General features: G+C 38.7%; 1 protein-coding gene across 1 annotated transcript; it reads left to right on the forward strand.

The window, feature by feature from the left end:
• Window positions 1–3477: 3477 nt before the first annotated feature.
• Window positions 3478–59271, forward strand: LOC136874977 (uncharacterized). The gene is made up of 3 exons (XM_067148688.2): window positions 3478–3632; window positions 27231–27411; window positions 58921–59271. The coding sequence occupies exons 1-3, from the start codon at window positions 3513–3515 to the stop codon at window positions 59148–59150; spliced, it is 531 nt and encodes a 176-aa protein (XP_067004789.2). The 5' UTR covers window positions 3478–3512; the 3' UTR covers window positions 59151–59271.
• The last annotated feature ends 12818 nt before the right edge of the window (window positions 59272–72089 follow it).

The following is a 72089-nucleotide window of genomic DNA, read 5'->3' on the forward strand; positions in this document are numbered from 1 at the left end:
ATTATAAAATACCCCTGAAGATCTCAGAAGCTGTTTCTCCAATATACTGTTTCATTAAATGGACCTTCTTTTTCACAGAAATATTACAGTCTGAAGGTCATTTTGCACAAAATATGCCGTAGGTTACATTCAGAAATTAGGGATTCTGATCGTAGAAACCCTTCCTGAATATTTCTTATTTCTTTCTCTCTTTCTTTCTTAATCCATTTACCCGTCAGGGTTAGTTTTCCCCTCTAACTTAGCGAAGGATCCCACCTCTACCGCCCTAAGGACAGTGTCCTGGAGCGTGATATTTTGGGTCGGGGGATACAAGTGGGGAGGATGATCAGTACCTCACCCAGGCGGCCTCACCTGCTATTCTTAACGGGGCCTTGAGGGGGAGATGGAATTTCGGAAGGGAGAGGCAAGGAAGAGGCCAGGAAGCGGCCGTGGCCTTATGTTATGTACCATACCGGCATTTGCCTGGAGGAGAATAGGGAAACCACTTTGAGGATGGCTGAGTTGGGAATCGAACCCCCTCTACTCCCTTGACCTCTCGAGGCTGAGTGGACCACGTTCCATCCCTCGTACGACTTTTCAAATTCCGTGGCAGAGCCGGGAATAGAAACCTGGTCTCCGGGGGTGGCAGCTAATTAGACTAACTTCTACACCACAGAGGCGGGCTTTTGAATATTTGCTCTAAAATAGTTTCGGAATGATTGAAGATTACAATATGTTCACACTTTATATACTACTACGCACTTCAGTGATTAGTCTGCAAGCCTCTGTGCATTCACTAAGCCCCTCCACACCACTAGGGCGTCGTTTGGTTGCGCACCTCATATCATTAAACGATTAGAAGCAGAATTTACCAAACTACCCTTTGGCCTCCCTCCACTTCCCTCATCGGTCATGGCCGAGTTCTGATTCTTCTATGGTCACAGATTCATTCACATGTTCAGTACTGAGTTAGCCTTTATTCCTCATTCCGTGTGCCTTTATGTACAACGATGATGATAAGAATAATATTAATAATAATAATCATTGCTTATCTTGTGGTGGTACACTATGGCACCTTTTCCTCGCTAAAACAGTTAATCACAGTTCTAGCCATTTAGGCAAGCAGCTCAGTGTTGAAACATCCCAGGGAAATGACCTACGAATTTTAGGTAAATAAAGTATTATGTCATGTGCGAATGTAATTATTATTTATTCCTAAAAAGGAGTGAAATGATTTGCTGAAATGAGACGCGAAGTCTGCGTTATACATTTTATATAAAAATAATGAAATGAATAGACGTATATTACAGAAACCACCTAATATATAGTTGTAATTATTCATTAATTCAATCACATATCAGTTCGTAGTATTCAGAATAGTACTGGGCTGAATGGCTCAGACAGTTTTGATCCTGGCTCATTCCGGTGGTACTTGACAGTGGTTAGATACGTCAGCCGTTGATTTACTGACAGGTGAAAGATGTCCTGAGGGTCAAAATTCCGGATCTGTGAAAACCGTAAAAACTAGTTATTGCGACATCAAACCAATAACATTGTTATTTTTAGAGAACTTTCTGACAGTGTCAATACGAATGCAAGAATAAAGCACAAAAGGTCTTCTCTCTAATATTTGAAATAGCTGGAGTTTGTAACAGGGTTTATTACCCAGCAATCTTCCTTGAATCATAATTTTTGAAGACTAATTTATCAGCAACTCCAAATGGAGAATGTTTCGCCCGCGAATTACGTCAAATACTAACGCCTACAACAGGAAGTTTCCCTCTCGACTACAACCTACGCTATTGGTCGTGCGAAGAGAGAACCTCTCTCACAGGGCGCACGAACTCGTATGAATCTTTGTTCCGACTAGAAAAGGGGGTGCTAATTGTTCAAACGTGAATCGCATTACTCATGACTGTAATCAACTCACGTAGCCGAGGGAACAGTCACCGCCCTTGCATCACTGAAGAGTGAACACACAATGCAAACCGCTTTTGTCAAGACTAACGTAACGGTGTCCGCATTGCCGTTAATATCAATGTACCAGCAAACAACTAGCAAATAGCTAACCGTTATAGTTAATCTGGGGTTTATACTCAACTGCTATCGTTTTTTAAAATAATAGAACACTTGTTTTGTGTCGCCTAGTCATTTAGTAGGAGCAAGGCGTGCACGTGGTTCACCAGGTACAGAAGTGAAATGAAGAAAATATCTAATTAGTTTGTACCAGTGTGCAATAAAAATGCATGACTATTCTTCTGATGTACCTCTTGAACCTGCGAACGGCACATCAAGTGAATGTCAAGAAAACTTCGCAGGTACCGGCAGCGGAGCGCGGATGTGATCTTCCAGTCGGGAGATAGTGTGTTCGAAGCCCACTGTCGGCAGGCCTGAAGATGGTTTTACGTGGTTTGCCATTTTCATACCAGGCAAAAGCTGGGGATATACATTATTGACGACCACGACCGCTGCCTTCCACCTCCTACCCCTTCCCAATCCTATCGTCGCCACGAGACTTATCTGTATCGATGCGACGTAAAAATATCTTTCGTAACATTCAAAGACCTTAGTTATTAAAATTCTAAGAGGTCATTTTGTTCCTTTGTAAACTTCATAAATTAACTTATGAAGATGAATGCCAATCAAAAAGTAAGGAAGGTCTCTTTTAACGAATTATTTTTGAGTTAAAAAAGCAAAAGGATATATGCACAAACAAGCCCGCAGTGTTTACCTATATATATGTGGAGATATTTCTTCCATTTGACATCATGTTATGTACGTTTCGTTCATATAACTCCATTCCTTGAGAGTATAACAATTATTTTACGACCAGTTTCATGTCTTCATTCGAACTGAAGTGTTGATTACCTTTGTTGCGCATTCTTTTCTGGTATAAATTGAAAAGTATGGCTGGGAGTTGCCCCATCATTCCCCATACAGTTAAGAAATTACACTGTCTGGCTTTAACCGCTGTGTAACTCTGAAGAAATTTCTAGGCGTTCAACTGTTCGGTTCAGATGTGGAAATGCGCAGGCTTTACTCCCGAGGAACTGAGGTCTATGGAAGAGGCGCCTTCGACGCGGTGTGAGGATGGGAGAAATGTTTCGAAATGCTTGGTTCATACGTTGAAACATCTGCTGTTTCTTGTGCACAGTGCTATAATTTCTATAATGAAATATTTTAAAGAAGGCGTTGTTAATTCCTTGTCGATCACCCTTTTTAAATAATACAGTTTACTGGCCCTTTCTCAAACAAAAGGGTTATACGCTGAAGAGTTAAAACCACAATCTTAATAAGAATGGGTTAAGGTCACAGATAGCTGGATGTACTGCAGATTAAGGGGCGAATCGTATACTCAAGAGAGGCACTTTTCTGGATGTCAGTCGCCTCGCACATGTCTTATCATTATGAAATTATGTGTTAGAGGAACAGTGACCTTCCTTTAATCTGATGACTTACGAATTGCCCTCTTTATCAGAAGCAATGCCTATTTAACGACGAGAAATATCGGTAAATTGTATCAGTCGTTAACCATGGCATCGAACGGCTATGTTCAGTTGTTCCTGTTTGGTCTGCTGTGGATTGGCGCTGCCAGCGCAGAAATTTCAACATGCGTAACGCCCCCAGGAATAAGTGGTCATGATATAAATAAGGTAAGGGACAGAACTTTGATTTAATTATTTTAACTCTCAGACGGAATCGTACTTGTGCCCGTGTGTTAGAAAACACGTTCAAGTTTTAAAATACAAATGATTTCTAGAAAATATTCCGAAGTTCAGTATCTGATTTTAACGAAGAAGGGCCATTGTACCATGCAACAAATATCTTAATTCTGTATGACTTCAACCGGTAATGTTAATAATAATAATAATAATAATAATAATAATAATAATAATAATAATAATAATAATAATAATACTGGCTTTACGTCCCACTAACGACTTTTACGGTTTCCGGAGACTTCGAAGGACCAGAATATATACACGCAGGAGTATTTTACGTGCTAGTAAATCTGCCGACACGAAAACTACGTTTATCACCGGGCTGAGGCAGGATCGAACCTGCCATATTGACGTTAGAATGCCATTGTCTCATCCGTCTGAGCCACTCAGCCTACCATCCGATAAGGTAAAAGCACTGGTAACATGACTCAGAAATAACCAGCAGAATAGTATAGTAAATTCGTGACAGAGTAGAGACTGGTTCCTGCACTGTGACAATGCTCTATTTGTGTGCGTGATTACTTTCTTGGTGAAAATCCGCATGAAACCGTTTCCTTGACCACCCTATTCATCAGATCTCGCATCATGTGATTTATTTTTATTTCCCGGAATGAAAAGGAAGCTGAAACGAAAACATTTTGCAGACATTCCGGAGGTGAAAGCAGAATCGAAAGGCATACGAAAACACGAGTATGAAAACTGTTTCACGGAGTGGAAAAGGTTTGGACGAATGTATTAGTGTTAATGGAGAGTATATAGAAGGTGTCCAACGTTTGGAACTAAAAAATTTGTAATTGAAAATAAATGATATCCGGTTATTCCCAGGTGACACCTCATATTAGAAGCGCCGTGTCACGCGGCTAACACCGTAGCTCAGGACTGCGACATGGTAGCTCGTAATGTGATGTCGTGTGATTTGTAAAAGTGAGTTCTACAAGTTTACGGCAAAATAAAATCAAATACCTAGGGACGACTCAGGAAAGATTATCGAAGGCAGTGCTTCACAAGGCTCAGTAGAAAGGCATACGAAGAATCGAGTACGAAATGTATGTATGTATGTTGGGGTAGCGGAAGAAAATTCGCACGAATGTTCCGAAAATGTCCTTCTTTGGCAAACTGTTGCAACATACATACAGCGAAGGTCTTAAAGATTATCGAAAACTAATTCTAGAGGGCAGAGTGAGTTTTCATAATGCATAAAAGTCCAAAATCACTAACATTGAATGTCTCAAGGTTGAGTGAATTCCACACAACTGGAGCTCCGATACTAACTACTGTAGCTATTTCATCACGCAGTACTCTCAGCCGTGACGTTTACACTGTCCCCATCGAATTTTAAGGGGCCGATGACCTCAATGTTACGCCCCTTTAAACTACAAGCATCATCATCATCATCAACATCGAATTTTTAAACCATCGAGGGCGCTCAAATTGATATGGCATTGAAAAGCACACTTATTTAGTTATCATAAATATCTGTTAACAATCTGTTAATTTGCATGTTTTGACATAAATCAATAATATAAGAGAGTCAATAATATAAGACGAGATCACAGGATGAGAATGATTTAAAACAGCCCTACTACTACTACTACTTCTATTACTACTGCTGCTACTAACTACTACGCCGACAGTCAAGCTAGGAGAATTGTTACAGTTATTTATTTAGCGTATGATGCTTCAGTTGACAATCGTTTGAAATGTATTTTACATATAAGTGTTATTAGAAAAATATAAACGTATTTATATACATGAATATATAGTATTTACAGACTAACTAGGAGGTACACACACACACACACACACACACACACACACACACACACGCACACACGCACACACACACACACACACACACACACACACACACACACACACACACACACACACACACACACACACACACACAACTGCATGTTCTGAGATTTCATCACAAGCTGATGTCAAGTCCTTCCAGCCAAGTGAGTGCCGTAGGGGTTACTTGATGTAGCTCCTCCATAGGCCCAGTAAATGCTCGTGGAGGACATTCTTTCACGATGTGGCTGATGGTTTGCACTTCAGCACCACATTTGCAGGAAGGGGACTCAAACCACCCCCGTTGCTGTAGTTCAGAAGCAGTTCTTCCAACGCCGCAGCTTATCCTGTTTAATCTAGTCCAGATGGTGCGTTGGAGCTTGAACTCAGGAGGTTTTGCTGTTGGGTCATCGATGTTGATTAGACCATGTGGGTGTAATCTGGCCCATTCTTGCTTCCATGCTTCGGCAGGTCTAAAAGGTATGTCAGTTAGTTCCCTGGCCGTCTTCCATGCAGGTTTCCGGGATTTCGGTCTCGCAGCGGCGTTTTCTTCTGTATCCTGGCGGATGGGAAGTGAGCTGTTCATCATCACCTTAGTCCATAATCTGACAAGAGCATTTTGTCGTCTGATGTGAGGAGGTTGAATGTGGCTCAGTATGGGTAACCACTGTACGGGAGTGGAGTGTAAGGTGCCAGATATGATTTTCATTGTCTGGCGAAGCTGGACATCGACCAGACGAGTATGGGAACTATTCAGCCAAACAGCAGAACAGTATTCAGCTGAAGAATATACAAGTTCTAAAGCAGTTGTTAGCAGTGAATTCGCATCTGCACCCCATGATGTTCCAGCTAGTCTACCCAGAAGGTTGTTACGACTTTTCAGTTTAGCTGCCAGTTTCTGAAGGCGATGGCGGTAGGTTAGGGATCTATCTAAAGTTACACCGAGGCTTTTGGGGGCAGGATTACACCGCAGTGTGTGATTTCTGAACATGATTGTCGGTTGGTAGTTTGCATTCCTGTTACTGAGGTGAAACGTAGCTACTTCTGTCTTTAGAGGAGTAGGTGTCAGTCGCCACTTTGTGAAATAACCGTCCATCTTTTCAAGGTCCTGGGATAGGATTTCTTCAGCTTCGCTGATGTATGCTCTTTTTACGATGAGGTTGTTGTCATCTGCATAGATGAACTTGCGAGATGTAGTTTCTGGAAGGTCGTGTATATACAAGTTGAAGAGAATTGGAGACAGCGCTGAACCCTGTGGCAAATCATTGTTGAGTTTGTCGAAACGACTGCGGACATGTTCTGTATGAACCTGGAAAAGTCTATTTCCCAGCATATTTTTTATTAGATCTTGAGACATGGTATTGCTCAGCTGAGTTCCAAAAGGAGGCCTTCTTTCCAGACTGTGTCATAGGCGGCGGTAGGATCTAGGAACACAGAGACACTCTTCTCGCTCCTCTAAAATCCATTTTCTACAAAGGAGGTCAAAGCGAGCAAATGATCGCTGCAGTCACGACCATGACGAAAACCAGCTTGCTCAATCGGAATGAGGCATTCAATCGTAGGAGCTATCCTGTTAAGAACCAGACTTTCCAGAAGCTTGTAGGGCTATTGGTCTGCAGCTTTGGGGTAATTTGGGATCCTTATCTGGTTTCAAGGTAGCGATAATTTTAGTTTTCTTAAACAGGGGAGGCAGTCGGCCAGACTGCATAACATTACTAAAGAAAGAGGCAAGCCCGCGCTTGGTTGCTGGACCACAGTTCTTTAAAAGTTCTGGGAATATGCCATCAAGTCCGGCAGCTTTACCACTACGAAGGGAGTCGAGACCACTTTGTATCTCTTCTGAGGAAAACGGACTTGAATATTGGTCATTTGGTTGGATTTCTTGTTTTCTCTGCCTTAGTTCCGACTTAACTTGCTTTGTGACTCTCTTATTCCCCGGAGCCCGTGATACAGAGACCAGTTGGTTTTCTATAGTTTCCACATTAATGGAGGTCTGCATCCTCAGTGGCGTGGAAGTTGGATCTAGTTTACGGACGAGTGACCACGCTTTTCTACTAGAGTGTGTGAAGTTGAGATCTTGTACTGCTGTTATCCACTTCTCTCTACTAGCCAGTATCCCATACTAGAAGCTCTCCCAGCAATCGCTTCAGTGCAGGAGAATGGGAAACCACGGGAAACCATTCTCAGGACAATCGTTTGTGCGGACCATCCTTCTCCGCCTCCCGAATACGGAGCCTTAGACCCACGGTAGAGCCTTGACCCATCATTTTCTATTCAGTTCGTCGGTCGGAGTGCAGAGCTGTCGGACCACAGACCAGCCGTGTCCGCTTGTTGGCCGAGACCCACTATGCAATCGCTGACAGAAAAACCAAACGCAAGATTTCTTCAACACGGATGAAATTTGAAAGAACATTATTGTAGTGCAAAATATTGCAAGCAAGTAATGCCATGAAACAATATTAAGATCTAGTAATTTTGTGTTCGAATATCAATCAGACTTATTTCAGAAATGTCCGATATTGAAACCAATAAAGAAAAATTTACGGTTTTGTGTGGTAACTAATAGCACAGCCTGAGATTTGCAGTTATATACAAAGAGAACAGGTGACTCTAAAGAGTGTCCAATAAGCATATGTGTTGATCAAAATTGCCGCAAAGGTAATTCCTGCCATATAAAGGCAAACAGGGGAAATTGTAGTGGGTATCGAAAGAGATCCCACAAGGCAGTTGGAGGGGTTGAGATGTATGGATCACACGCAAGAAACGCGTCACGTCCCGTAAATATATTTAAACTCCTTGTCCCTTCCATTTTGTACTAGCGGTGCCTGTGTGCTTCGTTACACGTGCAAATTGCTATCATGAGTTTTTAAAAACAGCTTTGGCTATTCTAACCGTCCGTTCTACTGGACCTAGCTTCAAAATACGGCAGAGCGTTCCTTATAACTTACATGTTTCAGAGAGAGAATTGTCAACGTATAAACAGATCCTATTATGACATACGCCTTACGCATTATCTGGGAACACCTAATAGAAGACATACTCTCCCTAGTATGTCCAGTATCTTCAAAAGTTCTCTGCCTGGCAAGAACTGCTCCTTAGGCAAAAACCACAAGACAATCGTTCTGCGATTAAAATTATCATTGGCTTCTACGACACATTACCAAGCTTAACATCAATATCTGCAGAATAAAAAAGCGGATGAATGAGTAGATTTTTACCAAACAGACGGCATGATGGTGTCAGAATGGATGGATTCTGACTACGAACTGCGGCATACCATAACGCGCTTCCTATTAAATATTCATAAAACCATTGAAAAGGGCAGGTAAAGCAATATGAGTATGGCAGACATATAATGATGTGTTATCTGACCTATTTATAACGGGCCCTCTAGTCTGTATATTAAAATAGTTCTACTGGACCGATTTACTTCATTTATGTTTTATTATCTCCGGAATTGCGTACGGGTGAATCATGAGACATTGATACGTCTCTGTATTCAGCCAACTTTCAGTAATCATAAAATCAGTTCATTATATGATCACTTCAATAATTGCAGGCGAATTGTTGCTAAACTATTAACACTTTCATTAATATTCTGATATATGTGATTTTCATCCTTAGTAATGTCATGGCATGCAGCCATATTTGTTTACTACCTTTGAAGCCAGAAAGTATACAATTTCTCTGATCATGGAAGAATACTGTTCCCTACCAGATACTCTTTGATTCTCTAAACTTTTCTAGCTTCCAAATATATTTAACTGATAGCAGAGCGTTCCTAATAACATACACCTAAAGCTGCTATACAAAGCAGTTAATGGTCTGTTTAGGTCTCCAGATTTAGCTTCCTTCTTTCCCCTCCACGTCCCATCCCGTAATACCAGAATGAAGACCCTATACCATACTCCTTACTCCCGGCTTTCTCTCACCCAAAGGTCCCTTTCGGTACGTATTCCAGCAATGTTTAATACATTATCTATCAAAAACAACCTAGATCTCTTCGTAACGTTTCCTTCCTTCTGTCATGATATTTATAATATAACTTAATCTTCCTTCTTGTTCTTTCCCGTTCTGCTCCTGTATTTACTGTAAATGTATTTTTCTTTGTTAATATCGTTGTTTATGTAAATATGTATTATATAGAATTGTACAGTTTTCATTGTGTATATTTGTGTCCTTTGTAAATATTTATATATCTTTAATTTTAGATTCATATATATTGTACATAGCTCAGATCGTTGTAATTCGGCGTTATGCTGTTGCTGATCCTGAATAAATAAATAAAAATAAATAAATAAATAAATACACGCTGCTGAGGGAAAAGACTACGTATAAACAGACCCCATCATGACATAGGACTTACACCTAATCTGGGGACACCTGCTGAAGGATAACCTAGCCACACTGAGAAGAGTAAAGGCCAAGTATCTTTAAGACCATCTCTGCCTGGCAAAAAACGTTCCTTCGAGGCTCACAAGACAACTGTTCTATATACAAGAGCTGTGATTATAAATACCATTGCCTTATACAATACCAAGCTCTACATCAAGAACAGCAGGATTAGAAAAGTGGACATTTAGATAGATTTTTACAAAAGGACGACATGATGACGCCAGAAAGGACGAATTCTGACTTCAACTGCGGGATGCCATAACGCGCTTCTTATTGAATGTTCATGAAACCTTTGAAAAAAGGCAGTCAAGCAATATGACTACAACAAACATATCAGGACGAGTTATATGACCAATTTATAACGAACGTTCTGGAGCAGCACTGGTGCTATAGTTTTTTCTGAAGGAAAATATACGCTAAACACATATTGCTGTGGTAAGACACTGTTATAAACATTAATAAGCAAGTGAATTGAGAAGCGTATTTTCAAATTAATCTGTCAAGATATACACAGTAAAATGTTAACAACAATATTTTATTTAGTGTAGCTGTTTCTAAAAAAACGTACTTTATACATTCGGGAAATGTATATTACCACTGTATCGAACTTGACGTATGGGTTATATACTTAGGCTAATTTGCTCATGAGATCCGATGTTGAAGCTCCCCTCCAAGTTAGGTTCCCCGCAGCCCTCGCATTTTTAATTTGTAGTAAGGCTGTAAAAGAGAGGGTATTTAAGGCACTGACAAGACCCCAATTAGTGTATGGCTCTAGTCTATGGAACCCTCACCAGGTTTACTTGATTAGAAAACTTCAAGGAAATCAGCATAGTTTTTTCTTGGTTTCCAACAAGTGGGTAGAGCTACGAAAATGTTGCAAAATTGCGCTGGGAAGATTTGTCCGCAAGGAGGCGATATACTCGGCTAAGCGTAAGTTCCGAGCTGTCAGTGGAGTGATGACGATATGAGTAAGGGAAGTAGTTCGAGGGTTGAATTGAAATTGGGGGTAGCGCCTGTGGGGTGGGCAACCCGCACAGCAGGGTTCAACGACCTAATTTTAAACAAACTGACATAGAGTCCTCCCTGTATTTTAGACAGCTGGGGTAATGGCTCCGGTTTTCCCTCTGGGGTCGGCCGGGAATTGAAGGGGACAGATTAAGGTAAACGTTCGTTTATAAGAAGGGGAGTTAACAATTTCAATTATGTACCAAGAAATATGTTTGATAAATTTCGAAATCTTTGAAATCATACAAGAAAAACTTGGATAAACAAGTGTTAGGGATCTGCCATCTGGGCGACAGCATTAAAAGCGGGCCAACGGCAGTTCCTTAAACTAAATTCAAACATAAAAGTGGCTATAATATTGGTGAGAGGATTATCTAAACCAATAAATAACTGATGTTGTTTAAGGAAATAAACTTTAAAAACGTAATCGTTAAACGTTATTTATACACTTTATCAAGGTACAATGATCTGGAGTGGATGCCTGGCCGAGGCGATAATGGCGTTCGTCTGGGAAGGCATGGGTACGAATCCCCGTAAGGAAGTCGTAAAATATAAGACAGGCGACTTCCCCTTCCGGAGGCGCACTTCGCTCTCCCTCCACCTACACCAAAAATGAGTACCATGTTAATTCCTGGGCGCGAAGGCGGCCGGGCGTAGTGCTAACCACTCTACTCCATCAAGTGCCGAGGTTACGGATAGTGGAAGCATTTACCTCCCACCCCTCCAAGGGCCTTCATGGTTTACACGAAGATGATTTTGCTTTTGCTTTAAAATGATCTGGAGGTGCAGTCTGTGTGGGAACAGGAAATGCATCAATTCAAGATTTTGTGTATTCAAGATTATTAAGAGTTAATATTGTTAACTTTGAGCATGTAACAGTAGGCCTACTAGGATTCTAGATTTCCTCTCAGTATCTCGTATCTTTAGACGATAATTAAATATAAGGCCTAGGAATCGATAGACGATCGAGCACGAGTCAATCAGCATTATTTCTGTGTCTGTTTTAACTGTAATAATGGTGTTCCAGCTGCTTGTTGCTGACACTAGAGCGTATTGTTAAAATTAAAAACGGGATATATCAGTACACGTCAACATGTTTTAATTCAAAGCCGGACTTTGAAATCTTAGTTCCATCATCAGTGAAACTTTTAAATTAAATTAGTATTATCCACATAATTATTTAGTCTTCATCTTAACATGTAGAGGACAGTTGTTCTTACAAAATCGGGCCTTTAATCATTTTAAAATCAAGACGTCAAAATTGTGTGAATTTTAATATTCTAATTATACTCACTGATGATGTAACTAACATTCCGAAAAACGGTTGTAAATTAAAACATTTTAATGTGTGCTGATGTAGACTGATTTTAATTTTCAAATGTGTGTCTGCTATCATCACTTTTTACAAGAATTTTTATTTTAAAGTTGAAAAAATTTCTTAGCAGAATACGTAGTGGTCCCCATTTTACGAAAAACGTAAAATTAAGTAATTTCCACAATTGTGCCGGAAGCCGAAGGGTAAAGTGCCCGGAAAGGTTTCAAATTTTTGAGACCTGTATAGGTCTATCAAACTACAAGAACACATTTCCAAAATCACTTCTGGGCTAAATGCAGATCCGGAAAAGCAGGCTAAAATAGCTTGATTCTTGCCTCGTTTCCTTTTTGATTCAAATCCTAGGCAAATTAAGGGGCGAGATGCAGCTTAACAAAGGAAAAAAAAATAGGTTCAATATTCATTCGGTTGTTAAATATGCTACAATTGTTGTTGACAATTGCTGCACATATCCCAGTATTGGCATGCTTCCTAGCAACCAGAAGCACTTCAATAATGTCAGAATTTTAATAATTTTAATATTTTAAAATAAAATGTTCAAAATTTCCCGCCTTTTTAACAGTAGATCACTGTTTCCATTATAAATTCCAAGTTCATAAGAATTTTCGTACTTTTCCTTTTTTAAATTGTGTATCAATACTCCAGCTACAAAATGAACCTCAATCATTAACATAGACTCTGATTTGGATTTTTTGTCGCGTTTTTATTTCGAGCACCAGAGAATATTAATAGCTTTTTTAATAAAAGTGTTCTATAAAATCGAATTTAAATTCTATTGATCTGAATGAGGTACAGATTGTAGTACAACATTATGCGAGGAAACTCTGAAAAAAGTCATAATTATCCGTGAAACAGTAAGAGAGTTATGAAGGAAACCGTAACATATTGTTAAAAGGTGAGAAATTTCGAACATTTTATTTTAAAATGTTATAATTTCAATTTTGACATTACTGAAGTTGCTTCCGATTGCTCTTAAGCATGCCAATACTGGGGTATGTACAGCATTTGTCAACAACGTTTGTAGCATATATAACAATCGAATGAATATTGGCCTATTTTCCCCGTATTGAGCTAGGTCTCCCCCCTTAACTTGTTTATATAATTCTTTGTATAATGAGTTCCTTGGTTCGATACCCTCAGGTGCTTGGTATTTAAAAAAATGTCCGCATCGATTATATTTCTGAGGGCTTAAATGGTCTCTGCATTTGATCACATTAGCGCTCGTAGTGGTAGAAAAAGGCAAGCTGCTAATCTAATCGACCAGATAAAGGTGATTAAGAAAAGGATTTTAATTTTTAGGAATGTATATATATTCTCATACTTATGGCCCAGTGCACCAACCTTGTTTAAGATTCGGCTAACCATTGTGTACGTAAACGTAGTTTAAATTTAAGGTTTGGTTAGAAGGAAGCGTGGAACACCATTCTTAATCATGGTTTAGTTAAGCATGTTTATCTGGCTGTGGAATTAAACACTAGCGTGCCCTAACGCGCTTCGGTGATTTCGTGTGTCTTTTGTTAGCAATAGGAATGGACGAACAGAAGAGAAAAAGGTCGTCCAATTTTTCCGATTTTGAAACTGATATTGTGATATAAGCGATGAAGCTATAATATTAATCACGTCATATATAATCTGAGTTGCTGCTCTTCTGTGCATATTAAATGTATCACCTAAAAAAGCAAAGCAAGGTCACCTCCGTGCACGCCATGAAAGCGCTTGGAGGAGTGGGAGGTAAAGGCTTCCACCATTGTTAACCTCGGCACGTGATGGGGTGGAGAGGTTAGCTCTACGCCCGGCCCACTTTTTCCCCAGCAATTAACCTGGAACTCATTTTTGGTGTAGGCTGAGTGAACCTCAGCGCCATATGCACCTCAGGAAGTGGAAATCTCGTTTCTTAAATTTTACCACTTCCTAAAGGGGATTCGAACCCACGTCCTTCCGGGCGAACCGAGCACGCCTTTATGGCCTCGGCCAGGCAGCCCCTAAAAGTAGCCTATCACCTACAGTGTTGTTAAAGGAAACGAGTGAGCAGTTCGTTGATAGCGGATGATTTCTCTGCGCTGGAAATTGTAGGTTATTTTACATTGTTTGCGGAAGAAATTAATCTTTCCACATTATATCACTAAGTTCTTCAAAAGGATCACCTCTTTTCACTATTATACATTCGCGCCCACTTCCATTCTGTTCCAAATATAACACTTCATCTACAAAATCTTCTCCAAGTCTGGCAGCCATTTTACATTCACTGCCAATCACTGTTTATGTTTGGTAACCTCTCGAACTTGACTGTTTATCTTTAACCGACAATAATCAGGGATTTAAATAATAAACAGGAATGATGCTCCGCAGTTTCATTTAAAAAAGGTTTAGGAAGAATCTTAAACGCTGATTAGGGTAAACAAGATTCGTGCGCTTGGCGATTAGTATATTTTATTTAGCTAAAACTGAAGCTCATATCCATAGGACGTATTCAACATTGAGTTGTTCGGCTGAAGGGCTAGAACTGTGGATATTTACGAGATTACTTCGTGTATTATATTGAGTGTGTCCATAATTACCGAGAACCTCTCCAACTCGACGGTTACAGATACTTGGATTGATCCAGTGGCTATCGCCAGGAACTCCTCACATAACCTGTTAAGTCTTCTTTACAGTTACGGTATCTATTACATTATTGTGCTTGTGTTCCGTTTACACGTTCACCGTAACACGTTTGAGACGGTAAACTACCCGAACGTGGGGTGTTTACCTTTTAATAGTCCCCTGCTTACTAGAGATGCTGTAACTGAAACTATTCGTCTTTGTCTAGGAGTGAAGACATCAACTCCGTCACTGCGTGAATCTTGTACGGTACTGCTTCTTTATCAATCGAAATTATTGTTATTAGTATTATTATTAAAAATACCTCGCAATATTGATATATTCCCGTGGCAATGACCACTTACTGTAGTGTGATAATAAAGTGAATTAAAACATAATTACCCAACAACAACAAGAGTAAAGCAGGCATTTCCATGGAAACAAAATATTACAATAAATACTACTAGTTTAACATTACAATTCCAGCATTATCTTATACAATTACACACACAACTGAAGTATTTCATGCGCTTAACTTTGCGGAATACAGTACTAGAGTTCTAGTGATAATAAAGTAAAGTAAAAACTTACCCAAGCAGATCTATAACAACAACAAAATTACAACAAGCAATTCCATGGAAATAATATATTACAACAAAAACTATTAATTTAACATTCTAAATCTAGCCTCATCATATGCGAATTACCTACAATGGCATCGTGACGGGTGACGCTTCAATATTTACACGACAGATGCAGAGGTACATCATTCAGTGTGGTGTCTGTTGTTGCGTGTTGGGTCCAAGTGGACATGGAATCGATGATGACTGCAAAGTGTGACTTGTTATACATCCTGTTAACATCGACATTTTTCTGGGCTGCTGGGCTATGTGGAAATAGTATAAGTTATTTAGCGTGGACAGTTATTCGCGGACAAAACCAACCGGGCCACGAGTGTACGTCATGTGGATGTAAGAACGGGCCGTTTTGGTGGACGGAAGGACATGTTTTTGGAAGATGATGATATTGCACGTATTAGAACTATAAAGAGAGGATGTAAGCAAAACAATGGCGAATAATTAGAAAGGAAAATCATTATTAAAAATTCTAAACTCTGCTGAAAGACGAGAAAACTATTTATTGGACATAAAAGCATGCACCCTGGGCCTATAGCAGGTCCTATTTTATGTTATCGTAATGACATTGTTATTTCTTCCTTGAAGTACTACAGTGACTTCGTGATTCCCTCCATCAAAACGGCGTCGTTCCGTCATCCATTGTCTATATTTTTTTATTATTTATTTTTGTGCATCCGTTGGAAACGCCAAGAATTTAGAAAAGTATGGCACCTACACGTTTCTTAATGGTACTCGAGCAGGACATTGTCGTAAATTGAGGATGATAATTATAAAAATAACAATAGTAATAATAAACGAAGGAATTGCAGTTAAATCCAATAACTAGCAAATACATTTCTAATGTTTATGGAAATATGCTCACTCACGCACTCATTCACACTTCATTCACCATGCAATGCAGCTACAAGAATTCAGTATGTGATTCAGCAATCCGTATTAAGTCTCGTACGAGAACGCAAATCTCTAATGTTAGCAGGGAGGGTGTTCGCGAGCCTAGCGGCAGTGACTACACAGGAGCAGTTGTAAGCCTTCTAGTGAGTGAGCGATATAGTTAAAGAGGAGCTGTGCAGTCGCATTAGCACGGGAATATTGTAAGGGAACAAGAAGCCAAGGAATGACCTGGAACAGCGTATCAATAACACCTGAGTAGCTGCTCATGGTGGACGCTACGAGTGTTTCTTGCAACATGGCCTGTAATTCCGTCGCATGTGAGTCAGTAACAACACAATGTAGGACATATGCTTATAGTGAATTCTTTTACAAATTAGCACACATTATACTCGTACGTGATAGTATACATATTCCTTAAAGAACGGCACAAGATTTTCCCCTATAATACGAATCTCTCGAACACATAAGTTATGGCCATAAAGTTTTGCTTTTTGGTTGCATTTGTAAAGACCCCTCTTCTCCCCACAAGTCAGTGGGTTCTGACCGTTTTACTTCGTTGGCAGGTTGCACTTTCCACCGCTTTCGCCGTACCAGACCACTGGTCCTCCGCCTTAAATGTCGTTGAGGTTTTCCTTCCACCTTCCTCATTCGGGTTTGTGACCGGCAATTGCGGAGTTACTTTAATTTCATTACCTAGGTGTTTATACAAGGAAAGATCCACATTAACTAGGGCGTACATAAAGGTTACAGATCTCTTCATATGGTTATGACAGTATTTAGTTTGTAGAACAGAAGGCGAATAAGTCGCTGGTAAGACCCCAATTAGAGTGGGTTCGTCTATACGGGACCCGCACCAAGATTGCTTATTAGAGAACTGGAGAAGATCCAAAGGAAGGCAGCCCGATGTGTTCCGGATGATTTCCTAAAATGAGGGTAGTGTTACGAAAACTTTGGAAACATTGGACTGGGAAGTCCTTTGTGCAAGGAGAAGAGCTGCTCGACTAAGCCATAAGTTCCCAGATGTTAGTGGGCAGATGGCACTGAGTGATTTTATAGGAGGTATAAACATGAATTCAAGTTTTTAAAGTAGAAAAGATCATATACATGAAGATCTGTTTCAAATTGAAGAATACAAATCAGGTCGGATATTCGTATACAGGAAGAAGGTTTGGGGATAGTGATAATTTGTGAAAGGCAATGTTCCATGAAAAAAGGAGAGACTTATATATATTAATAAGTAAGTAATTCGTCTTTATTCGTGGCGATGTTTTGCCCTCTCTTACATTTAACCAAAACATTGAAGAGAGTATTTAACAGAAGTGGAATTTAAAAAATACAACAAACATTTTAGAAAACGTATGTAGTAGCAATAATAGTAAATATGAAGATACGAATATTAGAAATAATTATAGACTGTTTCAAATTATGAGAGAGAGAAAGCAGATGTAATCAACAAATTCTAGCTCAAACAGTCTCTTTCTCATTCTCCACTGGATACCTCTCCTATTTCCATGCGGTATATTTATCAGTGAACTGTTAAGAAATAATAGAAGCATATTCTTAGATAGAATGCAGCCATGCCTTAATCCGGAGCAGTTTACAGAATATTTTCCTTGGTGACCTACGGGAATTATAAAGCTTATTGACTAAGCGGTTTGTTCCCAGATGTCACATCGTTAATGATATTCCATATCTTTAAAGCAGTCCCACACTATCGGAGAACTTTTCATACAACAACAAAAAAAAAAAAAAAAAAAAAAAAATTAACTTGAAATGAATGTTAGGTGCAGTATTGTTGCCATTTGGTGCCCTGTTCCAGAAAGTATTCATCATGCTGTGAATGTTCCGCCAATCAATCATTACTAATCTGCATTTAGGGCAGTCACCCAGGCGGTGACCCTTCCTTAAACGATCGCAAACACCATTGGTAATATATTCCTATCCCTAACTCCCCTTCCTGTAAACGAATATTTGCTCCAATTTGTCCTCTTGAATTCCAACCTTATCTTTATACTAGCTGTAGTACCCGGCGTTACCCGAATATTCTTTGAATGTTTACCATTAAGATATTTATTACCAGTTAGTTATGTGTGAAGTGAATTTTTATGGAATTCCTTTTAGAAATGGAGATTGATATTTTATGATCTATTACGTAGTTTTAGATTTTTGTAGTGTGTTTGATTTCAAGTTTTAGATTATTTAAATTTTGAGTGAAACTTTATCGTTATGGAAGCCTGAATTGACTCGAAATTATTTGATCCTGTCAAAAAGATAATAAGTGATAACTGTATGTATTTACCCGTCGCACTGTAGATACGATGTACACGATTTCAACTGTCATTGGAACTGCCACCAATCATCCTTGCGACCCGAAAACCAGTGTATTCAACGCTAATCTCGGTCATTTTAGACTATGTACTTTTAAGCCCATCTCAGCATCCAGTCTGAATGGAGGCTGAACGCGACTTTATCGGTATCCAGAGCGTAACAATTCATCTCAGCGACATATAAACAATGTATTCGACATTTATATAGGTTCTTCTACCACTTTTTCCACACCTGTGCGTTTGAGGGAACGAACTGCGTTGTACGTGTGCCTTTGGCTCTGTTTTACGACCGGATGCCTCTCCTGACACCAATCCTATATGGAGGAACATAATCATTAATCCCTATTGCATATTCCTGTCGTGGTTGGTAGTATAATATGTTGTCTGAATATGAATAAGTGTTGGGATAAATATAAACACCCAGTCCGCGAGCCAGAAGAATTAACCAGAATTGATTAAAATCTCGTACCAAACCGGAGATTAAACAAAGGACACACTGAACCTAAGGCCGCTAGGCTCACCATTCATCCAAGGAGTCGGACGACATTAATATAGGTTATTTTCCATTATTTTTACATGTCAGACCCTCCCATTCCCTAACCTTCCCGGGGCTTTGGTCGTTCCTGCTCCACAGGTTTTTCTTCTCCTGTGTACCAAGTTTCGTTGAGATCTATTCTGGAACGCACTCACATATATCCATAATCTCGGTCACTGTTTCATTCATTTTCACCCGTCCTCAACCTCCAATCTGACCGTGGCTGAAGTAGGACTTAACCAGCTTCTAGAGCGTTACATTTCAACTCAGCGACCACGTCAAAATTGATTTGACATTAATATCAGTCATTTTCATTTACTTTTATATTCTGCCCTCCATTCCCTAGGAGTGTTCGGAGTATTTTCTTCCAAAGAGTATATTTTTTCAGATAGTAATCAGTATGTGTACCAACACTGTACGTGGGCTATGCTGGAAGAATCACACATACATGCTTAATTTCCATAAGTTTCGATATTTCCTTCTCTCCCTTTCTCATCCTCATGCCAATGCTGGCCGAACATGGACTTCAAAGACATGCGGAGTGTCATTATTCACCGCAGGGACCCCGATAACTATGGACTGTACAATGATATTTGTTGTTGTTTATTATTTTAATATTTAACTCCTCTTTCCATATTTTTTAATAGCTCAACACCACCGCTAGCGGTGTTAGCTGAAGCGTACCCCTTTACTACTATCTTCCAGGTAATTCATATAGGTGCCACGTTTGGTTGAGAGGTATGCTAGATCACATACACTTAGGTCCGTAAACTCCGTCACTTTGGACATTTCCTTTTCTTCCCTCGTTCTCATCCCCTCTGCCGACGTCGGGCTGAGTGGCACAGACGGTTAAGGCGCTGGCCTTCTAACCCCCAACTTGGCAGGTTCGATCCTGGCTTAGTCCGGTGGTATTTGCAGGTGCTCAAATACCACAGCCTCGTGTCGCTAGATTTACTGGCACGTAAAAAAATTCCTGCGGGACTAAATTCCGGCACCTCGGCGTCTCCGAAGACCGTAGAAGTAGTTAGTGGGGCATAAAGAAAATAGCATTATTATTATTACCTTCTGCCGACAGGGACTGAACTTTGTCTTACGGCATCCAAAGTGTCACAGTTCATCTCAGCGACCCAAAAACTGTGCACTCGATTCAAATACTGGTCGTTTTCGATTACTTTTACATTTCAACCCTACCCTACTCAGATAGTAAGGCATACTCGTATCAATATTGATAGAGAGCTATGCTGCAACGTACACACATACGTTCATTATCTCGGTCGTTTTGGAAATATTCCGTTTAACCTTTAGGCACTTGGACTATTTTCGATTAATTATAATCTCACACCCCCTTCCGCGCCCCACCGCAAAGAGGGCTGAACATTGACTTAAGAAATCCGGAGTGTTACTATTCATCTCAGCGACCCCGAAAACTATGGATTTGACATTATTTTCGGTTATTTTTTATGTCTCACTGCCCCCTCGCCTCCCACCACAAAGGGGGCTGAAAGTGGACTTATAAAATTTCGGAGTGTCACTATTTACCTCAGTGACCCCGAAAACGTCAATATTTTCGATTATTTATATATCTTATTCCCCCCTTGTCCCCCATCTCAAAGGGAGCTGAACTTTCACTTATAAAAATTCGGAGTGTTACTATTCACATGAGTGACCCAGAAAACTATGGATTCGACACGATTTTCAATTATTTGTGCACCTCAATCCCCCTCAGCCCCCACCCAAAAGGGGGGATGAACTTGGAATTTCAAAATTTCGGAGTGTCACTATTCATCTCAGCGACCCCGAAAACTAGTGAATCGATGCTATTTTCGATTTTTTAATACATAATCCCTCTGACCCCCTCACCCCGAGGTGGCTAGAGATGCTGTCTCCAGTGTTAAAAATTTGATTGGAATTACTCCACTGGTTTAGGAGGAGATGTGTCATTTGCACACATATATACATACACCCATTTTTATATACATTAAGACTGTGATATTTCCTACTTTAAAAGGCACCGCTCAGACTTATTCGTCTACTAATGTAATTCCACGCTATCTCTCCACTGACAGCTCGAAACATACCACTTAGTCGAGCAACACGTCTCCTTTCTCCCAAGTATTCCAGCGCAACATTTTCGTAACTCTATTATTTTGTCGGAAATCACCCAGAACAAATCGAGCTGCTCTTCTTCCTGAATCAAGTAAACCTGGTGATGGTCCATACAATGTAACCAACTCTAGTTGGGAACTTACCAGACACTTATATGCCCTCTCCCTTACTACAACCCTTAAATACTCTCATAACAGTGATCAGAGGTCTGTACCCTTCATTTACAATCGCATGTATGAGTTTACCCTAATGGAGAAATTTTCTTATTTTAACACCTAGCTATAGAGCTCTGCATTTGGAAGAAAACAACCGCTCGAACATTGCCCATTTCGCGCCGCAGCTCGACGGCTGGGAAAAGCCCACGCTGCGATAAGGCTGTGGCCCTCTAACGGACCATGTGGCCGGTCGTCCTTCACCTCTCGGTGATCAGTGGAAGTATCGAGCACTGCCGGGCGCTCGAGCGAAATCATAATCCCGGCCGGTGACAGTAAACCCGCCGCGCGCTCAACGGTACGGATTTGCATCCGAAATCGTGTGTAAAATCAGTTGGTGACTGGGCTTTGAGCAGTGCAGACAGCGTTATGGATCAACCAGGTATAGGTCGTAAACGCTGCATTCAAGAAACGAAGAGAAGTATCCTGGCGAGAATTAGGAGCGGCTCGTTAGTCCTGAAGAAGAAAGATATGTCGGAAGAGGAGGCGAAGAGTGAAGCTTGGAAATCGTTTGCACCTGTAGTGGATCCTGTCACGCAGGCTTCTTCTGGGTTCGTGCAGTGTACCACATATGATACTGTACTTTCTTACCAGCCAAGCACAACAGGTATGATTCGGCACTGCAAAAGTAACTGCGGATCAGAATTCCACCGAACACGTGCAGTACCGAGCAGCGTAAAGAAATTTGTTGTCGATAAGTTGGTCGATATGAGTGGAATAGATTTTCTACCATTAAATACTTGCAGCAAGATTGGTTTCAAGAACTATTCGCAGGAGCTCCTCAATGTTGGCGCGACTTATGGCAAAGTCAATGTAGAAGATGTTCTTCCGCACCCTACCACTGTATCACGGCATGTTAAAGAAAAGGCCGACAAAATACGGGCGACAATGGTGCCCAAGCTAATATGTGCCCTAAAGAAGAAAATGTGCGCTTTAGATGCTGATTTGTGGTCTGATAACTACAAGAAGAGAAATCTTTTGACTGTGATATCGCATTATGTTAACGATGAGTGGCAGCTAGAAACGCTTGTTTTGCTAACAACTGAGTTTCCGGACATACCGTCCGGCTCCATGGCTAAATGGTTATAATGCTGGCCTTTGGCCACAGGGGTCCAGGGTTCGATTCCCGGCAGGGTCGGGAATTTTAACCTTAATTGGTTAATTTCGCTGACACGGGGGCTGGGTGTATGTGTCGTCTTCATCATCATTTCATCCTCATCATGACGCGCAGGTCGCCTACGGGAATCAAATCAAAAAGACCTGCATCTGGCGAGCGGAACTTGTCCTCGGACACTCCCGGCACTAAAAGTCATACGCCATTTCATTTCATTTCCGGACATACCTAAGACAGCAGAGAACATTCGTTACAAAATCGAAGAGCGGTTGCTTGAGTTAGTAATTAACAAGAATGATCTTACAAAATGTTACTTTTGCAGTCGCTTAAGTGCGGCCAGTATCCAGTATTCGGGAGATAGTAGATTCGAACCCCACTATCGGCAGCCCTGAAAATGGTTTTCCGTGGTTTCCCATTTTCACATCAGGCAAATGCTGGGGCTGTACCTTAATTAAGGCCACGGCCGCTTCCTTCCCACTCCTAGCCATTCCCTGTCCCATCGTCGCCATAAGACCTATCTGTGTCGGTGCGACGTAAAGCAACTAGCAAAAAATAAAAAATAAAATGTTACATTGTCACCGACCGAGGAGCTAATATGAAGAATGCACTTGAATCTTACGACCGTTTGCCTTGCTTTGATCACTGGCTGATGACTGCGCTTCGTCACACATTTCAAGAGACGTTTTTAGAAGACGAAGCTCCTGAAATCCTGTCGTGCTTGGTATCAGCAAGAGCTATAGATGGCTATTTGAAGAGATGGGGTCACTCGGGGCGTCTGCAGCACTCTGTGAAGCAAGAAGCTGTAACGCGGTGGAACAGTATACTGTTAATGCTCAATTCCATCCTAAGTCAAATTGACGATATTCGAGATCTACTAGAATCAAAACTCTTAGAAATTCTCTATGAAGAGTGCGTATGAGAAGTTATCGCTTTTTTTAACCCCCTTTAAAGAAGCGAGTTTGGATTTGGAAAGTGAAAATATAACAACGCTGGAACGTGTGCTGCCTTGATACATGCGTCTGTTACATCATTGTGAACCAGAAGAGAGTGACAACGAAGTCAGAAATATTTTTATAAGTTAGGATCGTTTATAAACCTGTTGAAATATCGGAATTTAATTATGTATATACTGTTTATCCTTTTCAGTGCATGACGAAAATAAAAACGAGAGCAGTATACTTCATCAGAGAGAAGTGCTGTCCATTACGTTGCAACGGTTCTATGGCCATCACGACGTCATTTGAAGAAAGTCACAGCAGAAGAAAAGCAAGTCGCGTATGCTGGAATTCGACAGTGACAGGAATTCATTACGGATGTTTTTGTTCATTTTTATAACCCATTCAAGCAAACAGTGACCAAGTTCTTCCCATGAAAAAGTCCAAGCTGGACTGGAGTTCGGATGAGGACGACGAAGATGGACACACAAATTCTACTAATGATCTCGATAGGTACCTTTCGCTCTCCAAATCCGACTGTAGCTGTGCCAAAGGACACATTTTGAAGTGGTGGAAAACGCATGCGGAGTTATTTCCAAGGATGTCGGTAGTAGCCAGAAGAGTTCTCTGCATTCCTGCCACTAGTGCTGCCAGCGAGAGAAATTTTAGCCAGGCCGGTCACCTGCTGTCCAGCAGAAGGTCGTGCTTGGAATCAGACAAGGTGGATGATCTCTTATTGATCCATCAACATTTCGTAAGTATTCTGAACATACCACGTAGTCACAAGAAAGGAAACATTCTTCAAGCTCTATAAATGTATGATTCCGCTTTCATTTACTTCACAGGAAGAAGTGTAAACCGCCAGCTGTACTAGTAGCTCCAGGAACACAAATGACTCCTGTGCATCAGGCAGCACGAATGACGAAAAACGAATTGTATAGTTATGATTCACATGTAATTTTATTTACAGGTCATAATTTGTTTATAAATTAACGCTTGTAAAAAGAAAATTGATGAGTATTTGTTTAAAAACAATCCTGCATTCCTTCTTGATCCTACATTTTATATTAGTACAGTGTATATGTGGCCGAGTCTGGAGATAGGCTACACATAGCCCACTATTACTGAGTCCCCGTTTATCTAGCGAACGGAACAAAATACTATATGAAGACATTACAGTTCATAACGTTACAACTGTTGGAATACATGATCACCTCAAAGACGAAAATCCAATAGTCTGCAACATATTAACACACTTCAAATGTAACATACCGGTATTCAATTGTAATATTTTGGTTATAGAACTGATAGTAAAAAACGAAAGACATTTGTAAAAGAAATAGGTGAGGGTTAATGTAAAGCAGTGGCCTATGATCTCGAGTCCGGCGAAGCGCAGCTCGCTGGCTGGCTAGCACTGAATCCGCCGGTTACTGGCGACCGACCGAGCGTTTGGCGCACTCGGCCAGTCGCTGATGAACGGCAGCCCGCAACCGGCTGCACAGGACGCTCGGCCGCATACTCCCGAGAGCCAGAGATGCGAGCGGTACTCGCCGGTAAAAATCAGAGATAATGCAGACCTCTACCTAGCTACTTACTATGATCCCCAAAAGGAACTTTCTCCCCATCAACGCAGTAATTTAAACTGAGAGGACTTTTCCGATTTGTTAAGCTCACAATCTGACCTTTAACCCAGTTTATCATCATACCAATGCCTATTTTTCATCTCACAACGTTATTGAAGTCATTTTGCAGTTTCCCACAATCTTGTTACGTACTTATTACTCTGTTAAGAAAAATATAATCCGCTTAAAGCCTTCACTCACATAATTTTTAGTATAGGCCTAGTTCTTTTGTATTAGTCACTTCCTCTAACTGGACATTATCGTTGTAACCAACAATATTTAAATACTGCTGGGTGAATACCTGTGAGTTTTGAAGACCCTCGCATACACACTTCCCTTGTTCATTAATGATTCCAGAAATGCCCTTCTTGGAACCTGTTTGTGACTCGAAGTACCTATGGATACAATTCAAATTTTCACTAATATTTGTATGACTGCCAATTATGCTTGCCATCATGTTATTCTTAGATGACTTCTTTGCTAGATTCATTTTCCTAGTAAGTTCCTTCAAGTTCCTACTCATTACCACAGCCATTTCTAACTCTGTTTCTTTCCAACCTGCGCGTCCTTCTTAGAATCTTTACTTCTCTGATACAAGATGTAGGAGGTCTTTAGGATTCCTTACCACCTTTAAATGCACTAAGCTCTTTTCGCATTCCTCAACAATTGCTAAAACCCATCCCATAGTGAGTTCACATTTTTTTTACCGCTTTCCGCCGGTCATAGTTACTTTCTAAAAACTCCCTCATGCCTCCGTTTTCAGCCATATGGTACTTGCCAAATAGTCCTTCTTTCGCTATTTGCTTTACGTCGCACCGACACAGATATGTCTTATGCCGACGATGGGAAAGGAAAGGCCTACGAATTGGAAGGAAGCGGCCGCGGCCTTAATTAAGGTACAGCCCCGGCATTTGCCTGCTGTGAAAATCGGAAACCAAGGAAAACCATCTTCAGGGCTGCCGACAGTGGGGCTCGAACCCACTATCTCCCGATTACTGGATACTGGCCGCATTTAAGCGACTGCAGCTATCGAGCTCGGTAGTCATTCTTTTAAAGCCTTCCTTTCAATCACATTTATTTTTAACTACGACAGAAACAGCTTCGTGGTCACTATTACCATCTATTACTTCAGTTTCTCTATGCGGCTCATCTGGTTTTTACCAGTACCACGTCCAGAATATTCTTCCCTCCAATTGGTTCCATCACTTTCTGAATCAGGTGTTTTTCTCATATTAACTTATTTGCTATTTATTGGTCATAATTCCTTTCGTTCGCGTTACCTTCCCAATTGACATTTGGTAAATTGAGATCACCCGCTACAATCACGTTCCTTTCTATATTGTTTCCCACACAGCTGATTATTTATCAAACAAATCCCCATCAACGTGAGCACTACCCATTCCCAGTCTTTACACTTCAAGGACATCAATTTGCCTATTATCTTTAGATGTGACCCTTACGCATAGAATTTCATGTTTGTCATCTTCAACATTTTCATAGCTTATACATTCTTCTTTCACCAGAATGAATACTCCCACGCCCACCATTCCTATTATATCTATACAATATACACTCCAGTTCCGAGAGGAAAGTTCTGAATCCATTTTATCATTTGCCACCTCAACTCCTATAATAATATCTGGTAAGTACAGTGTATGTCTAATAATTTATTTAATTCTATTCCTTTCTTTACAATACTCTTACAGTTCAACACTAACATTTTTATGTCATCCCTACTTGACTTCCAGATCCCTGTATACCTATCACCGATCCCTAGACCACACCGTTAGTGCGATAAATACATCTGCGATACTATCCCCAACCGGCATTGGAAGACTCAATTAAAATTCGTCTTTAACGCAATTTAGTACTATTCTTGATGATATTTGGTTTGGTGCAATATAAGGGATACGCATATTGAATGAATGAAAGTAAAGTAATGAAAAATTCTGAAATATTCTTCAGTTTCTCTTGTGTCCATTTTAAATTTACTGAACTTTGAGCGTCTTCATTGAAAAACATTTGTCCGTCTTATATTTCAGGTATATGGTGACTGGTTCGTGGGAAGGATATGTGGACCTAACAACATTAAACTTGACAAAAGTGCGTGTTTGGGTATCAGCATAAAGAAAATCAATGAAACTACTCTTGAAATAGAAACACCGGCGAAACTGCCTTCCACCATAGATATCTCTGAGAATGCTGGGACATGGCGTTTTGTAGGTTAGTATGAAAATTTATCCTCGTCAAAACATTGAGCATATCCGTGTATCCTAAATTCTCGTGAGACAAGCATACGTCTGTCGGCCTCGTACCTTCACAGGCGCGGTGACGGTAAAGTCGAACACGGGTATTGAACTGCATCGATGACATACCAGGTGTTTAAGTTGATTAATATGTGACACGTTGCTTGAGAAGGGCCTAAATTCGGACTTTTCATTTTGAGATGTTTGTGGTTATAAAATTGGCATGAGATACTGTGTGTTAAAAGAAATCGTGTTCCTAGCTGCAATAATTCGTAAGATATTTATTGACCTCTTGCTATTAATTGAACTGTATTTTGAGAATATTACAGTTTTCACTAATTTTCTTAGCAGGTATTCATGCCATCGTGTGACATAACTTTGTTAAGTAGGAGGCATAGATAGTGCAAGAAGTCGCAACATACAAATGCAACTTTTATATCCCAGATACTTTTGTTCAGTCCATTTCCATTGCCGACTGTGGGTAATTTTACGCGAAATGGGTCTCAATGTTGGGTTGCCGCTCCTGGCTGGGGGGAGAGGTGCTCCTCTATATTGCACACGCTCACTTCCTGAGTCCCATACTAGCATTTATCTCAGGGGTGATTAGTTCGAAAACGATAAAAAAATTCTATAAAGAAATTCAACAAATATATATCGGCGCATCAAATGAACACAGGGATGAACGAGGCATGAAAATTTAAGGTTACGGGGGACGACTCATTCATGGATACAAATGTTTGACTCCACAATAGGACTGGGAAGTGACAACTTAAATTCCATGGGCATACTGGACTAACTACAATGAAAAGATATGGAAACTGTTTCCTATTGAAATTGCAATGATGAGCAATTTATTCACTTATTTTGCATACTACACATGATGACAGTTTTACATTGGGACACTTTCATCCTGAAAAATAAATGACATAATACTTGGATTTTACATCACTACTCTGGTAGTGTAAAACATCTGGTGAATTCGCCCCAATTGGTTACTGGGGATCGAATTCACATCCGTATGATTGGACGTTTCACCGCTGGAGATCTTCTTTCGGAGACGAAGGCACGAGAGTAACTTTTTACTGTCGTCTCCTCGTTCCGTTTGGACATGAGGCACTTCCGGTATGTACATTCTGGTGAGCCGGACACCCACCTTGGAAAATGTTATCGCCTCGAAAAAAAAAAACGGGAATTTATAATACGGACAAACTCTAGCCTATTATTTCCAGATTCACAAACACGCCAGGTAGAGTTCATTAACTCAAAGCCTATTTCAATATTTACACTTGTCAATACGACAAGACGTACGGAAAGGTTCATTACTATGCTCTGACCCTGAAGACTTGTGCCGTCCGTGGGTTATTTACGTATCTACCGCTAACAATCTCCCCGTGAAAACCCAACATCTGGTTCAGAGCAGTTCGACACAGGATGACTGTCCCTAGCATATCCTCCTATGATTATTAAATTATATCATTACCATTCTTTATCTGATCATTAGCATATTCTTTGACTACCATTAATTAATTTTATTATTATCATTAATTTCAATTATAATCCTGTATTTGATTATTATCCTTTGTCATCCGGGATGATTATATGCCAACCCTTGCCGACGTTTCAAACGAAGGGTCGTTCTTCCTCCTAATTTATCCGCACAATATAATGATCAGCTTCCTCATAAATATTTTTATTATTATTATTATTATTATTATTATTGTTATTATTATTATTATTGTTATTATATTTGTAACAATGAAACATCGCCCATTAAATATCTTAATTTCCTTTCATCATAATTATTATTCTCAAATTACTATTGCAAGTTCTTTATCTTCTGCTCCTTCAACTTTTCATTATTATTATTATTATTATTATTATTATTATTATTATTATTATTAAGAGTGGAAATCGTGATTATCGTAACCCGTAATCATCCTCGCTATAATACTTCAACTTCTCGCTCTTATTATTTTCATCATAAAAATAAAAATTAAAAAAGTAGCTTCATTGGTTATTCTTCTTCTCCTTCATCAAATATTTTATTTATTATTATTATTAGTTAAAAATCTCAAATCTTTCATCTCAACTCCCGACATCATTATTATGTCCAAAATATAAAAAAAAATTCTTCAAAAAAAAAGTAGCTTAGTTTTTAATTATTATTATTATTATTTAAAAAAATTAATTTCGCCTGTTACACGGTAGTTCACTCTTAATATGTTTAACGCATAACCCCTTTTACGATTCCGATTTATCTTGGCACTAAGCACTTGATTTAAGACAAGATTCACTTGGAGTATTATTATTGTTATTATTATTATTATTAAAAATGGAAAGATGATATTTTAATTTCCACTCTTTAGAATTTAGTCACATATGTTAAATCCCGTTATGAACCACTAAGATCTGCTTTATATTGGTCGGGACAACACGGTATTCGGGACCGTACCTTCAGTTTCGTACTGCCGTTAATTTTATATGGGGACACACGTCCTCCCAAGACACATCTCACAACCTATGGCACATCGCGGCTGGGCAAATACCTCCAATGCCGGCGATTGCTAAACTATTCCTTCCAATTTGAAGTCCATTTCCTTTCATCGGAACTCTTCAAACATTTAATTCATAAATTAATCCTCGGTGCGTCGATTCTACCACTAATAACACCGGCATATGCATTTATATCATCTTAGGCCTTGAGATTCATCTATTTCATCATTACAAACAATACGGCTCAATTTATTTCACGCCGGATATTCGTCCCTCATGACTTCCAACTCTAAATATGGGCTCAAATCATTCTGGGCTTTTAACATATCGTGACCATTCTAATTCACGTGCCTTTATCGCTTTTAAACAAATTATTAATGGTTAAAATAAAGTTCAAAAACGTAAAATCAAAAATTTACGCAAAATCAAACTGATTACGCGAATGAAAGTCTTTAACGCTACATGTCGTCTCCACATTGATTATTATATTTGCACTGGCTAACTCGCGAAGCACTGTCATTATTATTATACTTTAACTCGCAAACGCACAAATATTATTATTATTAGTATTTTAATGACCTTCCGTACGCAACACAAATCTTACATACTCTGGCTCTTTCATAATCTGGCTGTCTAATAGAAAATATTCCTAACTAACATACAAATGATCACCGCAGTGATTGAAAATCAAATAAATGGGTTAGCACAAAGAAAGAGGAATTTAACACTTGAAATGAACTTAAGTCAAAGTATTACGAACAGCATGCATTAATTGAAAGAAATATATCCCATATTTACATTATATACAACAAACAAATACTCAAATTAATTAATCTAACCCATTATTACGTTAATATAAATTAGTTCGTCCGTCTAACAAAAAAATAAAATCATGGACTCGGGAGGCGGACCATGTTAAGTAACCATAATTAATTTACACTGAACCCCGTTTAGTCGCGATAACATCCCCCAAATATCAAAATTGTGTACTCATTCCTATGTAGAATTCCATTGTCTCGTAGCGGATGAGATATAGGCCTTACGGCCCCATGGTGATCTACTCGTCCATCATGTCGCACAATACAAATTTAACACCATAAAACACTTCTGGGTGACTACCCATGATTAATACCTTATTACACTATTTTACACAAGAATACTAACAACAAAAAACACTTATAGGTGCTCCTAGACCCCTGACACTCGCACAATATACTCTTCATATACGCCCGAAACACACGTCGTGACACATTACGACGAAATGTAGTTCATTTGAACCGGCGCGTATCGCGTCTTCAACCGGCACTTCCTGGTTTATTTCTAAGAAGTCTTGATAATCGCCTAGCTCTTATAATTCCCTGCTCGGATAGTTATTCATCGTCTATCTTGAGGTGTTTACTTCAGGCTCCGCACACTGCCTTCCAAAGGTACTATCGGCGTTCCGTTAATTATTTATATTTCAATCACATGACATTTATTAAATTCCACATACAGTTGTACTGATTAGTTACACTCGGTACTATGGATAATTTCACTGTTCGTATTCATTCTCCTAATAATTCACGCACTTTCAGCTTTAACTGACTTCGAATGCGTCCCGAGGTACTGACTTACAGAGTCAACGTGTCAGAGTCTCAACTACTTCGTTACGACTGACACGACTGGTGACCGATAACGACTGGTGACTGGTAAGAACTGAGTGATGTGAGGTCCGCTACTGGACTTATATGGACGATTTGGTTTCCCGCCGGGGTCATACGTGGTCAGCTCCTGGGGAGGGGGGTTGGTTATCGTAAATCGGCATATGCAGGTGGATTTGGATCTCTTGCTTTATCCTACTTAATACACTGGCGATACACATTCATGTGTCGTATTCTGAACTCATATCGTTCGGTGATCATGGAAATATCACTTAATTTCTGTCCTCCACCTTTCGCGCGCTAACTCGGCATCCCTGATGGCGTGCTCATCTCGACCAATGGCGAGATAGCGTGGGTCATTTCCACGAATTCATTACTTAAATTATTACGATTACAATTAATCAACATGGGAATGATATCACAAAAATCCCCTCTATTCAATTATGTGGTTGGAATAATTTAATTACTGTTATCGGAGAAGCTAACTGGAGTTCACTCTGAGTTTTTCTTATGTTGGTTTATCTGCGGGCCTATGATAAATTTTCTCATTGGTCAACACCGCTTCGGTTAGTTTGAAATCTCTTCCTTGTAACGTTGACAACACCAAATGCCTCGGGCGTGGAAAAACTGGCACGTCATATTCCCGGTATTGGTGATACATCTGCTCGCCCTTGGTCCGAAATATATTCTCTTTCACTTCCTCGAAGTCATTATTCTGTTGTTGTGAGCTCTAGATTTAATCCTCTTAGCTTCTGGCCAAGAAACATTTTCCCCCTAATGACAAGCTTACTGTGTGGCGACGGACAGTCGCGATATGTCTAGCTTATGTCGAAATTCTCCCGTCCACACAAAACTGACACTGTATTTAATTTAATATTCCTATATATCTGTATTTCTCATATCAAAATCAAATCATGAAACTAGGGCCTATCTCATCAGGGTACATTTTCCTGTTGCTCGGTAAAAAAAATCTTGTGATAATCAAGAGATTTTTTATATATCCGCATCATACTTTCATCATGATTTGATTACTGCTTTCGTTCCATTTCGATGGTGACTGATCTCGTCCCGCAGATTCTGGTTATTGAGTCTCAATTCTTCATTCTCTCGTTGAATCAGGTGGATCCTGTTAACAAATTCTTGGACATCACTGTCGAGCTCTCCGCATTCTGGGCATGGTCTTGCTTCTATTTGCCTATGGATCAGCTGGACTTCTCTTCCGTCTTCTTCTTCATCATCCTCTCCTTCGTCCTCGTCTTCTTCTCGGTCATCCTCTGCTTTATTGAAACTCTGTCGTTTCCTCCTAGCTCCGAGTTGTCGTTCGTCCTCGAATCTAGGGGTGTTTGGATTTAGCTGGCTACTATATTGAGAATGTGACAACGGCGCGTTCCTTTCCCCGTTGCGACCACCATTTGCCTCCTTATTCCATTTGTCTTCTAAATATTGCTTGGTCTCCTGATGTAGCTCCTCCATAGTTTGTATCGTCGCCTCTATGTATGGTTTCCCATCGTCTCGGTCCCAAACACTACATGGCTTGTCATCCTTTCGATCATGAATTTGGATTGCCTCCTTCCATTTCCTCTTATTTAATTCAGCGAGGTACTGCTGAGTTTCTTGGTGCCGATCCTCAATATCCCTACGGGATTCCTCCGTGTAAGGTCTTCGGTTATTCTGATTTTTTCCGTGGTATGGCTGAGTTTCGCTCCTTCCATTCCGATATCCATGGTATCCCCTTTCGTCATGGAATTTAACATGATTCATTTGCCGGTTGCTTTCCGCAAATCCTCCTCGGTGATTCCATTGTCGTGGTCTCCATCCTGGATCATACATCCTCTTGGGTTCTGGATCGGTACTCGTTCCTTGACTTCTAGTACTGATGGTTCTAGTTTCCGTCTGCCTCTCGACGTTATTTATCTGTTGCTCTCTAGGCCTGGGTTGCCTCTGGTTAGAGTGATACGTGGTCTGATCTAATTGACGTAACAGAGCTTCCGCTTGTACTGCAGTCTGAATATTCGACGCAATCATCATCCGCTGGACCTCAAATGGCAACTGCTTCCCGATAGCGCTAATGAGTTCTGTTTCGCTGACCGGATTGTCTAATTCCCGCATCTTATGAAATTGGGATACGATATACTCTGAATATTTAGTTGGGGACGATGTTGAATAACGTCTAGAATACAACTCCAACATAAGATCTTGCTGTTCTTGGATACTCCAGAATTTTTGCAAAAACGCCTGTCGGAATCCCATGAAATCCTCGAATTTGTATAAGAAGGCCCTGAACCACATTGCAGGTGCTCCGTCCAAAAACTTCTCTACAGTTCGTAATTGCCGCTCCGCTGGAATTTTATTTTCACTAATATAGTTAGTGATCTCGCGGATGAAGCCTTTAGGGGTTATATGTCCTCGAGCGTCGTATCTAGGTGGTTTGTCGTCTGACATTTTGATGACGTGGACCACAGATGTCGGAAGGTCATTTGATGATGATGACGATCCGTCTCCTACTTCAAACTTAAGTCCGGTCGTATCAGCTTGTGACATGACTTCCTTTTTATGAAAGCCCTGATTGTCTGGGGTCTCGAACTCTCGGTACTGGAGATGGAAGTCCTGAACTGACCCTGGCTGTTCTAACCTGGCCTTGACCTGTTCCAGATCCTTTCTAATCTCATCCAGCCTTTCGGTATTACTGTCGGACATTTGCTTGGACACTGAATTCTGCACCGTGTGGACCTTAAATTGTTCCACTATTCTGACCTCTGTGTCAGCGATCGTCTGGCTTTGTTCCGCTAACCCATCAGTCTTTCTGAACAATGCTATATTTGCCTCCTCACACTGTGTGAGTCTACGGCTACGATCTTCCGAATTCGTCTTTATATCCTGAATTTCATTTCTGAGACCGGCAACTAGTACTAGGGTACGAACAGTTTCACCTCGTAACTCATCGATTCCCTTTTCGTGCCTGTCCAAAATATTTGCAGTATGTGCACCTTTACTTTCCACGTGGCTTCGGATGATATCGTTTTCCTTGCGACATACACCCCTCACCTCTTCGATGTGCGCCTTTAAATCTTCGCGGTCGACCAACCTCTGAGCTGAAATCTCCTGAATACTGGCCTTTAATTTCTCCTTAATTTCGTTACGTTCTAGTAACGCCTCATCCCTGAATCGGTCAACCTTTTCATTGACACTAATAAGACAAGAGTCGATATGCCCTTTCAATTCGTCCTTAGCGAAATGACACGCCTCCTGGACTTGGGTCATTCGGTCCCGTAATTCTCGTCCTAGCGATATACTGGCGGCATGAACCTCAGCTATTTGTTCTGTGAGTTTTATTTTATTAAATTCACACGCGGCCTGTACCATATCGACTTTGTTTTCTAACGAAACGTTAGCGGCATGTATTTGTTCCGTCAGTTCCTGTCTATTAGTCTCAATTTTACGCTCTAGTGAAACACTCGCGGCCTGAACTATAGATGTCAGTTCCTGTTTAGTAGAAACACTAGCGGCCTGAACTATAGATGTCAGTTCCTGTTTAGTAGAAACATTAGCGGCCTGAATTTGTTCCGTAGTTATAGCCAAAACTCGCATTAAATCTTCCAAAGTGAGAGCTTTCACCTCTCCCTGTCCTTCTAACTGTTCATCTTGGGGATGCTCCCCGCCTTCGTCTGACATATAAATGAGAAAAGAGGGCCGATCAGCCTCTCATCCTTTCGCACACGATTACGACAATTGTGGGTCTAAGCCCTATCATACGGTTATATCCTCGTTAATATTTTCTAGAATTTTAATTTTCCAAATTCAAACCCAAATTAATATTTTTCGCTTTCATATAGCGAATAATTTATATAACGTATTTCAAATTTCCATATTAATTGCCATCACGTGCTTATTATGCCTGAAATTCATATCATTAGTCACTCCAGACTATGACAATAACAACAACAACAATCGATAATACAACGATGGAAAACTTGAAGTCACCTGTCTTGAAATAATTTAAATTTAACTTACACAGTTCCATTATCTTTTTATTAATACTTGAATCTGGTTCTCAGTCACATTTTTACCAAATACAGTATTCCTAATAAATTTTGCCTATATAAAATTCCTGCCCATGGATAGTTACATTTATGTGGAGTCTCACTAAATCACAATAAAATTTTAATTTCATAGAATAGGGAATTATTAATTTAATGAGCCTTTATAGCAATAAAATACTATTGTATAATTATCAAGTCTAGCCCCGTTCGAAACTAACCTTACTTTAACATGAAATACTACTTGACATATCTAAAACCACTATTTAACCGTGATGCGGTCAAAATTTAATTAAATAACCCGATTGGGTTTACATTGAAGTTAAACAACTGGGCCTATCTATACTGCAATCGGGCACTGAGCTGGTCGCTCATGACATCGTCGCTAATACAACAAAAAGTGGTTTTTTTGCGTAAAAAAATATAAAGTCACCCGTTGCTCAAACGTGATGCAATAGGCCCCACGTTGGGCGCCATTATGCACCCGCTCACTTCCTGAGTCCCATACTAGCATTTATCTCAGGGGTGATCAGTTCGAAAACGATAAAAAAATTCTATAAAGAAATTCAACAAATATATATCGGCGCATCAAATGAACACAGGGATGAACGGGGCATGAAAATTTAAGGTTACGGGGGACGACTCATTCATGGATACAAATTTTTGACTCCACAATAGGACTGGGAAATGACAACTTAAATTCCATGGGCATACTGGACTAACTACAATGAAAAGATATGGAAACTGTTTCCTATTGAAATTGCAATGATGAGCAATTTATTCACTTATTTTGCATACTACACATTATGACAGTTTTACATTGGGACACTTTCATCCTGAAAAATAAATGACATAATACTTGGATTTTACATCACTACTCTGGTAGTGTAAAACATCTGGTGAATTCGCCCCAATTGGTTACTGGGGATCGAATTCACATCCGTATGATTGGACGTTTCACCGCTGGAGACCTTCTTTCGGAGACGAAGGCACGACAGTAACTTTTTACTGTCGTCTCCTCGTTCCGTTTGGACATGAGACACTTCCGGTATGTACATTCTGGTGAGCCGGACACCCACCTTGGAAAATGTTATCGCCTCGAAAAAAAAACGGGAATTTATAATACGGACAAACTCTAGCCTATTATTTCCAGATTCACAAACACGCCAGGTAGAGTTCATTAACTCAAAGCCTATTTCAATATTTACACTTGTCAATACGACAAGACGTACGGAAAGGTTCATTACTATGCTCTGACCCTGAAGACTTGTGCCGTCCGTGGGTTATTTACGTATCTACCGCTAACAATCTCCCCGTGAAAACCCAACATCTGGTTCAGAGCAGTTCGACACAGGATGACTGTCCCTAGCATATCCTCCTATGATTATTAAATTATATCATTACCATTCTTTATCTGATCATTAGCATATTCTTTGACTACCATCAATTAATTTTATTATTATCATTAATTTCAATTATAATCCTGTATTTGATTATTATCCTTTGTCATCCGGGATGATTATATGCCAACCCTTGCCGACGTTTCAAACGAAGGGTCGTTCTTCCTCCTAATTTATCCGCACAATATAATGATCAGCTTCCTCATAAATATTTTTATTATTATTATTATTATTATTATTATTATTATTGTTATTATATTTGTAACAATGAAACATCGCCCATTAAATATCTTAATTTCCTTTCATCATAATTATTATTCTCAAATTACTATTGCAAGTTCTTTATCTTCTGCTCCTTCAACTTTTCATTATTATTATTATTATTATTATTATTATTATTATTATTATTATTATTATTATTATTATTATTAAGAGTGGAAATCGTGATTATCGTAACCCGTAATCATCCTCGCTATAATACTTCAACTTCTCGCTCTTATTATTTTCATCATAAAAATAAAAATTAAAAAAGTAGCTTCATTGGTTATTCTTCTTCTCCTTCATCAAATATTTTATTTATTATTATTATTAGTTAAAAATCTCAAATCTTTCATCTCAACTCCCGACATCATTATTATGTCCAAAATATTAAAAAAAATTCTTCAAAAAAAAAGTAGCTTAGTTTTTAATTATTATTATTATTATTTAAAAAAAATTAATTTCGCCTGTTACACGGTAGTTCACTCTTAATATGTTTAACGCATAACCCCTTTTACGATTCCGATTTATCTTGGCACTAAGCACTTGATTTAAGACAAGATTCACTTGGAGTATTATTATTGTTATTATTATTATTATTAAAAATGGAAAGATGATATTTTAATTTCCACTCTTTAGAATTTAGTCACATATGTTAAATCCCGTTATGAACCACTAAGATCTGCTTTATATTGGTCGGGACAACACGGTATTCGGGACCGTACCTTCAGTTTCGTACTGCCGTTAATTTTATATGGGGACACACGTCCTCCCAAGACACATCTCACAACCTATGGCACATCGCGGCTGGGCAAATACCTCCAATGCCGGCGATTGCTAAACTATTCCTTCCAATTTGAAGTCCATTTCCTTTCATCGGAACTCTTCAAACATTTAATTCATAAATTAATCCTCGGTGCGTCGATTCTACCACTAATAACACCGGCATATGCATTTATATCATCTTAGGCCTTGAGATTCATCTATTTCATCATTACAAACAATACGGCTCAATTTATTTCACGCCGGATATTCGTCCCTCATGACTTCCAACTCTAAATATGGGCTCAAATCATTCTGGGCTTTTAACATATCGTGACCATTCTAATTCACGTGCCTTTATCGCTTTTAAACAAATTATTAATGGTTAAAATAAAGTTCAAAAACGTAAAATCAAAAATTTACGCAAAATCAAACTGATTACGCGAATGAAAGTCTTTAACGCTACATGTCGTCTCCACATTGATTATTATATTTGCACTGGCTAACTCGCGAAGCACTGTCATTATTATTATACTTTAACTCGCAAACGCACAAATATTATTATTATTAGTATTTTAATGACCTTCCGTACGCAACACAAATCTTACATACTCTGGCTCTTTCATAATCTGGCTGTCTAATAGAAAATATTCCTAACTAACATACAAATGATCACCGCAGTGATTGAAAATCAAATAAATGGGTTAGCACAAAGAAAGAGGAATTTAACACTTGAAATGAACTTAAGTCAAAGTATTACGAACAGCATGCATTAATTGAAAGAAATATATCCCATATTTACATTATATACAACAAACAAATACTCAAATTAATTAATCTAACCCATTATTACGTTAATATAAATTAGTTCGTCCGTCTAACAAAAAAATAAAATCATGGACTCGGGAGGCGGACCATGTTAAGTAACCATAATTAATTTACACTGAACCCCGTTTAGTCGCGATAACATCCCCCAAATATCAAAATTGTGTACTCATTCCTATGTAGAATTCCATTGTCTCGTAGCGGATGAGATATAGGCCTTACGGCCCCATGGTGATCTACTCGTCCATCATGTCGCACAATACAAATTTAACACCATAAAACACTTCTGGGTGACTACCCATGATTAATACCTTATTACACTATTTTACACAAGAATACTAACAACAAAAAACACTTATAGGTGCTCCTAGACCCCTGACACTCGCACAATATACTCTTCATATACGCCCGAAACACACGTCGTGACACATTACGACGAAATGTCGTTCATTTGAACTGGCGCGTATCGCGTCTTCAACCGGCACTTCCTGGTTTATTTCTAAGCCGTCTTGATAATCGCCTAGCTCCTATAATTCCCTGCTCGGATAGTTATTCATCGTCTATCTTGAGGTGTTTACTTCAGGCTCCGCACACTGCCTTCCAAAGGTACTATCGGCGTTCCGTTAATTATTTATATTTCAATCACATGACATTTATTAAATTCCACATGCAGTTGTACTGATTAGTTACACTCGGTACTATGGATAATTTCACTGTTCGTATTCATTCTCCTAATAATTCACGCACTTTCAGCTTTAACTGACTTCGAATGCGTCCCGAGGTACTGACTTACAGAGTCAACGTGTCAGAGTCTCAACTACTTCGTTACGACTGACACGACTGGTGACCGATAACGACTGGTGACTGGTAAGAACTGAGTGATGTGAGGTCCGCTACTGGACTTTTATGGACGATTTGGTTTCCCGCCGGGGTCATCCGTGGTCAGCTCCTGGGGAGGGGGGTTGGTTATCCTAAATCGGCATATGCAGGTGGATTTGGATCTCTTGCTTTATCCTACTTAATACACTGGCGATACACATTCATGTGTCGTATTCTGAACTCATATCGTTCGGTGATCATGGAAATATCATTTAATTTCTGTCCTCCACCTTTCGCGCGCTAACTCGGCGTCCCTGATGGCGTGCTCATCTCGATCAATGGCGAGATAGCGTGGGTCATTTCCATGAATTCATTACTTTAATTTATTACGATTACAATTAATCAACATGGGAATGATATCACAAAAATCCCCTCTATTCAATTATGTGGTTGGAATAATTTAATTACTGTTATCGGAGAAGCTAACTGGAGTTCACTCTGAGTTTTTCTTATGTTGGTTTATCTGCGGGCCTATGATAAATTTTCTCACTGGTCAACACCGCTTCGGTTAGTTTGAAATCTCTTCCTTGTAACGTTGACAACACCAAATGCCTCGGGCGTGGAAAAACTGGCACGTCATATTCCCGGTATTGGTGATACATCTGCTCGCCCTTGGTCCGAAATATATACTCTTTCACTTCCTCGAAGTCATTATTCTGTTGTTGTGAGCTCTAGATTTAATCCTCTTAGCTTCTGGCCAAGAAACATTTTCCCCCTAATGACAAGCTTACTGTGTGGCGACGGACAGTCGCGATATGTCTAGCTTATGTCGAAATTCTCCCGTCCACACAAAACTGACACTGTATTTAATTTAATATTCCTATATATCTGTATTTCTCATATCAAAATCAAATCATGAAACTAGGGCCTATCTCATCAGGGTACAATATGTTGGTATGTCCCTCCTGGCAGGGAAGAACTCCATTCTTTGTTGGCTTGTCGCTTCTGGTAGGGGCGTACTCCACTGTATGTCGGGTTGCCGCTCCAAACAGGGGCGCTCTCTACGATGTATTAGATTGCCACAGCCAGCAGTCGAAATTATATGGAAAGGAACGTTAATGGAATATCACATTTTACATGAATATGATTGTACATTTCATCACAGTAAATGAACACGAAGTTCTGCACACAAGGACATCCTATTCATTATGCTCACAATCGTGCAAGATTTCAAATATGATAGTTGCTAGTGGAATTGTGTGCAGAAGGTCAGCTCAATTGGCGGTAGCATTGCATAAAATTGATCGCGCAAATACCACCATAAGGACGTCAATGGGTGTTAAATCTGGTGGTCTTTCAGATCAATCGTATTGCATGCTATGGAGACCAACCAATACTTCGGGATGAATTCATCCATTGTTCCGGAATAAACCATCGGCTGTAAATTCATTGCGCACGTCATCAACCGTACTCGGTAAGCCAAAACAACACCAGACCCTTGTTACATGAATTTGAGTTATTTAAATAGTGTGATTTATTCACTTGTGTGTGCAATTCACATGTTCGACGTTTCACACGTAGGAAGCTTCCCTGCGTGTTTAGTTATACTGTTGCAGGCGATGAGTTGTGAGGCGTTTGGATGACTGCCAGCGAAGAATATGTTTAGTCTTTTAATCCCATACACTTTAAAATGATGCATTCCCTGTTTGTATGTACCAAAGCTCCAGTACTTCTATGAAGTTCTGCGACAACAGATTTTAATTTTATAATCACGCCTTCGGATAGATTTACCGCGTAGCAAATGGACGAGTTGCCGTAAGAAGCGTACCAGGCTGGCGTAGTCTCTTGCCTTAATTCTGAAACGTATCACGTTCTGGACGCCATCTGTCCGTATTCAACCCTCTACCCTTCCAGCCTTTGAAATGTGGCACCGGCAAAAATGAATCCCAGGTTCGCTAAACAATATAACTAACATTAAATTATTGAGCACCGAGCTCGATAGCTGCAGTCGCTTAAGTGCGGCCAGTATCCAGAATTCGGGAGATTGTGGTTTCGAACCCCACTGTCGACAGCCCTGAAGATGGTTTTCCGTGGTTTCCCATTTTCATACCGGGCTGTACCTTAATTAAGGCCACGGCCGCTTCCTTCCCACTCCTAGCCCTTCTCTGTCCCATCGTCGTCATAAGACCTATCTGTGTCGGTGCGACGTAAAGCAACTTGCAAAAAAAAATCATTGAGCAGGAAGGATAAGAGAGAAGATAAATTAAATAAAAAGATCTGAATGAGAACCATTTGGTAGAACCACAAATTTGTTAAATAAAAGATAAACTTCGGCGAAGAGAAAAGAAATCCCTACACAAAATAAAGGAGTTCGGCTAACATTTCACTGTAAATGGATACGTCACTCATAACCTCCGGTCAACTATAACCATACTATGGTTTAATTCATGTATACAATTTGTTTAATTCACGCAATTATTCACTCCAAGCCACTAACTAGTGCCTTTATCTATTGAAATACGTCAGCCTAATTATCCAATCAATTTACTTCCATCATCAATTAATACCATGAAAAACAACAATCTTATTAATGAGTTCCAAATTCATCCAAATACATTTCATTTACTTGAACTCTTATTACCTCTCATTATCATTTGCCACATTAATGTAATCAACTTGTTCCTTTTACTAATACATCTCGTTTTTTATTATATTTGATTAACACCATATTTTAAAAAATAATATAGTTGACCATTATTACATTAATTACTTTCATCAGAGTGACCTTTGAAATTAAAAATAGATTCGAAGTACATTCCTCTATACATGAAATCATCACTCCGTATCCACTCTCCCTTTTATCCATGAACCATTAAAAATATAAAGTTCCTTCTAACTATAAACATTTAAACTAGATACTGAATCACTAAATCATTATACTTTCAAAATTATTACATTATTCAATTATCAAAAACATTATTATTAAAAATTATTAAATCATTAATATAAGTTTGATCATTGAATCATCAAGCTGTTAGATATTATTAAATCATCCGAAATGTTACCTGTGTTAAAAATACTAAATGTTAGGATAATTAACTCATTACATTTATTAAATCATTCATGACTCCAAAAATTATCAGATCTAAAATTATTAAATTATTAAATCTGAAGTTATTAAATCATTAAAAATCATTAAACCATTCTTTTATATCGACTTCCTCCTCTCATCTATATACACTTAACACGGAACGCGACCGGATCGATAACTACTACTGATGCAAATAAAGATAATTTACTATTCTGAATCATCAATAAAAATTATTTTACATACGCATAATCAGCTGTTTCACTAATACATAGAATAAACATGAACTCTGTAGCGAAGGGACCTAAACTAATTTGAAATCCCACCAAAACGTAATCTACATTGAATCTGTGACAATAGGACAGAACCTTTTTGCCTCAAACATACAACCACATGAAACGAATTCACAACATCAAACACAAAGGTTGCAACTACAAATCAAAATTTGCATTGCCAAATGCACAGTAAAATACAAATCACATATGCAATAAACAAAATCAGTCATATTCATAATTGCCAGGAAAATTATGTTCATTGACCTGGTCGGAAATCGAACTCCGACCACCTGGATCGCAATATTACAGTGACCTATAATTTCCTATCTTACAACGGACTATCACGAAATATTATTAAATCTTTAAACCTCAATGTGCTGTTCCAAAATCATTCAATCGGAATTATATAACCAATGGCATTTATTCTGTCATTTTATGACCCTAAACAACGCAGTTTAAATTTTAAATCATACAATCGGAATGATATAACCAGTGATAATTATTCTTTCGTTTTATGAGCCTAATCAGCGCAGTTTAAATTTTCCTTTACTATACACGCAGAGCAAGTAAGAACATCTAATCTGAGAACACGTCGCTTTCATTTATTTAAGGTGGCCATGTACACTATTTTTCAGAATTTTCACCTTTAAAAAATTCATTTTGTAGGAAAGTTCTTCTAGTTTTAGAAAATGTATGGTTCATAAATATACCATTAACCTTTCATGTCGAAATAAATTATTTACTGTAAGAGGGCGTAACCGTTCTGACTGACAGCTGTCATGTCATGTCTGGCGTATCAGCTTTCCCATTGGTTTCCGTCAAGTATCATATCGTTCTTCATTTGTTTCATGTTAGTGCATGTGCTCCTGATATGCTTGCTATGTGTCTGCATGGCAAGACACAAAATAATAATAATAATAATAATAATAATAATAATAATAATAATAATAATAATAATAATAATAATAATAATAATAATAATAATTAGATGAGTCGTTCAACGGCACCATTTGGCTGCGGTGTCTGAAAACCTCCTCACCACATTAAAATTTATCAGTAATGGATGCTGTATGTCACTTTAATTGTGGAAGACGAATAGAGCTTCAGGTAATGAAAAGAATGAACATAATTCCTGGAAAGTACATGATAGACTCAGTGAAATGTTCAGACCAACTTCGTATTTCAACATGTGCCACGAAGTCTACTCCAGAAGACAAGACAAGAAGGAGGTACCTCAGAGGCCGGAAAAAGATGAAGAAAGACCATACAGCTTCTAAGGAAGGACGTGTGTATGTCCAAGGAGGTTCCTGATGTGATCAAAACAGAATGTGAGTGAAAACATACTAATTAAACTTTAAATTCGATTTACTCATTAATTCGTTTTCTGACATTTGAAGTCATTCAAAGTGCTCTAACTGTTGTCAAATAAATGGTATCTGCTTGATTTTTATGTCAAATTACAGCAAATACATGTATCTACGTTCCCTAGCACTGAGAAAATTATATTCATAAAAATGTAACTTTAACAACATTTTAAACAATTTTGTTAAAAAATTTCAAGAAACTTAAACTGTAATAGAATTTTAAAACCCTTGATTGTAACTAATTCAAACAAAAGTGATAGGAAACATTCTCCATGTAAGGTAGATTGTTGTTGTTCAAGTTTCATGGATTTTGGTTTAAAATGTGAGAGATAGAAGACTTTAAGTACTCCAGTGTAAATAGCAACAAATCATTTTTTGTAAACAATTAACATAAAATTTGTGTAAAATGAACTTCAAAATTTCTTACTTTGATCATGATGGAACAACAGAAAATTTTAACATTGCTAGAGATTATTCTTTAAAAAAATTATTCCTAGTGTATATGGCCACCTTACAGCAATTTATCTGTCACAACAGATTAATATTCTCTCCGTTCTAATTAATTTCATATGCTCCTTTCAAAAATCGTATTCCATATAACTTGGCTCCCTTTGGGCTACAATATCAATTATTCATGAACATGCAAAGCTTTCAATACACAATATTTATCTCACACTTCACATGCCTACTGGTGCAATTCTTACCATGATTTATCGTAACATATCGAGAAACATTTTACTTCATTTGCGGCATTATATTCAAATATCTCGTTTCATAATATCACCGGTTCGTTACCTGCTACTAACGTCCGTATGTTAAAGGTCTTACTTCGAAGCTAATCTCAACCAAATCACAAAAATGAATTATATGACAGAATACCAACTTCATAACAGCACATTTTCATTTTCTGGTCATATGCATGTTACTTATTGATGAAACAGACTCTAACTATCCACTGTAATGTGCATGACTGGTCACTGGTTCATACCTTCATAACGTCAATGAACTTTCTCTCGATGATTAAAATTATCCATGCAGCATGCCAAAACTATCACCATCCTATCCCAATGACTATAAAACACATACTGATTGCCATTTATGCTGATTAACATATTTACACACACGAATATCATGTTAGAAGACCACACGTTATATAAGATCATGACACACGTTTCTTATTATTACAGAAGATCATATCTCAACACACGTTTCTTATCCTACACATGTTCATTCCCCAAGGCATCAGAATTGAAATTTACTGCCTATATATAGCAAACACTTCCTACGTCGAAAAATAAAATGGAACTTAATGATTTCATGCAAGAAAATTATTTACAAGTTTAATTTCAGGTAATCCTACATAGTGTCCCCTTCAAAAGTGGTAATAATTTATTAAAGGAGAATGATTTATTTCATCAGCGAGTTGTAACATTCTTTAATCGCCAGGAGGGTGATATTTCACACTCCCGTGCTAGCGCGAACCAGCCGCCTGCGAACCGGTTTTCCCGACCTACCAAGAGAAGGAGGAAGCTGGGTGAAATTCCTGTTAGATGTCCTTCAACACATGTGTGTGTACCACGTGATCGGGCGAGCAGCGTGATTGCGATCGATCAATAAATGCAAGGTCGAGTGACGTGAAACTAGAGCAGCCAATAAAAATGACAACCTTCACAGGAATGCAACAGATCCACCAATCAGACATAATTAAGAGGCACACCTACGTCTTAAGACAGTGAATTAATGGTAATTCCAAAGGAAAATTTATAGAGGGTTTTTACTTCTGTACACTTGATTTGAGCGACACTCTGAATGCAGCTACGGTCGAGACTGGACGTCGTTACACTCTGAATGCAGCTACGGTCGAGACTGGACGTCGTTACACTCTAAATGCAGCTACGGTCGAGACTAGACGTCGTTTGCTTCACTGGGAGACTTTGCATTAGAGAAGGCACTGAGGACTGAATAAACTGCAATTCAGACATTTGGAAAAATTCTCTACGGTTTATTTAGGATTGTCATAAGATAAGTGTCCATCTCCGAGTTATTAAACATCGCGTGTGTATCCTGGACTATTGCTAAGACTTTTGTTAGTTTCAGCTTTTCTACGAGAAATCTGAAGAAGGAAGGTCGTTGGGGTCGAGCTCGTTTCAAGATGGCTATCCAGTTCCGAGATGAATACTACTGTTTCCTGTGCACCTTCAGCTCCTCCATGAGTCACTAATCATGTAAGGCGTCGGACATGGGCAAGACTGTTCGATGGAAGGTGATGTGACCACGTACTAGGTCATCAGCCAGAATCCAGTTAACCCCAGCCACATGAGTATTCTTTAAAAAAATATCTTTCTATCTTTCTGTAAAATGTTTGTAAAACGTAACCTTACCTTATTCATTTATATTTCTATTAGTGTAGCAGTAGTTTGACTTTTCATTCTTCTTTCCTCGGTGGGAGGTAGTTTGTGCTCTGGAATGAATGTGTATTTGGTTCTATTAGTTAGAGATGAGAGTGTATGTCATCGAGAGAGACCAACTGTCCTAAAAATTTAGAAGGCAGGAGAAATAAAAGTACATGAACCCCGCGTTAATCTTGAATGATTTTGAAATAATTGGAAAATTAATTGAGACAAATTAGGACAGTGTTCCAGCGTTTTTCTTAGTGTAAAATTTCATTCTACGATTATACGACATGTCTGTGAGCTTTAATTCGTTTAGAGTCATCTGAATAATTTCGTATGACAGCTTTGCAAGTGAGATTAAGCACGGTCAATAATATAATTTAATAATAATAATGAGTAAAAATAATTAAACCTAATTACGGGCTAAAATTTGAGTAAGGTCATGGGTATAATGTTGGTTTGTTCTTGGGAAGAATTATCGTGTGCTCACTTTATGTAAAGCAGGCCTGGAACATGGCAACCCTCCGGACGGAGTAATGATGAATGATATGTATATTTTACTGCGCTATTAATTGAGTATTGGTTTGCAGATGGATATTACATTTTGTGTGATAATTTATGCATCCATTAGAGTCATTTTGCGAGAGATGTGTCACTGGACATGATTTCTTCGAGCTTGAGTGCAGATTAATCAAGAGCCACGACATTATAGGTGAATAAAAATAAATGCCGCAACTCATGTACCGTAAGCGCGTATTCTAATATTTTGACCTGTGTTGTAGGTATTTTACTTGCTTATTTTGGATGATTTCTGTTTAAAAGATTCCCTTGAACATCGTTGTATAATTAATTTCTGCATAAAAGTGATAACCTCAACTCTATCACACTCTAAATCGATACCTGGAATATACGTGATATGGTCATCTAGAGAATGATTTCCCTAATTTGGAATAAATCCAAAATTTAATAATAATGGGTTAGTGTTCGTGTAAATAATATTATAATATGGTCGTGTACCTATGTGTGAATGTGTGTTGTATGATTTCATTATATTCTGTGTTTTGTGTATATTTCTTGAATGATTTTGTGATGATATTCTCAACTGTGTGCGTCAAATTTTGACCGATTTACGTTATTTTCGCGTGTCCATGATTTGAGGGATTATGAATCTTTAGAAGATTTTAATATAATTTAAGGTAGATTAGGGTATAATTCACTAAATTAAAGTGAATAAGAGAAGGCAACGTCCGTGGATTGATGTCACGAGATTGAATTATTAGTTATTGTACAGTCACTTATTACATAAAAACGAGTGAAGTTTAGGTTGATATGAGTTCAAATAAGAATTTATTATAAGACGTTCAGTCACTTAATAATTATAAAAATGAATTAATTGATGAAGGGAAAGACTAAGGAAGACTTATTAACCACAATTTCTTGAATTAAATAATTTTCAATAATTTTTATAAGGAAGAGAAAATGATCATTTTCTTGTAAAAATAAAAATGAGATCCGGATGGAATATTTTAATTTAAGCAATTTAATTATCATTATAGGAGAGAGTGATACCAGATATTATTTTGATTTTCAATCCATTTTACAGTAAATTAATGATCCCTATATTTATTATTACGGACAAGAACATTCGTTGAGCTTTAATTTGATCAAGATTCCTTTAGATGATAGCACGAGGAGAAGAGATTTCCAAGAATCAATTCCAGATTTTGTAAATTTAATTGTTTTATTGAAAGAGTGTTCGTTTTTAATAAATGTATAAACCTATTTTAGTTTCCTTTCATTTGTCGCTAGTCCATCTATTCCTGCCTTTAAAAATTTCTGCACAGCCGATAGCGAACGGTCCACCTCTGAGACCCTCGCTCTCCGGCGAGCTGAGCCCGGCATGATGGGGGCAATAGGTACAGTAATATGAATCAGGAGATACTTATCGTGTCCGGCGTTGTTCCCTGGTCAGCCGTACAGCACTTTTGCTCTCAGGTAGGCCCCATGATGTGATTCACACCATCATATCTGTAGCATTAACGTGTGCATAAATGCCTTCCTCGACATAAATTCTTTCACTCCTGTTTGGTTCAACATTGCACACATCACTCCCATTTTTACACTAAAATACACAGAAAAATATACATGAATTATACACAAATACTGAATACACTCTTTGTCACAATTTAATAAACACTCCGTCTCTGCAAACTTCCCGATTTCCGACACGTGGCACTGCAAAGCGTCCCGCGACTTTATACCATTTCGGTCCTTAACTTTCCAACGAACAGGTTTATCACGTGAGACTTTATACCTAAAACAATCTTGGTTATTTATACTCCCAATTGTCTAGTAAAATAAATCCCGCGGATTCAGTTATGCGTTCGCAATATAGTATGTATTAGGCTGAGAAATGCTCAAACTTCCGTTCCACGGCGAACACAACACATCTCCATCCCAGTCGTCCCGAATCACAGAGCAGAGTGAGCCTCCAGGGCTGCGCGTGGCTTCGTCTCGTACGCTTGCCTCGTGGCATGGAGTTTAGGGAATCCCCAGATCAGTTGTGTAATATCCTGCCTTCATTACTCACATTCATGAATTACAATAATATTCTAGGATATATCGTCTTAATTTTCCGACTATGTAGGAGGCTCAATCTTCTTCTATGTTTTCTCCCTGCGGATTTTTGCCAATATCTGAGGGCTTTCATGTTGGTGTCCACATTTTTTTTCCACTCAGCAGCGAGCGCTCTGTACTTTGCTTCGCTATTTAGAAGTCCTACCAACTTAAATTTTGAATAGCTCTGTCGCAGTCTTTCTTTCTCTAGAGCCTAAGATTCTCTCTTGTGCAATCTAATGACCCTGACATGTGTACTATCTGGCTACAAGCTTGAACAAGCGGGATTGCCACACACATCCGGCCACTCGCGTAGCTCGACTTCATTACTCCCGTAACTTTCTAACATAACTAATATTCTAGGTCAATGATATGACCCATTTGGGTTCAGTATATTGCTGTGTATAAGGCGTAGGTGCTTGTTTATTGCGAAGACTCTCACCTAAGGTAAGCAGCGTTATAATGTAAAGTTCTACAGTTGACCAGATAGACCACCCATTCTACTGCGAAGTATGTTTCTGAAACACCAGATAAAGTGAATTAGGTTGTGGACGAAAGAACAAAAATATAAATATCACATCAGAAAGGCTCATATACATTTGATAATAGCATTATACAACGATGTAGAAGGATTATTTATTGAATCAGATGGTCTGGCGGTAGCGAACCTGGTTTAACCGGGGGACTTTGGCTATAATCCCGGGGATTTTAGCCTGAATTTGGAGGCTAATTCAGTGTACGCTCAGCTTATATGAGAATAGTATAGCTTCTAAAGGGGGGTGACCTAGAAACCAACGTCTACAAAACTAGGGTTGACCACGCGTTATACCGTAATCTTGAGACCTCTGTGATGAACAGTGTTCGTTTGCTGGATTTTCAGCGTTGTAGTACGTTGGAGTTTGTAATGGTTCATGATTGCAGACAATTAGTTATCAACATAAAACAAGGTTTTACATATTTTTGGGTAATTGATGATACTTTTCTTGATAGGTAGGAAGGTTGAATGAATTTCACACGCCATAATTCGATCATTCATCTATTGCCTTGGCCGGATCAACTGACAATTAGTCTTTTCGTAGGAATGGTTATAACTTTATTGTGTGTATCCATTGCATCATCTATTGAACACGTATTCCTCACAAAGGAACAGATTATTAGGCGATCTGGTACCTGTAAATTATCACAGCCACTGAGTTCTTCACTGCTGTCGGGCTTTTCACTTCTTCACATTGGCCCTATAAAGTGAAACTCCCATCCTCATCCTACTTCAGCATTTTCATGTACCGCATTTCAAGTTGTGACCTGGTACCACTACTTCAGAGATATGGATGACTTTGCGTATCACTACACGAGCAATTCCTACAAGCCCTCAAGGGCAATTAATCCTCTCAAATGGGTCTAGATGTCTCTGTCGAGCACATCTGTGGCAAATCATCAGGCGTTTAGAATCAGGTTAATTTCTATTACTTCTTAAAAATGCGAATGTTTTTCGGCGGTAAGCTGGAGCAATTCCAATCACGAGATATTTGCGAGTATCGTTGAAAAGCGAATTTTGTTCACTGGGCGAAATTTTAAAGAAGAAGAAAACTGATTATAGACAAACCAGTCATGTAATCACGAAGAAGTACATCACGAAGAGGTTTTTCCGTCCACCCAAGAACCACGGAAAGTTAAAAATATATTATCTTTTTAAACATAAGGAGTAAGTCTTTTGGCGTAATACGATTTGATAAGGGCCTCTTGGTATGATACGACATAATATGATTTGATTCGCATGGCATGGAAATATGTTATTATCGACATCCACAACTTTGACCTATTTCCGACTAATAACCCGAGTGCTGGTGATCTGGGTGTAGCGTCATGATGAGCTTCAGAATTGCCACATTTCGTGCCGTACTACAAACGTGGTAGCCTGTCGTTTACATATCTTAGTTACGGGGATCTCGTCCCAGGCCAGTCCAGCAGGTGAGGCACATCAGACTTACATCAGGACTATAGTGATTACGTCGGTTATCGAATATGCCTCCTAACTGAGTACGAGTTAAGACTACCAGGGGTTAATTTATTTCTAATCTTAATGAAATTAAAATACTGATAAGAGAATATATTTGGACATAGAACCATTTTACTGACTAAAAAAACCCAGTTGTACTTGAGAAGGAATGGTCGGTCATTTTTCATTTAAGTAAAGATAGTAGTTGCTATGGTGCATAAACAAGTCTCAGATTCATGGTAAATCATCTTCCCAATTAACGCCATTAAAGTATCGAATTTATCAATAAAATATTAATGGTCGAAACATCGAAAAATTTTCAACAATTAATAAAAGCATGCTAATATCCAAATATCTAAATAACGACGCAATATAAGTAAGACAATCTAAATTTAACACGGAATTTGATGTCATATAATATGAATCTATTTTACTGGCATTTTAAGGACATGTATGCTGGGGACCTCATGCCTTGTTGACCAAGCAGCGTTTCGTTTACTAGCAAAAGAGCAAGACCAAGTCACCATGGTCGATGAAAGTTAGCGAAGTTATGCAGGAAATGGAAGTAATAGAAATACACTTAAAAGACCGGTCATCTCTCAGGAGGGCCTCACGGGCTCTGTACTTTGGAGCGTGGATTGGCGATCATGGGGTCCTCAGCTGAGTCCTGGCATTGCTTCCACTTACTTGTGCCAGGCTCCTCACTTTCATCTATCCTGTCTGACCTCCCTTGGTCAACTCTTGTTCTTTTCCGACCCCGACACTATTAGGTTTGCGAAGGCTAGGGAGTCTTTCATTTTCACGCCCTTCGTGGCCCTTGTCTTCCTATGGCCGACACTTCATTTTTCGAAGTGTCGGATCCCTTCCAGTTTTTCCCTCTGATTAGTGTTATATAGAGGATGGTTGCCTAGTTGTACTTTCTCTTAAAACAATAATCACCACCACCACCACCACCTCTCTCAGGAGGGTCCATAAACAATTGGGCTTCGGTAAAAACTGTGACGAAGGAAGACAAATGATGGGAAGAAAGAACACATCAAAGCCACCCCAAATACAATAGTTGAATGTCGTTGTCACTTCTGGCATAACATATTATTTCATGATATCAATATTCCATCAGTAAACTTTAATTATGCACCAAGATAATCTTACTGCGATCATCTTTATGATTCTAAACTGAACTAAATGTACATTGTTGTTTAATTTATTTCTTAAAGGGCACCTGATCTGTGCCTCATATAGTTGCAATACAAATCTGATATACAAGTAACAGAATTAGGGGATAACACTGAATATTAAGGCATCCTGCGAGACATTAATATTCTACCAATGCTCATTCCTAAATTCAATGGGATGACTTTAATACCAGACTTGCCCAAAAATTCTGTTCGCTAAACATCACTGGATAACCATAGTCTCATTTAATACAACGTCATAACTCAAAACCTGCCTGTATTAAGTCATGTACACCGACTAAAAGTTCATTTAGGAACCAATAAAATGGTACATATAACTCAAAATATGCTGTTTTTGACTTATAAAGTTCTTCTATTAAATGAGCGTTATATCAGTATAGTCTACTTTAATGAAATTACACCTGACTTGATAAATCTGGACATCACTGTATTTCAATTGTGGGTATGATTTTATGAAAATAATCTCTCAAGATTTTATTTAATATCACATAATGACTTTCCTCAAGCTGGATAAAACAAGGTGATAAATATATTCTAATAGTACTATAATACTATAAGTTAAAGAGAGTTAATAGATACTCCACTTATCTCTCGTTAGTTGAAGTCCTTTCATGACATCAGCTGAATACCGCATATTATTTTCCATGTCCTCAAAACTCTGCGTAATTAATTGGAAATGGTAATCTTCCTGCTACTCACTCACATATATATCGCTCGTTTGCGACAAGAGTGTCACAACTCAAAGTTCATAATTTTTCAGAAGAGATATGTAAATGTTCCAAGTGCTATAATTTACGAAGGTATATATTTTACAATACTTTTATTGAATAATTTAACGGGTTTGAGATTTCAAAATATCATAGTATACATTATAGCTCAATAAACAGTTGTGTTGTCTTCTACAGTGCTTTATAATACCATCTGTCAGACTTGTGGCAGTTTTGCTGCTGAAGTCCATACACAAGTTAAGAAATATTTTATAATAGGACGTTATTGTCACTAGAAAAAATTCACTTAATTTAAGTTTTGTCTATATAGTAACACTGAAATATAAGGAATATACCTTTTATGGAAATGTGTGAAGCATTTAAGTGAAAAGTTAAATAATATAAAAGGTTACAAAACATATTTACAACTTGTAACTCTTCACCAGAAATGGCAGACTGTCATATAAATGCTGGTAGTACTTCAGAATGTAGATCTTATGCACCAAATCCATCAGATCGCTTTTCTTACTTTCCCGAATTGCTGGCACTTTAGGGACTGCAACGGTCAACTTCACATCGCTGTTAGATGATCTCTTCGGTCTCTTGAGAATAACGGCTTCCTAGAAATCCGGATGCGAATAAGAGAGCGTGGTGGAAAATGAGTTAGGAAATTCCTTCACAACTCTCAGGATTTTGGTATCTGACATTTTTACAGCTACCATGTTCATTGGGCCAGTGTTCATATGCAGCTCCTTCATGTCATAGATACTATCATAGTGCATCTCATGTACGTGGAACGGTTGTCCAACCTTTCTTGTAGTTCAACTCGTAGGCGTGGAGAAAACATTTTCTGGTGAGTACAGGGGTCCACTTTGCAATATACGTCTTACGTTTCGTTCTAGCAAGGAATGGGCTCAATCACCTTCGTTTTGTGTGTGGCCTATTATAAGGTATTTTTGCGTAATACTGTTAAAACCAGGAATATGATTGCGTAGAGATACACTGCAATCATAATTTTGTGTATTGCGCAATTGTCAGGGTAAAATAAAAAATAGTTCTCCTTACTTTCGCTAGGTTTCTCTTTCTAGTATCGAAGTACACACGTCGCCGGTTCATACATTACAAAGTGCATGTCTCCAGAGATGGCTACGCTCCTATAGCTCCTTAGTTTACCTAATACACTATCTATTCCTCCTCCCGTTCTTCCACCCAATGGTGAAGATCGCACGAATAACCCGACAGTCCGCTTTTATCCTTTATACCGTCCCTACCTGTTTGGGGCATTTAAGGCACTTCTTCGCCTCCCTCCATTCTTCTACCAACGCTCTTTATTAATTTTATTTTGAGTCCAGGATACCTCTTCGTCTTGCACTAATTTTTTTGAATCGATCCACCTTTTTCTGGTTTTCCTTTCACTCACTTTCCCTTGAAATTCATACCCATGATTTGTTTGGTATCCCTTTCTCCTCCACCTTCTCTATATGTTAAAACCATATTTATTGCTATCACTACTGTTATTTAGGTTTTATTTTACGACCTCCTATCTCACCTTAGTTTCACATTCTGTCCCTCTTTGCCTCTCCTATCACACTTCTGAGGTATCATCACAGACGTACCACTCACAGGAGCTCTTTTGCAAATTGTAGAGAGTGAATGTCAGAATATTTAGTTCCGATTTGTAATAGAAGACTGATACGCCACCTTTTCATAACTTCTGCAAATCATTAACTGCAACAATGGTGACTTCTGTCACGACTTCTTTATCCGTTCTATTTTCAACAAGTGATAATTATTTTCAGCCCAGTGTTGTTTGTACTTTTCTTCCTAGTGTTTCTTTTCATCTCACTCAGAATTGCTGTAGGTAGTACAAAGTCAGCATTGATATTTCCTCGGCACTAAAAGTGAAATTTCAAACTCAATAGTAAACAAACGATTTCTTTCTCAACTCCCATACTCAAAATTTTGTCGCGACAATGTGCTACATAATATTTATGAATTTATGAAGTTGGCTTACTCATTCGTTAAAATGCTTGGACTTATTTCCTAAGTGTAAATGAGTTCTTATGAGGAAATACGCCAACTCTTGTAAGTGACCGGTATATCAGTCGTTATGGTATCAACACCCAGACTATCTTCTTCACTTACATCACTGTCTTCTTTCCACTTGTAAGTCGCAACACAACTTAATTTGTCGATGATTCACTGCTGACACTATCACCGTCTGAGGACGAAGAACCGGGTGATGATGATGATGATGATGAGCAGGAGGAGCAGGAGGAAGAGCAAATAGCATTGGAGGATGCCATCAAATGTGTACTTCCAGAAGCTGACACTTTCGTGTTTCCATCATGAATTCTGCTGTGGTTTTTTATTTTTTTAAATAAACGCTGTCTATTACTAGAACTACAAAATACAAAATTGATATCAGATGTTGGCTAGGCTACAATGAAGGAATACTAGAATACAAAAGTCGGAGAAAGTAAATGAACAAACAACACTAGTCGACGAGTAGATAAACCAATCACTGGCCGCCACGTACTAATCCCAGACCAGAACACGGATTTGTACCACTACACGTCTAAATGTTTACAGTGTTGGCTTTGGTCTATACCATCCCGGCTTCAATTCCAGGAAATTTAATTGCCGTTGGTTAATTCCTCCGACTCGGGGGCTGGGATTTGCACCATCTTAACCGTTAGAATTCAGACCTGAAAGGAGATCTAGAGCAAAAGTGGAAATCAAAAATGTTATGGCCTTATGTTTCTAAATCAGAAGTAGGAATCGTAGATGTGATGTGAGAATATCTAAAGTGAGTGAAATGTAAACCTTAAATATCTTTCTTGGTTTACATTTTCCGCGGAATTCGGACACAAAGGGATGACTTTTATATGCAGTCTCGATGCAACTGTTCGAGCGCTTACAAAGTGTTTCGCTTCCTGTAAACGAATAATCTTTGGTTGCCTGCCAGACACTTTTACCTTCAACGTCTATTCACACAGTGCTTTCCTGAATGTGGCAATCACTAGGGGCGAGGTGTGAAATGTGGTGGATGTGGGAGACACTCAAAAGCAAAAGGGAAAATCAAAATTTTTTGGTCTTATGATTCTAAATCAGGAAGTAGGAATCGTAGACGTGATGTTCCTATAATAAAATTTGAACATCACTTTTGGATAATTACTCATTCTTCACTACTCAATAAGCTCAGTAACAGACTGCTGTTCATTTGTGTAAGCCTCATGAAAGGCGGCCATTTTCAGATTGGTACTTCGACCCTGTTTACTGGTCTGCACATTGCTGTCACCTCTACAATATTCGTTCAAACCTTCGTTACAGTGTCACCAAAAACTTTCATTTGAACCCTCCTCCCCTGAGTTGGCAATTACTGTGTGAACTCTTGCCACATGGAAAATTCATTTATCACTGTGAATTTCTGCCCATTCTTTAATGTGACAAGCCTTCATGTCCGTCGTTCTGCGAAACTTCTTCCATCCTCCGTTGTGCCCTGCCCAATCCGTTGTTAGTTCTTGTAATATTCAGTTCTGAGGATGTGTATGTTCATTGTAAGAAATTTTACGGAGCTCTATTGTTCAACTTGCCCTTGTGTGTAACTCTATGGTTGTGGGGGCATTAAGCAAGGAAGGGAGAGTTTCCGAATTGCCCTGGGGTTCCGGAGTACATTTTCGTACTTAAGTCGATTAACCGACCACATCCCTAAACTTCTTGGATGGTTAAACATTTCAAAGACTTCCAAGCGTGTCAGTGAGTTTCTGTGGATGGTCCATGTTTGCACACCTTATCGCAAGTGTGTTCATATATTGGATTTGATCATTGCTTGCCAAATTTCAAATTTAGGTGGTTAATTCAAAGGAAATAATTTTCGTAAGTGATTTTCGTGTCATTGCTCTCCAGTGTATAATTATTCATTTTTCAGAATCTGATATTTCGTTGACCAACCGGATATTTGAATCTGATTACTCTTTCAGTCTTGCGGATGTTTTCTTTTTAAGTTAATCTCATGTTTGGCTTGTCTAATGAAGACGGTAAACGTGGTAATGTTTGCATTTGTCTCTAGTTCCCCGTAAAAAAACCATAATTGAGAATATTGATGTACTAAGAAGAGAACTGTTGTACGCGTCAGCCTATGACATTGCCCGAAGTAAATCACTACAGGCTATTCCTAAATGTCCGGCATTTCGACTTTTGATGATTCCTTTCTGGTTTATGATCGCAACGTAAACAAGATCAAATTCGACATTAGGCTTTTCATCACTGTTTAACCTGCTTAGATTTTTCACAACAGGATAGCAATGTTTCTATCCTGTTGCAACACAGAAAATAAGCTTTGACAAGTGTTAGGGTAGGAATAATAGCAAAACATGAGTTTCTCTTTCCTTTCTATCGTAATTATTCACCTCCTACTTTCATGGACTGTTCCCTTATTTTCTTAATCTTCCTTCGCTTCACACTTATGCTGAATGAAATTTATCGGTATACTTTGGATATTCGTCTTGTTTTATACATTCTTTTAAATGGTAAATTTACTTACGTTAGATCGATTTCTTAGCATTCCTAACATGTACATTGTGATCTAATGTAATACTTTATTCATGATATGTGTGTGCGGTATATTATAAATAACACGATTCTATTTTAATACAGATGAAATTACTGAATCTATGTTTATTATTGCTATATTTATTTCTTCATCTAATTACTTTTATTTGTATTATCTGCAAGAAATATTCTATTGAATTAAATTTTTGATTGTGATATTCAACGGCGACAGCTCACGAAAGCACATTGAAGCTTCGGATCTAGAGCAGTCCTTGAAACCAGCCAATAAGATTCGAGCTCCACCTTGCCCTCCCTTGCTATTCGGTCTAGAAATATCAGCCGACTCCGAAGCTCCAGTGCCCAGGTGCATCTGTCTGCACCATAAAGTTAGTTTAATTCTGCTGCGGTAATTGTGTACTACACTATATTATAACTGGTTAATTGTAGGGAACATAGCGGAAATGAAAATACACAGCCTTTTTCCTGCCATTCGATCGCTTCAGGAATCTGATGAATGAAGCCCCAAGTAGCGGCCAGGATAGGAATTGTGCTGGTTGCTTGTCCCGCTCCTTTGGGGCTACGATTAATGACTGACAGGTTAAATGAAAATATACTGGAGAGCAATGATGCAATGAAAGATAATAGTTTAAAACACACTACCCGGAGAAAAATCGGTCGCCCCTCCTACTTGTCTAGCACAAACTTCACATTAAGTCACCGATATTTGAACCACGTAACGCAGCGGTGAGAGGTCAGTGCGCTGTCCCCTGAGCCACGGAGGCTATTCTAGGGGAGGGAATATATTCCTAAATTTTCAGAGTAAATGAATTCTTGTCTGATCTTATCTAATTTCACTTATGTGTTTTCCTGCTTTGAGATGTATTCGTTCTTTCGATAATGTAATATGGCTTGTCTTATGGACGGATCTATTAATTGAACATTAGAGACATTTATATTGTCAAATGAGTTGATATATTATGAGGTTTTACTTGGTAAATTACACGTTCAGATCAGCTACTATAACATTATTATCCTGCTCTAAATGTTTCGTGCTGTGTTTCAGATGAAAACCGTACATCCCAGGTGATCTACCTGTCTGAAGATGGTTCTGCCATGGAACTGGCTTTTTGTATTAATAACCAAACGATACCTGGCCTTATACTGATAAGTAGACAGTTACCATTAAGCCCGGAGAAGAAAGCTGAAGTCCTTCACGCCGAGGAGATAGCAGGAGTGCCAGAACATAATCATTTATTCAAGTGGGAGTCTGAGGCTACCTGCCAGTCCGCTTAAGGTACCGAGCTGCAAGAGGACATAATGTCACAATTCATTTCAAATGTCCCCTTTATTTAATTCAAGTATGTAAAATATATTAACTTTTGTGAAAATAAATAAAATTAATTAATTAAAGTGTTTCAAAGCTGTTGTTATTAAATCATCATTCGTAGAATAGTTATTATATCTACGAAACGAGATAAATGTGTACATATATAAATGGGGGTAGAGTGTGTTGCAAGTTTATTTAACCCATGACAATTGACGCGAGGTATTTTGTGACCCATGATATTTTAATTGAGTAGCAGTTTCTATATTTACGTCATACCGACTGTACTCACTATACATTCCCTTCCTAACACTCCTTCTGTATTTCGTGAGGGAAAAAGGGATAAATTCCGAGAGAGATGTGAAATTTTCCATGTGTCCTCTTATCACGATCCACCAATCAAGTCTGCAGGGTGAAAAGCTCAGTACTTAATATTCACGATCGCATTGTACTCGAAATAAATATTAATTTTATTTGCACATAGAGAATAGAATAGAATAGAATCGAATAGAATAGAATAGAATAGAATAGAATAGAATAGAATAGAATACTCCCTTCCCCGAGTTTCAGATCGCCTGCAATTGGGTGGAAAGTATTCACGTATTGCAGCCCTTTTATTTGATACATGCCTTTAATGTAATCTTATACAAATATTTGACTATTCTTAAGCTAAATAGTCTACTTGAAGCTAATTATGTCTATTTTCATTGCACAAATTATCATTGTATTTGTTCTTTCTCTTTGGTTTTTAGTTCTATATGTAGTACATTTCTACAGATTCTAGGGCTAAAAGTCATCCTATCTTTCATTCATTTACAGTAGTTAGTGATTTTCATTCTCATTTCCTTTTGCCTCATATCTTTCAAAATACAAAAATATTTTGATATTCTTCCCAGTGTAAACATTCTTCGTTTAATAATTTAATAATGGTATAAAATTCTTTCTCTCCTTCTATTTTTGTTTTATATTCACCACCCAAATATTTAACTCTAATTGCGTTCCTTCCCGTACATACTCTCAATAGACGTGCCATGTCTCCAGAAAATGAAAAATGGTTTTGATTAAGTTTCTCTCCCAGATACTCAGTTTTTATATATCCCCGTTAACCACCACTCCACACCTCTTAGAATTCTACTTAAAAACTTTCTTTCCTTATTCACATAATTTGAATAATTTCACAGAATACCGATAATGTTCCTTTAATCTTACAGTCTTTATTAGCACACAGTACATATCGGAAAGGTGTAAAGTACAGAACAAAAATGGCCAGACACCAGTGGTAACAGTACTAAATATGTAGCATAGACCCTTTCGGACAGACCAAATATGATGTAGGCCACTATAGCTCAGTTGGTTGAAGTATCTGTCGTGAAATCTGAAAGTTGTAGTTTAGGTTCCTAAACGTCCACGTGATAATCGCAGGTTCTAGGTGTGTTAGTACCTAATTTTATATTTTACTTTTCTTCTTTACTTTAATTTCTTTACTTTGTCGATACGCACTAGCAAATAAGGGTACTGTATATCTAAACATATACAAGAAATAAGGAGGATGATTTCTGGAATTGAAAGAAATAATATCTCAATGAACATATGTTTTGCCTGACTGATGAGTTTTTCTGTTCTTCGTTCGTTTTATTCACTGACGACTCATTACCTGTTAGAGACCTGGCCTTCTTTCCGGGCTACTGGGATATGTGCATCTAGACGTTCGCCGTACCACGGGGTCTATGCAATACGATGCCCAAGCTTACTTCAGTTTTTATGTACGTAGGACTGCATTGGCCTGCCCGGTAGCCCGACCTAAATCTACCGCACTTCTGTCTGTGGGGACAAATGAAAACTAGGGTGTACGCTACTCCAATTAACGACATCAACAACGGGGAACGGTGTATTAGTAACGACTGCACTGCTGTTCGACAGTACCCAGGTATCTACCGGCATTTGTTCGTGGCGGATACATTGCATTGATCATCTCCTGCGATATGGCCAATGTATGTCCTGTAACTCCGTCGTGTGTAACTCGGTAACATATAATCATGGGGACACTTGTACTTGTTTTAATCTCAGGAATCATACCCCGTTGTTTGTTGTTAGTGGAATCCAGTGTAGGGTGAATACTGATTGGAAATTGATCGTTGATTTTAATGAGACTATGGAGTGTGTATGTGAGGAACTGGGAGTGGAATTTGTAGATAGTAACTGATGGTTAGGAAATAGGGATTTGTGCTCAGATGGCCTTTACTTCAACCGCAGTGGTACGTACAAGCTGGAAAGTTTGTTTAGAAGGGTTATAGGGAGAGACAATCAGAGAAACCGGGTGGAGTGCGGAGCGGATATAAGGGCACAGGAATCTGGAAGTCAAGAAGGGATGACATAAACGTGTTAGTGTTTGTGTTGAACTGTAGAGTATTGTAAATCAAGGATTGAATTATATAATAGGCCTATATCATTTACCCGCGACTTTTTCCGCATTTATTAATTCAATGGTTAGATATTTTAAAACTATTTAATGCATGTCAATAACAGGAAACAGGTGTCCTAGCGACTTTAAATGTGTACTTTTAATCGTGGTCATGGCGCGTTGGATTGTTATGAATCACAACGACATGAAAGGTATAGACTGCTAAACGTACTCGATACAGAGCCCCGGTTGAAGCTAAGCGAACTAATTGTTGCCTGTAACCATTATGGAGGCTACCGCTTCGTTGCCTTGACATTCTTATCATGATATTTAATCGCATTATCTGTTCAATGAGTTAGTAATCCTATAATGATATTAGCGAAGGAAATCTGGCTGGCATTTGTTTGGTTGTGAGCAGAATTATGAAGGATAAATAGACATTGTACACTAACATTAAAATCATGTACTACAGGAACACACGTTTCATTTCATTCCCAGTCCAGTTTCTGAGGGACGGGTTACCCGCCTTTTTGCCTGTCTCTACCTGATTCATCGTTGTGGTTTGGTAATTACACATAGAATAGTTCAATGAGAAATTCACACACGTATAGAAAAATTTACCACAGCCTTTTAAATTGTACTATAATTTGTGAATTATCTTCTTGATGTAGTTTCTTAGGTGGTATGCTTCTCGTTACATATAGCTGCAATTTCTGTTACCTTCTAAGAGTACCTTTGCAGCAACCTGTGTCTGTTGGTTGGGACGTAGGATATATGTACAGTACCCCCTGCCTGTCGTAATAGGCCTTTAAAGTGGTGAACCTACGGTCTAAACTGTAGACCACGGAATTCCCAGCCATGTCTGACATTACTTCCAAGTACTTCGACGAGCTTCACCGCATTGGTCTTTCTGTCGAACCTCACTTAGTCAACTCTTATATTCTTCCTAGCCCGACAGTATTTGGCTTGCAAGACCTAGCCAAACATTTAATTTTCATAGCTCTACAAACGCAGGCTATCGATACCAACTCTGATTCGACCCCAATGTTGATACGTTTTTGCGACCTAGGGAGTGGACTTGGCCCGATCTTACGACCGAATGTCCTTCATGAATCCAAAGATTTCATGCCCCAAGGAATACTTCTGAAGTTTTCGGAGACGCCGTGGTGTCTTAATTTCGTCCCGCAACATTTGTTTTACGTGCCAGTAAATCTAACGCCTTGAGAATTCGTACCTGAGAACTTTGATTTATCACTTCTACTGTCTGAGTTAATCAGTTCACCTCACACATTTGGTTACTCACTCATCAACTGCCCATTTGTGTACTGTACCTTCTGCCTGTCGTATGAGGCCACTGAAAGGGGTAAACCCAGGGTCTCAGTCTGAGACCACGGGATTATAGATATATGTATTATTATTATTATTATTATTATTATTATTATTATTATTATTATTATTATTATTATTATTTCTGTTTTTCACTGCTCATTTTTTGGCCCTTCTCTTCCATTGTAACCTTTTAACACGTCCTTTTAATGCGATGCATCACGAATTGCCTTAATTATTTATTTATATATTTAACATACCGTTATTTATGCATCATTTTGCATTTTACACTTTCTCAAAGACCATATGAAGAACACAGAAACTTCTCCAGATCCTGTCTATGGTAGATTCAGAGAATAAGCGTTTGTTTACGTATATTTTTCATGTCGTTGTTAAAACACATCTTTAGATATCTGCGATCCGTGGATTTGAACCCATGACCTTTAGTGGACCAAAGGGTTCAATATGTCCAAATTAACATTATTGAAGAAAAGTAATTTCGGGTCTGTTATAAAAAATCTTGCTTAATTTAGAATGAAACGTTTTCTCCACAGAAATTGAAATTCCTAAACCTCACTTCAGTTGGCTTTGCGGTGTATCACAATAACCTTCTCCAGGTTCTTGGGTGTGAAGGGTTGTCTGGTTTCAGACGGCACGTTGCAAAACATGGAGAAACTTCTCAACGGAAGTTAAGGGTTCATACTTGTAGTAAATGAGATCTTCCACTTTCAAAGCACTCATACCAAAATTTTCTCCTTTCAATATTTCATTTATCTTCCACATAATTTCATACCCCTATTTTTTAAACATTTGAGAATAGTCTTCTTGTAAGCACCAACTCCATATTATTACCATGTGCACCCGATATCACAATCCAGAGTGAATAGATTCTAAATATATAGGTTTGTTTAAATATGTCCTGCAGTTTTCCATTGTTACGAGTTTACAAGCAGATGGATAACCAGACAGACAGACAGACAGACAGACAGACAGACAGACAGACAGACAGACAGACAGACAGACAGACAGACAGACAGACAGACAGACAGACAGACAGACAGAATGACGCCAAAGAGAAAAGTACTACCTCATGTTTCCTCGGCGTTCACCTACATTAATGTTCAAGCCGAGCGAAATATTACGCATCCACTGATTCTCTACTGTTATGGATGATTCAAATAACTGTAGGTCTGCGAGAGTGTCCAACACTGGCTGCAGAGCATGAAGGCCGTGGGAAATAGTAGTTTTCTCCGGCATTTGGAGAGTAGTAGAAATTATGTAAATAAAAAGAACTATTTAAAATGATAGGGTGTTTCATATATAGTCTACATATTTTATATTGAGTAGTGTAAGTGAAAATTGAAAACACTTTCTTGGTCTTTCTATACACCTCCAGTATTTTCGGTCATTTTTAAATGATTTGAGACCGAGCTCGATAGCTGCAGTCGCTTAATTGCGACCAGTATCCAGTATTCGGAAGATAGTAGGTTCGAACCCCACTGTCGGCAGCCCTGAAAATGGTTTTCCGTGGTTTCCCATTTTCACACCAGGCAAATGCTGGGGCTGTACCTTAATAAGGCCACGGCCGCTTCCCTCCCACTCCTAGCCCTTCCCTGTCCCATCGTCGCCATAAGACCTATCTGTGTCGGTGCGACGTAAAACAACTAGCAAAAAAATAAAAAAAAAAAATTGAAAATCCGAATCTACTTCTGGATGAGTAGACTGTAAATATGAAGTTTCTTCGAGAATAATCAGTAGGGTAAGAGACAATTGAAGCAAACACTCCTGGTCTACCTAAAAATAACATTCTGTTCACTTATTTGTAAGTGATATACTTATCAGGACCTGGCATTGAATAATAGACTCTAAGTATTACATTTAGTTGAGATATAATCTACAGTGTAAAAGAAAATCGATAAACACTCTTGGTCTTCCCATGGAACCCAGTTGGTTCAGAGATTTTTAAATGATATGCATGTGGAAAACCTGTTCCTAGATGAGTAGACTTTAATAATGAAGATTGGTTGAGGTCTATTCAGCCGTTTACTCGTGATGATGGAAGAAACAAATATGCATGCAAACAGACACGAAAGCTAAACAATACTGATTTGACCACGAGTCGACATAAACGGTAAATATATCAAAATTTAGAGAAATAAATTACATTGCGGACATGGGACTCCCTAGAATTTTATTTATGAGACTATTGCTACAATTCATAACTCATCTTCCAATAAATGAATACCAATTTGCCCTCTTGAAGTCACACTTACACCTTCATATTAAGGAATTTTCTACAAATAAAAATTCAATTCAATGTTATTCGCCTACTTACTTTATTCCGCGCCAGCAATCCACTGACATCTAAGAACATTCCGCTTAGATGAACTCCTCAGCGTACTACTCCCAAGTCTTCCCAGTACAAATCTTGCAAAATATTCTTAAAACTACTATTTTTCAGGAAATCTCCTAGAATGAAATTGTGTTGCTTTACGTTGGATCTTTCCCAGTTCTCGATTCAGGTAATCCTGGTGTGGGCTCCGCACAGTGGAACTATACTTAGATTGTATTCTTACCAGGGACTTATACCCTATATTGAACATGCTTACTAAAATTCCTAAATGTGCTCATAACCATATGAATAGTTCTATAAACTCTAAGTACAATCCCTTCATGCTGAATAGAATACTCTCGTACCCTAATTCATGATCGCCTGAAATTGGGGAGACAGTGATCGTTTATTGAATTTCATTAGATACCTGCATAGTTTCGTCTTTTCCGCGTTATGTTCCTCTAGAATGGTTTCAAATGGTGGAAATCCTAATTCATGCAGATCGATTAATTTGGCGTGTTGCAGGTAGATACGCATTTCTAGAGAGTGATAATGAATACCTTTAACCTTCCACTGCATTCCTAAGTGATATTTAATCCATTACGTCTGCTTCATCTTTATCTGTTTGCAAACTGTAAAGGAATGGTGGACTAAATACTAAAGTCACTACGTTTGGTGCTCACAACACTGTGCAATCCAACACGCCTACCTCTTTCAGCACAAATTTGTTTACGTTCACTTTAAAACCTTGCACATCAACTACCAATGTTCTTGACATGATGAACTACAAAACCGGCAACTCCAACACACATTAGTGACATCACCCTTACGCTTGTCAATTAACTTAACATAATCTGCTCATCTATTTATATCGTCATACGTATGTAGCTTCATCTTAAATCGGTATGAAACAAATCTATAAAACACAGTGAACATCGAGGTGACGTACCACATGTAACCGAGTTCACAGACGTTCATAGGCAAATTCTCCAAGACTTAGGTTATAATCTCCTACACCAGATTCTAGATATTATTCTAGATATTATGAACGTAGTAGAAAAGCTTTGAGCTCAATTCCTGTCAACCATTTACTTTGGACGCAATAAACAATGATGAATTTCGCTTCAATATCAATCCTAAATATACATACACGCTACATCATGAAACTTTTCCTCTTTATAGAAGGACGCATTGATCTCCATGTGCATCCTACAATCATCATTTAAAGTAGGCTACTACCCAAATATTTGTCAAGGTTTGAAGTCATTTTTTACCTCGTAACTTTGAAAAGAAACAGTTGGGGTTAAATTGACAAACATCGCCGGTCAGAGGATAATTTTTGATAATTTTTAAGCTAATATTAATTTTCTGCAACTAACGATTTAGGAGATACTCAATTGTTAACTTAAGGGTTGTTTTCACCCCCAAATTATTTTTTACTATGAAAGTTATTTAATGTATGTTCCGAGAATTATGACCGAATATTTTCAAAAGAACCAGTTAAGTGTGATTTGAAATAAACACTTGTGGGAGGATAAAATTTGATAAATTAAAGGCAAAAAATCAGTTTCCTAAGACAACGGGTTGAGTGTAATAACAGTTTTAAGTTAAGTGTTGTCTGCACCCCCAACCTATTTTTATGCTAAAAGTCATTTAAAGTATCATCCAAAACTTTTCAATGTTAGAAGTAATTTTTACTTCGAAATTTTAGAAAAGAAACTGTTATGAGTGATTGTTATATATCACTGGTTAGAGGATAATTAAAAAAGGCCAAAATTCAGTTTTCTACCATGAACAGTTGAAAATGTATTGAATGTTTAAATTAATGGATGTTTCACCATCTCCCTGACACGAGCACATTTAAATACACTGTAACCTGACAAACCCCGGTCAGATATTATTATTATTATTATTGTCATTATTATTATTATTATTATTATTATTATTATTATTATTATTATTATTATTATTATTATTATTATTATTATTATTTATTCATGTGTATATTTCATTTATGTGTGTATTTAGCCGTCGCGGCTTAGTAACTCTTTTTGGAACTCTCGTTATTATGGATACTCTCTATATTTTATTTGGGACTAGTGTGTTTCGATCACTCAGTTTATCTCCCGGTTGTGTACGTGACGAGTCTCCGAGCGGGGGTTTACGTGTTGACGGAGCTGAGGTGGAAAATTCCAGGAACTGGGCTATTTTAAGATGCTGTTGTGTTGGCTTGGGCTAGTGTGGTGCAAGCACGCGTCGGCAGTTGGAAGTTGCAGCTTGCAGTGTGCAGAGGTGATACTGGTGGTAATCTGAGAGGTGTTTTGTACGAGTTGTGAGGAAGATGTCCCATGCCATGTTGGGAGTTCGAGATCTGCTGTTGAAGGAACCAGGGAGAAAGATGCTGGAGTGTAACAACATTCTATGGTTATGAATGTTAGCCATATATAATTCTACGGAGAGTCTACGTAAGGTAACGTGTTGGGCCTTTTCAAACTATACCAACGCCATCAGCAAAGTGGAGTCCATTCTTGAAAAATGAGTCATGACTGCGTGTGAATATTTTGCGTTGCGGAATAAACTGAGTACCAGTTATTGAGAGAGAGTTATTTCATAAATTAAGACATTTATTATTTATATCAATATTCTCTTTATTTTGTTATATATGTTCAAGGGTGTATCACGACGAGCTCTGCTCGGATTTCTAGGTAAATACAGGTTTAATTGACTAAGTAAATTGTATGAGATTAATATATATTCTGTTTAATTTCTATGGGTGGGGGAAATTACCAGATGGACTCCTTTTCCAATATTAATTTTTTAGGTATCAAGTGATTCAGATCTCCTTGTCACAAGGCAACGACCCTGAAGATGAGTTTCAACAGCCGGCAAAGTTTAAGAATTATTTATTTGTATATTTATGGCTCCCAAATTCCATTAGTCATTATTATTTATATTTATATTTAATAGAGAGATTTCAACACTACTTAAATGTATTAGAGTAACGCACGTTATTAAACAAATTCTACATACATACATATAAGTGCACTGGGCTCATGACCGCGATATTACAAAGCTCTTAATGAATCAACAATAACAACTTAAAAGAACGGTTCGTTAGTGAAAGAGCATAAATCGTTCCATACAGGTCATGCATAGCAACCATCTTGCCAAGTTCCCTTTGCGCCAGAGGCCTACGGGCTAGCGTAGGGAAGGGCAGCAGTGTAAGAAAACGAAGTAGAAGTGGAACTGTATAGTCTGTACCCCCTCTACCAGATTCGCAAGTCTGCACACGTAGGCACCTAGTTTTGACATCGTCCACCAGATCGCAGCACATGCTCACTGCGTTGCTTGATAGCTGTACCATACAACCGCACCCACTTTTCAAATGGTTCGCTCTTTGTGGCGTCACACCCCAACAGCCCTTCGCGGTGTGGCTATAATCCAAAACACAAATAATTCTACTCCATGTTTCGAGAGTCTGTTAGAAAGACGAAGCCAAAACATGATTTTGCTTTAGTGCACATTGTGTACTCCACTGTGAATGTTCTGAAACCATCATGACATGAAGTTCTGTGTTGTATGCTTGCTTATTTCTGTCACCTTCTTCTCGTCCTCCGTCCCACAAATGTTCTTTGTCAATTTTTGTCCCGCCCACTAGTTCGTATGTTAATAAATATGAAATTAAATAAGGAATAGTAACTGAAAGCAAAACAAGTGATCGATATGAAAGTAAAAAGACAGAGTAACCTTTAAACACCGGGCTGCAGAATCTGCAACAATACAATTCTAACACTGCAACAGAGTACCATGAGAGTATCGGGCAAGGCGATAATGTAACCAAGGGTAGGTGGATTGTATCAATTCCACGAGCGTAGTAGTGTGAACATTTCCAGACACTTTTCGTTTCATAACAGGTCTGTTAAAACTCTACTCAGCACGAACACCCCCACACCCCCACCACCGCAAGATGTGCTCGTGGCATGTGCCACTCATTAAGCCCATTAGCTATCGTCCAGCACTGAAGTACGTCAAAGAAAAAATTCTCTGATTCAGCTGACCTTTCGATATTAACTTACTTGCCATTTCGTGGTCATAATTCCGGCCATTCGTGTTACCTTCGCAATTTACATTTGGTAAATTGAAGTCACGCGCTAAAATCACGTACCTTTACGTATAGTCTCCTACAAAACTGATTATCTTATGAAAAATTCCACCTAACTCTCAGCCCCTCCTTTTACAGTCTGTATACTAAAAAAATATCAAGTTGCCTAGTATCTTTAGAGATTAGCCTTACAGCTAGAATATCATGTTCCTCATCTTTAACTCTTTCGTAGCTTACAAATTCGCAAGCTCACTGCCACGCACCTCCAACCGCACGGCCTACTCGCCCGGTTACAATCATACAAGCATCGAATTTGACCCAAAAGGTCTGTACCTAAAAATAGCAGCTGCACCACCAGACGAGAACACGGATTTGCACCGCTAAATGTTTACAGTGTTGGTCTTTGATCTAAAGCATCCCGGCTTCGATTCCAGGAAATTTAACTGCCATTGGTTAATTCAAGCTTTGCTTCCTGTAAACCAATATTCTTTGGCTGTCTGCCAGCCACTTTTACCTTCCACGTCTATTCACACAGTGCTTTCTTGCATGTGGCAATCACTAGGGACTATGGCGGATGTGGGTGACACTCAAAATCATTGTCCTTCATGATGGAATCATTTGCGTGGGCAGTACGGGGGCTCAACACTGCCACGTTGCTTCTAGAATAATAAAATTTTGACCGTCATTTGTCGATAATTTTTCATTCTTTACTACTCAATAAACTGAGTAACAGACCGCTGCTCGTTTGTGTAAGCCTGGCGTAGGGCGGCCATTTTTACATTGGTACTTTAACGCTGTTTACTGGTCTGCACATTTCAGTCACCTATACAATATCCGTTCAAATCTTCTTTACAGTACCACCAAAGATTCGTCTTTCGCCAGAATAAATATGCCCCCTCCTGGCACTCCTATCCTGTCTCTACGATAAACACTGCAGTTCCATGAGAAAATTTCCTCAACCGAGATTCAACTCCTGTTGCATTGCCTGGTTTATACAATATCGGTTATCTAGAATAATAAAAGGAAGTGTGTGTCTGTCGATCTGTCTGTCTGTCTGTCTGTCTGTCTGTCTGTCTGTCTGTCTGTCTGTCTGTCTGTCTGTCTGTCTGTCTGTCTGTCTGTCTGTCTGTCTGTCTGTCTGTGTTTTGCGCGTGCGCAATGCCCAGAAAAATCCACAGCACGCAGAGATCTGAATTATGCTCTTTTTATGACTCACTTGACAAAGGGCCCACGGAAAACCATATTCAGAGCTGACGACAGTGGGATTCGAACTCACTATCTCCCGGATGTCTGAGGAGGGAATTGAATCCCTCTCTACTCAGTTGACCTTCCGAGACTGAGTGGACCCTGTTGCTGCCCTTGTACCACTCTTCAAATTTCGTGGTAGAGCAGGGAATCGAAGCCGGGTCTCTGGAGGTGGCAGTTAATCACATTAACCACTACAACACCGAGCAGGATATTTATTTATTTATTTATTTATTTATTTATTTATTTATTTATTTATTTATTTATTTATTTATTTATTTATTTATTTATTTATTTATTTATTTATTTATTTATTCATTTATTCATTTATTTATTTATTTATTTATTCATTAAAGACCGTTATGCCTTTCAGCGTTCAATCTGCAAGCCTCTGTGAATTTACTAAATGTCGCCATAATCCTCTATTTGCAACTAGTGCTGTGGCCTCATTTAGTTCTATACCTCTTATCTTTAAATCGTTAGAAACCGAGTCTAACCATCGTCGTCTTGGTCTACCTCTACTTCTCTTATCCTCCATAGCAGAGTCCATTATTCTCTTAGCCTATCCTCATACATTCGCCTCACAAGACCCCACCACCTAAGTCGGTTTCTGCGAATAGCTTCATCCATCGAGTTCATTCCTAACTTATCCTTCATCTCCTCATTCTGAGTACCCTCCTGCCATTGTCCCCCACCTGTGTGTACCAGAAATAATTCTCGCTATTTTCATGACTTTTTCTTCTAATTTATCAATAAGAGATCGTGAGTCCACCCAGCTTTTACTCCCGTCAAGCATAGTTGGTCTGAAAACAGTCCGATGTAAAGATAGTTTCGTCCGGGAGCTGAGTTCCTTCTTACAGATCACTTAGTATACTACCATCCTGGGAATACACACATCCTGCTTGCTCGAAGTGTTCTGAGCTCGGTAAATTCTGTGAAGCAGGAAGCTACCCTCACTTACGCATATTCCAAGTGATGTTCTCTCCTCTAATGCGTTAGGGTCCACCGGTGGATTGTATAGTCCTAGACGCCTGAACACAAGGAGGGCTTAGAATACGTAGGAGAAACCAATCCCACTCCGTAGCAACAGTTATCCCGACTCTCAGGACCACCTATTAGGCCTCTCAGCCGTTGCCCAGGGTTCACGAACTAAGACATGACTACAGTAAATCTCACCATGAACCTTATTTATTTATTTATTTATTTATTTATTTATTTATTTATTTATTTATTTATTTATTTATTTATTTATTTATTTATTTTTATTTGTTTGTTCTAGGCGATCAGGGCTGTTTATGTGGATGTTTATAAGTAAGGCTGGACGAGGACAGAATGCTTGTGGGTTTAATCCGCTTGACTGAGCAACAGACTGTTAGTGGTCGAATAGATGGCCTTCTGCATTAAAGCACGTTTCAGTACACCGTTTAACTGACATTTGGGCTCGTTGTAGCATTGTAGGAGTTACGGATTCGCAGGCTTCAGTAATAAGGTTTCGAAGGCTA

Source organism: Anabrus simplex, chromosome 5, assembly GCF_040414725.1.
Source record: "Anabrus simplex isolate iqAnaSimp1 chromosome 5, ASM4041472v1, whole genome shotgun sequence".
In the NCBI taxonomy this organism is placed as follows: Eukaryota; Metazoa; Arthropoda; class Insecta; order Orthoptera; family Tettigoniidae; genus Anabrus; species Anabrus simplex.

Excerpts from the sequence above, each read along its gene's own strand:
- LOC136874977 (XM_067148688.2), top strand. The coding sequence starts at position 3,513 with ATGGCATCGAACGGCTATGTTCAGTTGTTCCTGTTTGGTCTGCTGTGG. Across the intron at positions 3,633-27,230 it reads GTGGTCATGATATAAATAAG|GTATATGGTGACTGGTTCGT; the intron begins GTAAGGGACAGA and ends CTTATATTTCAG. Across the intron at positions 27,412-58,920 it reads TGGGACATGGCGTTTTGTAG|ATGAAAACCGTACATCCCAG; the intron begins GTTAGTATGAAA and ends GCTGTGTTTCAG.